At 42.4% G+C, this 72,089-nt stretch overlaps 2 protein-coding genes and 2 pseudogenes across 2 annotated transcripts; all 4 read left to right on the top strand.

The window, feature by feature from the left end:
- Nucleotides 1-25,162: 25,162 nt before the first annotated feature.
- LOC130029203 (olfactory receptor 6C4-like) lies at nucleotides 25,163-26,095 on the top strand. The gene has a single exon (XM_056120115.1). The coding sequence runs from the start codon at nucleotides 25,163-25,165 to the stop codon at nucleotides 26,093-26,095; it is 933 nt and encodes a 310-aa protein (XP_055976090.1).
- A 985-nt stretch (nucleotides 26,096-27,080) lies between these two features.
- On the top strand, nucleotides 27,081-43,664 carry LOC130029098 (mediator of RNA polymerase II transcription subunit 4-like; annotated as a pseudogene).
- Nucleotides 43,665-44,707: 1,043 nt separating this feature from the next.
- LOC130029205 (olfactory receptor 6C4-like) lies at nucleotides 44,708-45,640 on the top strand. The gene has a single exon (XM_056120116.1). The coding sequence runs from the start codon at nucleotides 44,708-44,710 to the stop codon at nucleotides 45,638-45,640; it is 933 nt and encodes a 310-aa protein (XP_055976091.1).
- Nucleotides 45,641-46,659: 1,019 nt separating this feature from the next.
- LOC130029097 (mediator of RNA polymerase II transcription subunit 4-like) lies at nucleotides 46,660-47,932 on the top strand (annotated as a pseudogene).
- Nucleotides 47,933-72,089: the final 24,157 nt, after the last annotated feature.

Genomic DNA, 72,089 nt, shown 5'->3' with positions numbered 1-72,089 from the left:
TGCTGCTGATAGAGATACAATACTGCAAGCAGCAAGGTCAAGGAAGGAAAATACATAGAAAGGAGCACCCCATCGATTCACAGCAGACCTATCAGAGGAAACCTTCCAAGCCCGATGGCAATGGCGGGATATAATGAAAAAAATCACTGAAATGAATGCTTCATCAGAACACTCTATCCAGCTAAAGTCTCACTCAAAATTGAAGGAACGGTACACTATTTTCTAAAAAAAAAACAGCAGCTTAGGAACTTCATAGACTCAAAACCAAACCTAAAAGAAAGACTCAAGGGGCTACAATAAGACAAGACAAACCCTACAAGCACAACAGACCCTTACAGAAAGATGACACAAAACCCCATAACAATAATTTCTCTCAAGATTAACAGTCTAAATTCACCAATTAAGAGACACAGGGTGGCAAAATGGATTCAGAGACAGAACCCAACATTCTGCTGTCTACAAGAAACTCATCTGAACAGTCGGAGCAAACACAGACTCAAAGTTAAAGGATGGAAAACAATCCTGCAAGCAAACAGCTCCTTCAAAAAAGCTGGGGCGGCCATACTAGTATCCAACACATAAATTTCAGGTTGAAAAAGATTAGAAGGGACAGTGAAGGCTATTTTCTCTTCATCAAGGGACACGTACAACAGGAAGAAATTACATTCTTAAATGTATACGCACCTAATGAGGGAAGTGCTAAATATTTAAAACAACTACTAAGATCTTAAGGAGGACATTGCTAGCAACACAATAGTAGTTGGAGAGGTCAACATCGCCTTATCACCTCTGGATAGATCAACAAGAACAAACCTCAGCAAGGTAACATTGGCTCTGAAAGAAGAAATAGAAGAGAAAGGGCTTATAGACCTATACAGGGATTTACACCCCAAAAAGAAAGAATACATATACTTCTCCAGTGCGAACGGAACATTTTCCAAAATAGACCATGTGCTAGGCCACAAAACATACCTCCATAGAATCAGAAAAATAAAAATAGTATCAACAATCTTTTCAGATCATGATGCACTGAGAATAGAAGTGAATCACACACAGACATGGAGAACCAAATCAAACACCTTGAAATTAAACAACTCAATGCTGAACAACGAGTGGATCAGGAAGGAAGTCAAGGACGAAATCAAAAGATACTTGGGAACAAAGGAGAATGAAGACACAAGCTACCAGAACTTATGGGATGCAGCTAGAGCCGTATTAAGGGGAAAATTTATAGCTCTGCAAGCATATCTCAGAACTGAAGAAAGGATGCACATAAACAACTTGACTTCACAGCTCAAGATCTTAGAAAAGAACCAACAAAAGGAGCCCAAACCAGACAGAAGGAAAGAGATCATAAATTTTAGAGCAGAAATCAATGACATGGAAAACAAAGAAACAATCCAAAAGATCAATGAAACCAAGAGCTGGTTCTTCGAGAAAACAAATAAGATAGATAAACCATTAGCAACACTCACAAAGAAACAGAGAGAGAGGACCCTATTAAATCGAATCAGAAATAAGAATGGGGATATCACAACAGAAACCAAAGAAATTCAAAAGATCATCAGAGAATACTTTGAAATCTGTATGCCATGAAACAAGAGAACCTAGAAGAAATGGATAAATTTCTGGATTCCTATCATCTCCCAAAGCTGAATCAAGAAGATCTAGAGTACCTGAATAGACCTATTAACATCAAAGAAATTGAAACTGTAATCAAATGTCTTCCCATAAACAAAATCCCAGGTCCAGTTGGATTCACTAGCGGATTTTTCCAAACATTTAAAGAGGACCTATTGCCAGTTCTTCTCAAGCTTTTCCAAGAAATTGAAAAAACAGAAACTCTCCCAAACAGTTTCTATGAAGCCCATATCTCTCTAATACCAAAAGGAAACAATGATACCACAAGAAAAGAAAACTACAGGCTGATATCCCTGATGAACACGGATGCAAAGATTCTCAACAAAATATTAGCAAATAGAATTCAACTACTCATCAAAAAGATCAAACACCATGACCAAGTGAGATACATCCCGGGGATGCAAGGATGGTTTAACATTCGGAAATCAATCAACAAATCCATCATATCAACAAAAGAAAAGATAAAAATCATATAATCATATCAATAGATGCAGAGAAAGCATTTGACAAGATCCAGCACCCGTTTATGATGAAAATCCTCGCCAAAATGGTTATAGAGGGGACTTTCCTCAATATAGTTAAAGCCATCTACCACAAGCCTACAGCAAGCATCATCCTCAATGGGGAAAAACTGAGAGCCTTTTCCCTAAGATCAAGGACAAGACAAGGATGCCCACTCTCTCCACTACTTTCAATATAATACTGGAAGTATTTGCAATAGCGATTAGGCAAGAAAAAGATATTAAGGGCATCCAGGTAGGAAAGGAAGAAATTAAGCTCTCACGATTTGCAGAAGATATGATACTACACTTAGAGAACCCTAAAACCTCTACCAAGAAACTCCTAGAAACAATAGACTTGTATAGTAAAGTTGCAGGCTATAAAATCAATACCCAAAAGTCCATGGCTTTCCTATACACAAATAGTGAAAGAGAAGAAAGTGACATGAAGAAAACAATCCCGTTCATAATTGTGCCCCTGAAAATCAAGTACCTAGGAATCAGCTTAACTAAAGAAGTAAAGGACTTGTACAAAGAAAACTATAAAACCCTATTTCAGGAAATAAAAACGGACATGAAGAAATGAAAAAATATTCCCTGTTCATGGATGGGGAGAATTAACATTGTCAAAATGGCAATACTTCCCAAAGCACTGTACAAATTCAATGCAATCGCTATTAGGATACCCATGACATTCTTCAAAGAAATAGAGCAAACACTCCTGAAATTTATATGGAACAATAAGCCCTCACAAATAGCTAAAGCAATTCTTGGGAAAAATAAAATGGGAGGAATCAACCTCCCTAACTTCAAACTCTACTACAAAGCAGTAATAATTAAAACGGCATTGTACTGGAACAAAGGCAGAGCTGTAGACCAATGGAACAGGGTTGAATATACTGACATCTCCCCCCAAGCATATGATCATCTAATCTTCAATAAGGGGGCAAGAAAAGTGAAATGGAGCAGGGAAAGCCTCTTTAACAAATTGTGCTGGCAAAACTGGACAGCTACATGCAAAAAAGTGGGCTCAGATCTCTGCCTAACGCCATGTACAAAAGATCAAAATGGATTAAAGATCTCAACATCAGACCGGAATCCATAAAGTTCATTGAAGTAAAGGGTATTGGAGGACTCACTTGGGATGTGATATGTGTGCTGAAAGTAGACTTTACACTGAACATTATAGTCACTCAATACCTATATTGCAAACCACAACACCCTAAAGGAAAGAGAGAGCAAAAGGATGGATTGGTGGCGGGGGATGGGTTTGGGGGTTGGGCGGGCTACTGGAATCATTGGTGGTGGAAAATGGGCACTGGTGGAGGGATGGGTACTCGATCATTGTATAACTGAAACCCAAGCACGAAGATTTGTAAGTCTACAACTGTACCTCATGGTGTTTCACTAATAAAAAATAAATAAGTAAATAAATTTTTTAAAGGCTGGAGCGATATTTTTGAGGGAATTTTTGAGGACTGGAGCGATAGCACAGCGGTAGGGTGTTCGCCTTACAAGCGGCCAACATGGCCGACCCGAGTTCGATTCCTCCGCCCCTCTCGGAGAGCCCAGCAAGCTACCGAGAGTATTCGATATGCCAAACACAGTAACAAATTTTTTAAAAATAAAAATATTTTGAATAGTTTGTTATTTAATATTTTGAATAGTTTGTTAATTTCTCCCCATCCATCTCTGATTCAAATTATTTATATTTTTTCTATTTTTCTTCTCATGAGTGTAAGGATTTGTCTACTTTATTCTTTTAAAGAAACAGCTCCATGGTTTATTAATAACAAACAATATAAAATAAATTATTTTGGTTCTGCAGGCATTGGGGTTCGGGATGGGAATATCCAAACTATGATGGTGGGAAGGTGTGATGGTGGTGGGATTGGTGTTTGAATATTAAATGTAATCAAATATTGTGAACTACTTTATAAAAATAAAATAGAATTTTTCAAAAAAGAACCAATTTCTGGTTTATTTGACTCTTTGTATAGTTTTCTTGATTTTTATATCACTGATTTCTTCTTTAGTTTTTATATTTCCTTCCTATTGTCATTTTGGAAGGCTGGAGCAATAGCACAGCAGGTAGGGCGTTTGCCTTGCAAGCAGCCAACATGGCCGACCCGAGTTCTATTCCTCCGCCCCTCTCAAAGAGCCTGGCAAGCTACCGATAATATCTCGTCCTCACAGCAAAGCCTGGCAAGCTACCCATGATGTATTCAATATGCCAAACACGATAACAACAAGTCTCACGATGGAGACGTTACTGGGCCCACTTGAACAAATAGATAAACAACGGGAGGACAGTGATAGTGACAGTTATTTTGGGAATAAATTTTTTACTTAGGGCTGGAGCAATAGCACAGTGGTAGAGCATTTGCCTTGCGTGCAGCCAGCCCGGCTGAGCCGGGTTCGATTCCTCTGCCCTTCTCAGAGAGCCCGGCAAGCTACCAAGAGTATCTCGCCCGCATGGCAAAGCCTGGCAAGCTACCTGTGATGTTTTCGATATGCCAAACACAGTAACAACAAGTCTCACAATGGAGACATTACTGGGCCCGCTAGAGCAAATCGATGAACAATGTGAGGACAATGACAGTGACAGTGATTTCTAGGAGTAAAAGATGAAACTTTAGGTTATTGTTTTTGACTTTTTCTTCTTTCCCACCATAGATCTGTATTACTATAAATTTCCCCACCTATTACTACTTTCACTATGGCCATAAATTCTGATAGTTTATTTCTTCATTCTCATTCATTTCAAGGAATCATTTTATTTCTTCTTTGATTTCCTCTAAGACCCACTTGTTAGCAGAAAATTTGTTCAATTTCCAAGCATTAGTGCTATTCCCCATCTTCTTTTTATGGTTAATTTCAACCTCCAGAGTAGAGTGGTCTGAGGAGATTCTTGATAAAATTTCTTTTTTTGTGGTTTTATGTATGCTCTAGTATGTGGTCTATCCTATAGAATGTTCCATCTTCACTAGAGAAGAACATGTATTCAGTCTTCTGAGGGTAGAGACCTTTGTGTATGTTAGTTAATCCCAGCTCCTCTAATCCCTCATTTAGGGCTTTTGACTCTTTACTGGTATTGTGTCTGGTTGATTTGTCCAAATAAGAAAATGGGCTATTAAAGTCTCCCACTACTACGGCATGCTTGCTTGCCCACTTGCTTTACATCCTTCTTTCTACATATAAAGGTAAAGGTAAAGGCCCTCCTGTTGATCATCGATTTGCTTGAGTGGGCTCAGTAACATCTCCATTGGAGACTTTGTTGTTACTATGTTTGGCATATCGAATACGTCACGGGGAGCTTGCCAGGCTCTGCCGTGCGGGCGAGATACTCTCGGTAGCTTGCCAGGCTCTCCGAGAGGGGCGAAGGAATCGAACTCGGGTCGGCCATGTTGGCTGCGTGCAAGGCAAACGCCCTACTGCTGTGCTAGCCATCCTTATTGTATGATTTTTTTAACAATTACTGTTTTTCAAAGTAAATTTCTCTTGACAAAAAAATATAAAGCAGTATGGAAATTTAAAGGTATTTTATTACAGGTTATAAATATGCTGAGATACGAGACAGAGAGAAATAGAGAGAGAGAAAGAGAGAGAAAGAAAGAGAAAGAAAGAGAAGAAAGGTGTCTGTCATAGAGGGAGGCTGGGGTGGGGTGGCAGGGAGGAAACTGGGGACATAGGTGATTAAATTGTACACTGGTGAAGGGATGGATTTTGGAACATTGTATGACTCAAACTCAATCATGTACAATTTTGTAACTGTGTATCTAACAGTGATTCAATAAAAAAGAAAAAGAAAATAGATATACATAGTCATCTTGAATTTTTAAAAATAAAAAAATATGCTGAGATATATTTTATTTTCCTTTTTTATTGGATCACCGTGAGATACAGATACAAAGCTTTCATGTTTGAGTTTCAGTCATACAATGATCAAATACCCATTCCTTCACCAGTGCACATTTTCCACCACCAATGTTCCCAGTATCCCCCCACCTTCTCTGCCTGTGTAGTAAACAATTTCCAAATACTGTCTCTACTTTGATTACATTCAATATTTCTACACCAGTCCCACCATTATTATTTGGAATTTTCCCACCATCACTCAAACCTGCTGAAAAGAAAGTGCTAGACAATGTATTTTGTATTGCTTGTTATGAATAGTACATGATATCAAGCAGCCAGAAGCGTGACTGCATGTTCCTGGAATTCTAAAATTTTAGATTAGAGTCTGGAGAAATCTCTGTAACAAGCTTCTCGGTTCCAAGATTCTTTTCTGTGTCCCTGGATCAATCATGGCTGTTAAGGAGATTAAATAGTAGCCAGATGCAGTTCACAGGAGTCATCTCAGGGTCCCATCAGGATGGAGGGATGAGAGAGACCAGCTCCTCCCGTATCCCGGGAAGTCTGGCTTTTGCTGTTACTGCTCCCGCATACCTGGGCTTCTCATTGAGTTCTGGAAGATGGTGGCCACCAGGATTCCTAGGGGGCAGAAGGAGGGACAGCACCTGTTCCTGTCTGGAGTAGCCTGGCAAAAGTGACTTGTTGCAAAGTCCTGAGGCATCTCTGCAGCGAGCTGCTAGATTCTAAGATTTTTTTGTGTGTCTCGCTGAGATACATTTTAACAAATTAAGCTTAACTTGAGGAAAAATATCTGAGAGAAAATGTATTACAGCATTAAAGGTATGAATTGAATCATCCCCAGATCCTTTCAGCTCCTGTCCTCATACCCAGGACCCTAGGCTTGATCACTTGACACTTGACTTCCCCTTACTCATCAATTTGCTCGAGCGGGTGCCAGTAATATCTCCATTCGTTCCTGTCACATGCTAGTGTAGCCCAATGGCGTCTGCTCACTCCAGGAACATGAAGAGCCTCAAACTGGTCATACAGGGTCTTGACAAAGAAGTCTGACCATCTCGTAGGTGGGCGGCCACGCCATCTTTTGACATCCCATGGAATTCAGTCAGTAACGGCTCTAGTCCTTGTCCTAGTCCAGCGGTCGTCTTCAAATCGCATTACATGTCCAGCCCATCTGATTTGCTATGCCTTGGCAAACAAGACAGCATCCCTGATTCTCGATCGTCGACAGAGGTCGAAACTCCAGGTTCTTTCTCTCACTTGAGTGAAGCGTGATACTCCAAGCATAGCTCTTTCAGTTCCTCTTTGGAAGATCCAAATAGTGTTCTCATCTTGTTTTCAGAGAGCCCAGGTTTCTGAAGCATATGTTAATGCAGGAAGAATGGTGGAGTAGAAAATATGTGCCCAGAGCCAAAGGTTCTTCGTCCTCTTAGTCTTTCTTCGACACTCTTGAAGGCGGTCCACTCCGCTCTCTTCCTTCTGCACAACTCAGGTGCCAGGTCATTCGTCATGTTGAGTTCTTGACCTAGGTACACATAGCTGCTGCAATCAAAGATGTTTGTTCCAATGAGAGTGAATGTCAGGAATGAGTCCATTTTTTATGAACATTTTCTTTGTGAGATTCAGCTGTAATCCGACCTTTCCATACTCACGGTCGAAGTTGGCCAGCATTCGTGCCACTTGGCTAATATTTGGTGTTACTAGAATGATGTCATCAGTGAAGCTGAGGTGGTGTAGTTGCCAACCATCTATCTTCACTCCCATTCCTTCCCATTCCAGTCATCACATGACGTTCCTGAGGGTGGCAATGAAGAGTTTCAGTGAAATGGTATCACCCTGCCGAACCCCTCTCTTGACATCAATGATCACTTCTTTGTAGAATGATGAGATCCTGGTAGTGAATCCATAATACATCTCATGGAGGATCCTGATGTATTGAGTTTGAATGCCCTGTTTGGCTAGGGCTCCGATGACCACTTCAGTCTCAACAGAATCAAAGACCTTCTTTAAATCAATGAACATTAGACAGAATGGCATCTTGAACTCCCAAGAAACCTCAATGACCTTGGTTACCATTTTGATATGGTCGATCATACTGAATCCTTTTCAGAATCCGACTTGCTTGCATGGTTGTCCTTCATCTAGTGTTCTGCCAATCCTATTCAGGATGACTCGAGTGAACAGCTTGTAGATGACAGACAATAGGCAGATCGGGCGATAGTTGTCTAATGTCATGGATGTCTCCCTTCTTATACAGTAGAACAAGCCTGCTGGTTTTCCACTGGGATGAAAACTTGCATTCAAACAGGTCGCATGTGAAGAGCCACACCAGTGTATTGATGAGTAGTGATGGCAGATTCTTCAGGTGTTCAAGTCTGACCTTGTCTGGGCCGGGTACTGTTCGCTTCTTTACCAATGAAATGCCATGTCGGATTTTGGAAGGGAGAACATTGGGAACGACATATCCATCCTGCAGAATTTGGTGTGTGGGCAGGTGGACGTGGTTATCAAAGAGATCCAAGTAGAATAATCATGGATAATCTTCTCCATTGCCCTTCTGGAAGATGTGATAGATCCATTAGGACTTCAGAGGGCAGTTGTCTTGGTCTTGTAGTTGGCAAAGGACAGGCGGGCATTGTGAATGCTTTTCCCGGCTTCTGCCGCATTAGCCAGCACTGTTGCTTTTCTCTCTTTGAAGTCTTCCTTTATCACTTCTCTGCACTGCTTTGTGAGCTCGAACATTCGCTTGTGGTTTCCTGAGGCTCATGCCAAGCCACGTTGGCAAATGAGGGAGAGAGTTTTTCAAGACAGGCATCTTTTTGTGGCTTTCTCTCTCTCGGCGTTCCTCACACAATCATGGCGGTTCTGAACCAGTCAATCGTATTCTTCATTCAGATGCTCAGGCTGAACCTCATGCATGAGAGAAGCTCCACAGAAGCAGGTAAGTGGAACTTTGTGACCTTGGACTCCAGGCTCAAAGGGACCCGAAACAGAGATTCTCTGCCTCCTTCCACCAATCTCCAGCAACCCAGGAATCACACCCAGAAGCTCCACCCTGCCAGTACCAGATAAATACCTCATCAGCCAACCTCCACTCCCTCCACTACCTCCACTACCCAGCCTCCACCATGCTCCAGGCCATTTTCTGGACCATGTGGCCACAACACATCATAGACACTTAATACCCATCTACCAAAATTACCGCACCATATTTGATGGGGTGGGAACACCTGCAAGGGTGATTAGAGGCCACCCTAAAAACCTCTATCCCTCTCAGAGAGCCCTGCAAGCTACCGAGAGTATCCCATCCACACGGTAGAGCCTGACAAGCTATCCAAGGCATATTCGATATGCCAAAAACAGTAAATACAATGGGTCTCATTCCCCTTAAAGAGCCCCCAATATGGCAGTGTTAAGAAGGATGAGCAAGGAGAGGCTGATAAAAATCTCAGGACCAAAGTAGGCTGCCAAAACAAAGAAGGACTAAAATGACTGTCTGTACTTTCAATGCATGTACTCTGGCATCGGATGCATCCATAGAGGACCTGTTGGTACAAGCGCAGAAGATCAAGTATGACATCATTGATCTGACCAAGACAAGAAGGCATCGATCAAATCACACCATTTTTGACACTGGAGAACTGTTCCTCTGAACATGTGACAACAGAGGCGCTGGTGGTGTCAGTGTCCTTGTCAACACGAACTTGGCCATGAGCATTAATTCATTTGAATGCCTAACAACCCAAATTGGAAGATTACACTTGAATAGATGTGTCTCACTGCCGGCAGTTTCTATCTTTGTTGTCTACGCACCAACATCCAATTATGATGAAGAAGAATTTGGGAAGTTCTAAATGGAGCTGGAGAAGTTCTATAAAGAAGACCACACCTTCTACAAGATATTTTTGGTGATTTTAATGCCAAGATAAGACCGAGAAGATCAGCCAAAGAACTCCATATTGGGACCCATGGCCTAGAATGGAATGAACAGGGTGAGTGAATGTCTGAGTTCATCATGTCTACCAAGACCATCCATGGTAACTCACAGTTCCAGAAGGCCGAATCTAAACGTTGGAGATGGAAGTCTCCCGGTGGACAGTTCCACAACAAAATTGACCACATCATATTCAATCAACGGTTTTGCCTGATCAATGTTGCTGTTGTCTCAAAATTCCAAATAGGATAGGACCACAGTCTCCTTCGTGCAAAAATTCTACTTCACAGAGCAGGTAGAAGGGGCTGCAAAGTTTAAGAAGAGAACTCTCAGAACAACCATCAACTGGGAGCTCTTTGACACTATTGTGGCAACATGGGAAGATGCCGTTGTTGACAACATTGATGAAGAATATGATCGACTGGTTTTTAATGAACATAAATTTTTTAAAAAATGCAGTGGAAGCTTCTCTGTCTCCTTGGTAAAACTCACATATATCATAAAAAGTTGTCAACATTACATTTTCAATCTTGCTATGAGAATAATCTGTTTTATTTTAAAATAAATTTTTAAATAATAGTCGTGTTTATTTTTCTTTTTAAATTTTTATGATCAAAATCCTTTTTAAAATGTTAAATATTTCTTTCAAATAAATTATTTTTTATCAAGAACTTTTAAAAATTGTAAAAATACAAAACAATGCCACTCTTCTAACTGGATTTTGAAAACACATCTTTAATATAAAAATACATGTATAACAATATTTTAAAGCAAATTAATTGTGTCTAAGTTAAGTTTCTAATATAGTTAAAAAATAAAGTTCAATACAAAATTCCCTATATAGAGAATTTTGTGGGGGAAATGCTGTCACCTATATCTTTTATCTGAGTACAAGAAAGAAATATTTATATCAAAGTACTAGAAATTTCATAAAACTGAGAATTCTAGACTTACAAGCAAAACGTAGTCTTATAAATGAGGTTCTTAATGTAACTTGACAAGTTGTCAATTTTTCACAAAAACTAGATACTTTCCAGAAGTGACTAGCAATCACATGTTGTGATAAACTCCACTCTTGCAATAAAAGTCATCTTTTCCCAAGTAAAGGTAAAGGTAAAGGCCCTCCCGTTGTTCATCGATTTGCTCGAGCGGGCCCGGTAACGTCTCCATTGGAGACTTTGTTGTTACTATGTTTGGCATATCGAATACGTCACGGGGAGCTTGCCAGGCTCTGCCATGTGGGTGAGATACTCTTGGTAGCTTGCCGGGCTCTCCGAGAGGGGCAGAGGAATCGAACTTGGGTTGGCCATGTTGTCTGCGTGCAAGGCAAACGCCCTATTTCTTTCTTTTTTTCTGCAAATCTAAAATTGTCTCTAGAGAAATCATTAAAAGTAATTTTCAATTTTGTTTCTGATATTTTTTACTCTCCTTCCAGTCATGAAATAAGAGTGAAAACTATTTCCAGGGTAAATTAATGACATCTTAAGGGGAGATTCAGAACAGCCAGGATTGTGATCCATTGGAATTGTCAACTAGTAGTCAGCTCAATATGTGTAATTTAGAGAATTTATAATGTGATTGAACATGAACAGCCTGGAAAGGGCTGCCTATTAATGCCACAGAAAAATTGCATTCAAAATATTTAAGAATTATTTTAAATGTAAAAATGGAAAGACTGGGACACACAAATGAATCTCAGATCCCAGCAACTTGCTGCAGAGATGGCGTGGGACTTTGCAATAGGCCTTTTCTGCTGGGCTGCTTCAGACGGGGGCAGGTATTGTCCCTCTGCCTGCCCTCTAGAAGCTCCAGCGGCCGCCATTTTCTAGAAGTCAGAAAGAAGCTCTAGGTACGAGTGGTGGTGAGGACAAATCCAAGGTCTCACGGGACGGGGTAGGAGTGGGCCCTTCTCCTCCCCACCCCCCGCCCCAATTGGACTCCGAGATGACACCACATCTGCCCACCATTTACTTAAGCTCCTACATGGCCATTATCCAGAGACACACAAATAAATCTAGGACCAGAGGAACTTGCTGTAGGGATTTCTTCAGACCCTAATTATTAAAATTTTATAATTCCTAGAGCAGAGCGGCCATGTGGCATTATATTATATCTATAACAAGCAATACAAAACACATTGTCTATCATTACATTTTCAGCAGGTATGAGGGGTGGTAGGACTGGTCTCAAAATATCGAAGGTAATAAAAGTAGAGAAAGAGTATTTTGCAAACTGTCTGACACACAGGAAGGGAGAGGTGTGGAATGGGGGTGGGGGGATACTGGGGATTTTGGTGATGGAAAACACACACTGGTGAAGGGATGGGTGTTTGATGACCATATGATTGAAGCCCAGACATGAAAGTTTTGTTACTGTACCGCACGGTGAATTAATTTTTTTAAAAATGGAAAGACTGAAAAAAATATACATGATGATATGCAATCCACATTCTAATTAAAGTGGTGAAGTCTTGATTCTAAGTGAACTGGGAAGAGTTAAGTAAGTACATGGCAAAATTTACAGAACTAATTAAAAATTGTAGACATGTAATAGGACTGGAGCAATAGCACAGCAGTAGGGCATTTGCCTTGCAAGCGGTCAATATGGCCAACCAGAGTTCGATTCCTCCACCCCTCTCGAAGACCCCGGCAAGCTACAGAGAGTATCTCGGCCACACAGCAAAGCCTGGCAAGCTACCCATGACGTATACGATATGCCAAACACAGTAATAATTGTCACAATAAAGATGTTACTTGGCCCGCTCGAGCAAATCAATGAACAATGGGAGGACAATGACAGTGACAGACATGTAATAAAATCACAATAAATACATTTACAGAGAATTTTCCCAAAAAATCAAATAACGAGTATGAATGGAATAAAATGAAACAGTAAAAAAGTAAACAAATAATAGTGAGCATAATTACACTTATCACTTAACTTCCCATTAGTTGTCGATTTGCTTGAGCGGGCGCCAGTAACGTCTCCATTCGTCCCTATCACGTGCCAGTGTAGCCCAATGGCATCTGTTCGCTCTGGGAACATGAAGAGCCTCAAACCAATCGTTCATGATCTTGATGAAGAACTCTGACCATCTGGTAGATGGGCGGCCACGCGGTCTTTTGACATCTCGTGGGATCCAGTCGGTAACAGCTCTAGTCCAGTGGTCGTCTTTAAATCTCATTACGTGACCAGCCCATCTGATTTTTGACACCTTCACATATGAGACAGCGTCCCTGATTCTTGATCGTCAATGGATGTCAGAACCCCGAATTCTTTCTCTCATTTGAGTGAAACGTGATATTCCAAGCATAGCTCTTTCAATTCCTCTTTGGAAGACCCGAATAACATTCTCATCCTGTTTACGTAGGGCCCAGGTCTCTGAGGCATATGTTAATGCAGAAAGAACAGTGGAATCAAAGAGATGTGCCCGAAGCTGGAGGATCTTCATCCTCTTAGCTATTTCTTTAACGTTCTTGAAGGCGTTCCAAGCTGCTCTCTTCCTCCTGCCCAGCTCGAGAGCCAGGTCATTTGTCATGTTGACTTCTCGACCTAGGTACACATAGCTGTTGCATTCAGAGATGGTCGTTCCGTTGAGAGCGAATGGGGCATCAGGAACGAGGCTGTTTCTCATAAACATTGTCTTCGTAAGATTCAGCTGTAGTCCTACCTTTCCACACTCACGGTCAAAGTCGGCCAGCATTTGTGCCGCTTGGCTGATGTTTGGTGTTATTAAAACAATGTCATCAGCAAAGCGGAGGTGGTGTAGTTGCCGACCATCTATCTTCACTCCCATTCCTTCCCATTCCAGTCATCGCATGATGTTCTCGAGGGTGGCACTGAAGAGTTTCGGTGAAATGGTATCACCCTGCCTAACCCCTCTCTTGACATCAATGATTACTTCTTTGTAGAATGGTAAGATCCTGGTAGTGAATCCACAATACAGCTCACGAAGGATCTTGATGTATTGGGCTTGAATGCCCTGATTGGCTAGGGCTTCAATGACCGCTTCCGTCTCAACAGAATCAAAGGCCTTCTTTAAATCAATGAACGTTAAACAGAGTGGCATCTTGAACTCCCGAGAAACCTCAATGAGCTTGGTTATCGTGTGGATATGGTCGATGGTGCTGAATCCTTTGCGGAACCCGGTTTGTTCGCATGGTTGTGCTGAATCTTTTGCAGAACCCGGCTTGCTCGCATGTTTGTAATTATGGGGTCTGTATTAGGGTCTGTTTGTAATTATGTTTGTAATGTTAATAATCACATCAAATACAATTGATTCAAATATGCCATTTTGTTCCTCAAAATAATCTCTGAACTGGAGTGATAGCACAGCGGGTAGGGCGTTTGCCTTGCACGTGGCCGACATGGCAGACACAAGTTCTATTCCTCTGCCCTCTCAGAGAGCCTGGCAAGTTACTGAGTATCTTGCATGCACAGCAAAGCCTGGCAAGCTCCCCATGACATATTCAATATGACAAACACACTAACAAGTCTCACAATGTTACTGGGCCTGCTTGAGCAAATCGATGAACAACAAGAGGTCAGTGACAGTGAAAATAGCCTCTTAAACATATAATGCTGGGACTCTAGAGCCTCCTCTTAGAATGGTGGCAAGCATATTCTCTCCACCAAACATCCACCAGGAGAAAGCCCAGCAACAACCACCCATACCTAATATCTTTCAGCATAGAAATGGCCCAGCTCCACAACTAATCTAGAAAAGATTAGTTGAACCATCCCAGGTGAACAGTCTTGGCTGAGAACTCTGAGGCCTTCTCAGAATTGGGCTGGGAGATTCCTACATCTGCCTGGAGGCCCAGCAACTCACACCTGACACCTTCCAACATAGAAATAGCCCAGATCCACAACAGAACTTCACCAAGGTGCCAGGCCACCAAATCATTCCAGCTCCATAGCTCTTGAAGCAAGAAGTCACATACAAAGAATCAATGAAAGTAGGTGCTGGTTCTTTCAAAGAACAAACAAGGTAGACAAACCTTTTAGCTAGAATCATGAAGAAAAAGAGAGAAATGTCCAAGTAAAATTGATCAGAGATATCACAAGAGACAACATGGAAATCCAAAATATTATGCAAGGTTACTATGCAAAACTGCATGCTGTTAAATTGGAGAACCTAGAAGAAATGAACAGAATCATATACTCTCTAGGGCCGAGCAATAATAGAGTTGGTAGAGTGCTTCTCTTGCATACAGCTGACCTCACTGTCCCTTGAGCCCTGCCAGGAGTGATCCCTAGCACAGAGCCAGGAGTTAGTCCTGAGCACCAGTGTGACCCAAAAACCAACCAACAAACAAAAAATATCATGTAGGCTCCCAAAACTGAACAAGGAAGAAGTAGAAAGCCTGAGCAAGTTAATAGAAAATAGTATTTAAAGACTCACAAATGAATCTCAAAACTGAGCAGCTCGCCCAGAGATGTTCCAGAACTTGCGCCAGGCTGATTTCACCAGGGCATCTCAGTTGGAGTGAGTGTCTTCTCTCCCCCACTCCAGATGAACCCCCGGTGGCCACAGACTTCCAGAAGAAAAACTCAGGTACTCAAGACCAGGGACTGAAAACTCCAGGCCACATGATGGCAGCAGAGATGGTTGGTCCCTTCCAGTCTCCCCACCCCCTTGGGTTCCTGGCTGTCATGCCCCCACAAACTGCCTCTGGGCCATGTTTAATCACATCACTGGTGTTGATCCAGAGACTCACAAATGAATTTCAAAATGGATTAGCTCCCTACAAAGATGTTTCCAGACCCCAATCACTTACAATTTTAGAATTCCAAGAGCTGCACAACCTCTCCTGATATTCATAACATGTGTTTGAAAATAAATATCTAGCGTCTACCTCTGATAGGCAGACTTGAACTGTGGTGGGAAAATTAGAAATAATGGTGGTGGGAAGGTGTAATGTGGCGAGATTGGAGTTGAAATATTGAATGTAATGTGACCAACCTTATGAAAAAATTTTTTAATTTTAAAAAAGAATAGTATGATGCTACAAGGAAAGATGAAATGCAATTTGCTGCATCCTAGTTTGGAGCTGGAAGATATCATGCTGAATGAAGTAAACCAGAAGAAGAACATAGGATGATCTCACTTATCAGTGGTAGGGCGTTTGCCTTACAAGCGGCCAACATGGCCGACCCGAGTTTGATTCCTCCGCCCCTCTTGGAGAGCCCGGCAAGCTACCAAGAGTATCTTGCCCACATGGCAGAGCCTGGCAAGCTACCCATGATGTATCCAATATGCCAAACACAGTAACAACAAAGTCTCCAATGGAGACATTACTGGGCCCGCTCGAGCAAATTGATGAACAACGGGAGGAACGTGATCCGTGATCCGTGAATTTAGAATAATTGGGTGAGAAAATGTGTAAACTCAAAAAGACAACAGCGGTCTTCTATCGCCCATGTTTGGTAGTTTCATGCCATTTCCCCCACCCTGGGGAAGCCAATAGTGATGGGCAGGCAAAGGAAACGAGGGCCAGGCTGGTTGGTGTCAATTGCAGTTTATTCCATTCCCATCTCCATTCTCCTCTGATTCTCCTCCTGCCTCTTCCTCCCCCATGCTACTTCATTCTCCTTCTCGATCCCCCTTCATCCTCCTTCTGGCTCTGAAATCTGGATCTGGCTCCCTCAGCCCACTCTTACTGCCTAGCTAAATCCCAAAACCATGAGGGGTTGGGGCTTACACATAGGTGTGGTCACAATCAATAGGGGTAAAGTTCTTTAGTTCTTTCCCTCAGGGAAAGCCGCTTTTAGGACAGATTCTCATTTAGCAGGTCGACCCAACCAACAACGGAATCCCATGGGTGTGTTTCTCCTCTCCTTGTCCAACAAACATATAAGCATTCAAAATATTAATCATTTTGTATGGACACAGTGAAAAATACATTAAGCTTATAGAATTGCTCTCCTTAGGGCCATCTCAGTGCTCAGAGCAGATTAGTCTTTCCTATCCCCTAGCAGGATCCTAGTTCGTTGTAATTTTTTGGATCATGACAGCATTCGTCCATGACCAAGCTCTCAACTTATAGTTGAGGATTGTGTCACTTTGACCAGGCCATTTCGATGCCAGGGTAGCTCAGAGCTTGCCCTGGTTCCATTCAGTCCCTCATCGAGAGCCTGCTTTTGGAGTACTAGGAACTAAGGGCAACAGAGGCTTAAGTCAAGAAAGCAGATGCCCGGGAGTGAACAATATATTCAAAGCCAATTAAATCCTAAATTATAAAGCATAATACTGTCTTCCTGTATCTATACTAAAAGGACATTACTTTAAAGTAAACTATTCAGGGAGCTGGAGCAATAGCACAGCAGGTAGGTTGTTTGCCTTGCACGTGGCCAACCCGAGTTCGATTCCCAGCATCCCATATGGTCCCCTGAGCACAGCCAGGGGTAATTCCTGAGTACAGAGCCAGGAGTATCCCCTGTGCATCGCCAGGTGTGACCCAAAAAGCAAAAAACAAAAAATAAAATAAAATAAAGTAAACTATTCATAAGACATAAGGAGAGGAGAAAATCAATATTAACTTACAATACAAGTTCAGTGTCCTAGAAGGATCTGACCTCACAAATTAACAGAGTCTGATTAGGGGAAAAAGCTGATTAACTGGTTGGGGAAGAGAGCATAGAGAAGTGGTTACAGATAAACGAAGGAATGGGAGTGACTCGGGAGCACTGTGATGGGTGTAACCTGATAAACCTAAGGTCCTTGTGGCAAGGGAGAAAGGACAAATGAATTGTTATCCTACAAGGAAATATAATGTAGTGAAGAGGGATGCCGATATCAGTCTTGATCTCAGAGTATAGGGAGGAAAAAGAAATAGAAGAAAAGTAATCAGGGGGGAAAGTAAGAAAAAGAAAAACAGAACTAATAAAGCAAGAGGGGTCATGGGCCTTAGCTATACCAATGAGGTGAGAGAGTGATATAGCTTATATCCAAAGTACAGACTCAATGGCACTGAAAACATGAGTTCTAAATCACAATCACAGAATTTTGAAATGTGCTTGTCAAGGTGGTAGGTAGAGGAGGTGGCAAGAAGAAGCATAGGAAGTTGACACTGATGGTGGGAATAATAATGAAATACTGTGTGCCTAACCCAATTATTACTAACTTTGTAAATCGTGATTCTTTAATTAAATATCACTGTATAACTGTCATCCCATTGTTCATCAATTTACTCGAGCAGGGGCCAGTAACGTCTCCATTCATCCCAGCCCTGAGTTTTTTCTTTTAATTTTTTATTAGTGAATCACCGTGAGGTACAGTTTACAGACTTACAATTTTTCGTGCTTGTGTTTCAGTCATACAATGATCAAGTACCCATACCTCCACCAGTGCCCATTCTTCACCACCACTGATCCCAGTATCCCTCCCCCCCAACCCCCCAATCCTACTCTGCCTCTGTGGCAGCGCATTCCCTTTTGTTCTCTCTCCCCTTTGGGGGAATTAATATTAAAACGTAGACTTAGAATTCCTACTCCTGTATTCCTTTGACACAGGAACAATTATCTCTGAGAAAACATAGTTAACCTTTGATCTCATGATGAATATATGAACTCTAATACAGCCATGTTCTGAATACAGTGAGCAATCGAATTATGTTTATGTTTATAGTATGAGACTAAAACCCAAGGACATTAGAAACAGGGGTCAGGATGAATGGTCCACAGTTAGAAGCCTGCCTCAAGTGCTGGGGGAGAGGGCAGATGGAATAGAGAAGGAACCACTATGACAATGATAGCTGGAAGGGATGGCTCTGGATGGGAGATGTGTGCTGAAAGTTGGTAAAGGACCAAACATGATGTTCTCTCAGTATTTGTATTGTAAACCATAATGCCCAAAAGGACAGAGAGAGAGAGAGAGAGAGAGAGAGGAAAATTGCCTGCCATAGAGTCAGGCTGGGGGAAGTGACTAGTGGGAGGGATGCTTGGGACATTGGTGGTGGGAAATGCACTGGTGGAAGGATGGGTGTTGGAACATTGTGTGGCTAAAACCCGGTCATGAAAGCTTTGTAACTATCTCACAGTGATTCAATTTTTTAATTAATTAAAAATATTAAAATTAAATTTCAAATAAAAGGCACATATGTTATTAATGCAGTGTCAGTAATTAATGTATATTATCTAGCATTGTACTTAAATGTCATAGATAGATTGTTTCACATTATGTCGAGCATCTAAAGAACTAATCAATGTGCGAGCTCCATTTTGCTGCATTTCATTAAGACATTTGTACTGTATTTATTCTGTTAGTTTCCTCGGTGTCTCCTTGGACTTCTTCCCAAATCCTCTATTAAAAGTTAGTACCAGAGTTCTCAACAAATAGATCTCATTAAAATGCTCTGAATGTGAACCCCCAGGGATTTTTTTCTTTTTCCTCAAATAATTATGATAAGGTCTCCTCTGAATAGGATGTTTAAAATATGCTTCAGTCTGTAATAAAAGTCAGAAGGAAAATATATATACAGTCTCTGATAGGTTAGAATAAAGGAAATAAAATTTGGAGACAGGTTGTGGGTGCACTCCACTATCATAACATAAATAAGTTCAACTTAAATGAACCACACTTAAAATTATTTGCTTCTCAGAATACATTTTAATTGATGTGAAAATGAGTGCCAAGTGACACCTAAGCTGATATATAATAGAATAGGAAATATTTTCCTACTGAATATATTTTGAAACTTTTTTGAATAAGTCAATCAATAGAGACTAGCAGGAAAATAAGCAAGTTAAACTGTATGCCTTCTTTCCTCCACATCTGACTTCTAAATTGCGATTCATCCCACGGACTTCCGTGAATAAAATCTCACAGCATTATCCTGAGAGTGAAGTGTAAGTATTTCTTTGCTTCTATAATATTTTTGTGACCTATTTTCTATTCCTAAAACATAAGATTATATAAAATATTTCTTATTTCAAAGTAAGCTGTATGTCAGGCTGGAGAGATAATATATCAGGTAAGGTGTTTGCCTTGCACATGACCAAACCAGGTTCTATCTTAGCAACCCCTATGGTCTCCAAATTAGCCAGGAGTGATCCCTGAGTGTAAAGCCAAGAGTAAGCCCTGAGGATGGCCAGGGATTGCTGAAAAACAAACCCAAAAAGAGTTGTTTGTTTTAGAAAATTTCAACAATAGAGAAGTGTATAAAGTAAAATGTGACAGCTTTCAACAGCCTTTTTTGTTTTATTTTCTTTAGTTTTGGGGTGAAACCCAGCAGTTCTCAGAGCTTACTCCTGGCCCTACACTAAAGAATCATCACTCTTGGCCGGAGATCCGAGATGGGGCAGGTGCAGTCTCCCCGCCTTCTCCAGCTGGAAGCCTGGAGACCCACCAGCGTCTACAAGCATGCTTCCCGTATGAGGGCACCCTGAATATTCCTCTGAACCGCATGAGGGCGCTGGACTGGGCAGTTCCTTCACGGCTCCCCATCAGCCCCTGATCCTGGACCATATGGTGTGCTGGGGATTGAACCCGGGTCAGCCACGTGCAAGACAAACAGCCTGCCTGCTGTACTCTCTTCCTGCCCCAGCTGTCCTAACAGTCTTTGCTTACTCAACAAACTACACAGCGGTATTACTGTTAATTTAAATTTCCAGCTTCATGTGTTCATGGACATGAAAATATAGATTTAATTTTTTATCTCACGTATGTGAGGTATATTTATTATTGATGTAAAGCGATTGCCCAAATGGGATCACATAATGCACTCCCAAAATACATTGTTACATAATAACCTTTCCAGGTTGAGTTCAAATTTTTTTGCATTATTATTTTTTATTTTAGGTGTGCCAGAATTTTTTCTTCCTTTCTTGCGTTTTTTCATGTTATTATAACACTGTGATTTAAAAAGTTGTTCAGAATACAGCTGTTCCAGGCAACACCCATTCCGCCACCAGAATGACCTTCCGTCCACAAGTGTCCCTAGTTCCCCCCACCCTCAAACTTGCCGCCTTAGAGCAGGCACATAAAAATATGTGCTTCATATTGCTTGTTAGGACAAAATGGCAAATGGAATTATCAGAAATCAGAGCAATAAAAGTCGGTTTATGATGAATGTCAAATCTCACCATGGTACTCCTAAAATCATTGTCTAAGGATCTGCTACTGACCTGGTTTGCTTTCCGTGTTATTGCTTTATTGTTTTCACTCACTGAATGTGATGGGCTTCTACACACTCAGCAACTCAATGTGGAGCTGAGTATTTGGCCACAGGATTCAGGATCTGTGGAGTTGGGCCTGTTATTATGGTGGAGGAGATAGGGTGTTAAAATGACTGGGCTTATCTGGAGGGAGGGGAATCCTGCCACCCCCATTCCAAAAATACCATAGAGTTTTCAGGCTAGAGATCAATCTACCTGGAGTGGCTTGGTGGTTTGGCAACTTGTTGACATCTGCATGTGCCAGAAATTTTTAGTCATGATCTCTTCACATATCACATCTCCTCAATCTTGTGGGAAATTTTGCATTGACAAGAATTTATGTCTTAAAATTTTCTCATTTATTTGTTTAGATTCATACTTCTTTTTCTAAAGCTCTAATGAGACTTTTGAAAAAAAAAAAAACTTCAGGTCGGATTTGCAGCCTCTTGAACATTTTCCCCTTTAGTTTGTTCTTGCTATTGTGAAGAAGGGTATAACTTTTTTGTTTTTCTTTCTCAGATTAAGGAGCGATATAGTATTGAGTACATTTTGGTGGGATGGGGATCACATCCAGCTGTGCTCAAGACTTACTCCTGGATCTGTGTTCAGGATTCAAATCTGGGACAGCCACATACAAGACAAGCACCTTACTGGTGCTGTATTGTCTCTCGGGCCCTTAGCTTTATGTTTTTATTTATTTCAGATCATCCTGCTGAACAATTACTGGTTTACTGTTTTGCTCTTTCTAGGTGGATGACATCTGAAATGATCAGTTTGTGTTCCATTTTTCACAGCCTCTTGTAATTACTTACTTTAGTGATTAGTACTTCATACTCACATTTATCTTATTCACCTATTTACATCTTGGTGTTTGCCTTGCATACGGCCGACCCAACTGACCCAGGTTCAATTCCTTCGCCCCTCTCAGATAGCCCGGCAAGCTACTGAGAGTATCTCGCCTGCACGGCAAAGCCTGGTAAGCTACCAGTGATGTATTCAATATGCCAAACACAGTAACAAGAAGTCTTACAATGGAGACGTTACTGGGCCTGCTCGAGCAAATCAATGAACAATGGAAGGGCAGTGACAGGACAGTGATAGTGATATCTGCTGAATGGGAGAAGTTAGTGAAAGTGTTAGATTAAATGCAGCTGGGCTCATCCAGCTCTTGATCTATGGAGTGTTTGTGGTCTCTGGGTCAGCCTGCCTTCCAGCAGGTTCCTTGTACCTTTCCCCCATTGTGTACTGAAGACAACAGGATTCCCAGCCTGGTCATAATTCAAGGAAAGCCAATTCATTCACTTACTAGAAGAAGAAAGCATTTCTACCATGTTTTCTTTATTGCTTTAAGGTAGGATGTTCAGTACATTGTTGTACTATTTGGGGTGGGGGCACTCCCTAACCTTATTTGGGCTTTTCAGGAGCCATTTCCTGCTAAACTTGACTTTGCAGTTTTGTACTTGAGCCCAGCGGTTGGGGTGCTACTTTTGTATACCTGGGCCACCAGGGTCACTTTGGTGCTGCTTGTGGTCCCCAGAGCATGTGAAGTTTGAGACTTCACACGTACCGAACATGTGCTCCAGCCCTTTGCACTAACTATCCCTCCCCCCTCCCCCCGCTGAAGAATATTGTTGATAGCAAAGGCTATTTTCTTGTCTTCATCTTTATTGGGAGTGATTGTAAGTGCTTTATTCTTGATATATTGTCTGATGAAAGCTTTTGTTAGAAGCTTTTGGTTAGAAGCTCTTTGTTAGAAGCCTGTATAGTTTTCTTTGCCATCATACATTGAATAGAATTTTGCCAGATGTGTGATAGCACAGCGGGTAGGGAATTTGCCTTGCAGGGAGCTGACCCGACCAACTGAAGTTCGATTTCTCCGCCACTCTCAGACAGGCCAGCAAGTTACCAAGAATATCTCGCCCACACGGCAAAGCCTGGCAAGCTACCCGTGATGTATTTGATATGCCAAACACAGTAACAACAAGTCTCATGATGGAGACATTACTGGGCCCACTCGAGCAAATCGATGAACAACAGGAGGACAGAGCCACAGTGCCCTACTAATATAATATTGCTGCAATGAATGGATTTGTAAGGACTTTGAAGTAAAGATATTACAGAAGTATATTTAATAGAATGTAAATTTTTAATTGATAACATAAAGTTGTCCACCACAGACCAAAAATTAGTGAACAAAAAGTGCAAGAGTATAGATATAGTCAGGTCAATGTATGACATGAACCTCATTCCATGCATCTTCATGATGACAGCATTCTAGAGGGCAACAATGAAGCTGGATCACTGTTTTTCCAAACCAGTTCATGGCCTGGCATTTCTTTATGATATGCAGATTTCTTATGCCCAAGGTAAATACCAAGATGCTCAGAACAAGATAAAAGTGCCCAAAGGATTTTTGACGTTTCAAGTTTCTTTCTTAAAATGAACACCATTCTAAAAAAAATATTGTGACTGGGTAGTTAAGATAGTTAAGTCTCAGACCATGCAGACCCTGGTTCATTCCCAGCTATATAGTACTGTAGCACTGTCCTCCTGTTCATTGATTTGCTCGAGCAGGCCCAGTAATGTCTCCATCACGAGACTTGTTGTTATTGTCTTTGGCATATTGAATACATCATGTGTAGCTTGCCAGGTTTTGCCGTGCAGGCGAGATACTCTTGGTAGCTTGCCGGGCTCGAACCCAGCTCGGCCGGGCCGGCTGCGCACAAGGCAAATGCCCTACCCCTGTGCTATCGCTCCAGCCCTCCAAGCTATCTGGTCCCTGAGTATTGCCTAGTGTCTCTCTGGAGGCCCCCAAGTTCCATCAGGTACAACATTCCCACTGAACCTCCAGTCCAGTAGGCTCAACCACACAGGGTCTCCTGATCACCACTTGGGAGGCCCCCAGTAAAAGACTATTGTGATCAATAATCTGGTAACCCCTTTCCTAGTTCTGTGTTGCTGTTCTACTTGCATTCCAAGCCTCACCCATTGAGGAAGTTTAAAGAATGTAGGATGGGGAAATATAGGTAAAAAAAACACTTCTTTCTTTCTTCCTAGCAAGCAGTTTGGAAATTTAAAGAGATTTCATTACAAGATTGGAATATGATGAGATATATTTTAATAGATTAAATTTAACTTGAAGGAAAATATCTGAGATAAAATGTTATATAAAGTTAAAAATATAAATCTGAAAATAAATAAGAATCAGGCCAAAAATATACTTGAGAGTCAAAAAAATATTTCATATAAGACCAAAACTTTTCTTTGATTTGGAAACTAAAGCAGGTAAATGACTACTGTAGAGTGTATGTTTAAGGGAGAGAATAACCGTAGATAAAGTTTTATATTTCTCCAGAAGAAAGAGGAAAAGTTAAGAAGGAGCCATTGCTTAAAGACAAAAATTAGGAAGCCATTGTAGTACTGTCCTCCCGTTGTTCATCGATTTGCTCGAGTGGGCATGAGTAATGTCTCCATTATGAGACTTGTTGTTACTGTTTTTGGCATATCGAATAAGCCATGGGGAGCTTGCTAGGCTCTGCCATGTGGGCAGGATACTCTGAGTAGCTTGCCGGGCTCTCCGAGAGGGACAGAGGAATCAAACCCCTGTCAGCCGCATGCAAGGCAAATGCCCTACCCACTGTGCTATCACTCCAAAATTCAAAGACAATAAGAGGCTAATACAAATATGCATAAAATAGTTTATAATATGCAGACACTTTTGAAAATGTTGTGAAATAAGGAGTTTTGTCCTCCTATATTTTAAAAATCAAAAGAATTGCTAGCTGTTATGTGATTTAGCCTTAAATATCATTAATCCCTGTACTACTGAGATAAGTCATTTCAGTGCCACCCCCAGTAAAAACAGAGAAACCAGCATTTTCATTAAGTGAGAAAACTAAAGAACCAGATGAGTGAATACACACACATCTCTTTACAAAAAATATCCTGCCCCAACTCCATAGAAACAAAAGCTCCTATGCCCCCAAACCTCTGGATCTTGTCTGTGGATTTCACGATGTACTTCTTCATTTGCTTTCACAGGCAACAAAGATTAGCAATGAGAAATCAAACCTCCCTAAAAGAATTCATTCTTCTGGGACTAACAGATAACCCACAGATTCTACCTGTACTCTTTGTGTTTTTCTTATTCACCTATATATGCAGCATCATAGGCAACCTAATCATCATCATCCTCACACTAGTGGACTCCCACCTCCAGACTCCCATGTACTTCTTCCTCCGGAACTTCTCCTTCTTAGAAATTTCCTTTACATCTACGTTTAATCCTAGACTGCTGTTCAGCATGTCAACTGGAAACAAGAGCATCAGCTTTGCCGGTTGCCTCACTCAGTATTTCTTCGCCATATTCTTTGGGGCCACAGAATTTTACCTTCTGGCTGCCATGTCCTATGACCGCTATGTGGCCATTTGCAAACCCCTACACTACACAACCATCATGAGCAGCAGAGTCTGCATCCAGCTGGTTCTCTGCTCTTGGATCAGTGGGTTCCTGATCATTCTGTCCCCTATCATCCTCACCAGTCAACTGAATTTTTGTGCCTCCAACATACTGAACCATTATTATTGTGACTATGGGCCCCTCTTTGAAATATCTTGTTCTGACACAAGACTCCTAGAGATCATTGACTTTTTCTTGGCAGTTGTGACCTTGGATTTCACCTTAGTGCTAGTGATTATCTCCTACACAAACATCATCTGGACCATCCTGAAGATTCCTTCTACCCAGCAAAGGAAAAAGGCATTTTCCACCTGTTCTTCTCACATGGTTGTCATCTCCCTCTCTTATGGGAGTTGCATCTTCATGTATGTAAAACCTTCAGCCAAAGAAGGTGTCGCCTTCAATAAGGGAGTAGCTGTGCTCAATAACTCCATTGCCCCATTACTAAACCCATTCATTTATACTCTAAGGAATAAGCAAGTAAAGCAAGCATGGAAGGATTTGACCAGAAAGGTTATTAATCGTCAATGAGCAAAAAGGTCAGACTGAAAGGAAAATCTGAACAATAGTCATAAAGTGTTCCCCATGAAAACTCAGGAAGAGTTTTTCTGTATTCTTGATAAATCAATGGTTCGTGTGAGCATGTCATAAAAATGTTGTCAACATTACATATCAGTCTTACTGAGATGGTAAAATCTTTTTAAAATAGCAAATATTTCTTTAAAAATATCAAATACCAAGTAAGTTGACTTTTGACCCAGAACTTTTAAAAATTGCAAAAACTGTAAAATGACGCCATACTTCTAACTGGTTTTTGAAAATATACTTTTAATAAAATGTTATTTTACTTTAAAACACATTTATGATAGCATTTTTAAATCAGTTTTTAATTTCTCTGTTCCAATTTTTAACATGGAAAAGTAAATAAAGATATATATAAAATATAACTCCTTGATAGAGAATTTTCTGAGGAAAAATTATTGCTACTTAGATTCATCTAACTAAAAGAAATTCTTACATAAAATCACTGGTAATGTCACAAAACTGAGAGTTCTAGACTTATTAGAAGTGCACAGTTTTACAAATAAGGCTCTTAATGTCATCAAAGTATTTTGACAAGCCATCCATTTTTTCACAAACTAGATTCTTTCCAAAAGGGACTAATAACCACATCTTTCAAGAAGCTTCACTCTTGCAATAAGAACCACCTATTCTCAGGCTAAAGACAATTTTGTGGTGCGTATGGCTGAGTGTTGCAGTGGAAAAGGAGGAGCCTCAGGCCGGTGGCTGGGAAATTACTGGCAAGAACAGCATGCAAGAACGGTTGCTGTCTGCCCAGTGATCATTTCCAAAACCGACTGTTGAAAGGAAGATGCATGACATCATTCAGTAACAGTATTGTAAACCACAGTGCCTAAAAGGAAAATTGAGTGTGTATGTGGAAAAGTGTGTAGGAGGAAAAGAAAGAGGAGGAGGAGGAGGAGGACGAAGCAAGGAGGAGAAGAAGTCTGCACTGTCTGCACTGGAAAATCTGAAGTTTTCACTGAGGAAACTTGTTGAAATCATGGCAATTTCAAGAAACCAAAAGTTGTTATAATCTGGAGAGAAAATCCAAGTACCAGAATTGTTAATTCACATCCATGGGAAATTTCAAGAACTGGTGAAATTGTCACTTAATCAAGGGGAAATCCATCATATAATGCAAGTTTTAGAAAAAGAAGTACAGATGAAAGACAATGATATTCAGCATCTACAAAAGTAGCTTTAAAAAAAAAAACAGCTAAAAGGAAGCAGACAAATACAGGCAACAGCTGTTTGCCAAGTCAAAAAGAAAAACATTCTAATCAATAGAAAAAAAAACAAGAAATGGAACCATTTTCTCTAAAGAAAGAACTAATTATGCACATTATGCTCAGTAATGCTCTGTGTGGCCAACTGATGTGGGTTCCAGTGACCCAAGGAGACCACATCCAGCTGACATAGAGTTGAGGAGTGGGCAAATGAACAATCCTTCTACTAGCTGTGTGAATGGTCACCTTCCAGGAGAGACACACTTCTAGTGGGCAGATTGCCAGAAGTCCTTGCTCCACAGTAGACATGGCAATCAAATGATCTGTCAATTCCTGTGGTGCCACCAAATCACATTAATGGCCATGATCCCAGAGACTCAGAAACAAATATTGAAACCCAGCGGCTTTTGGCAGAAATGTGTCTGGACCGCATACACGGCCATGGCTCCAGAGGCAAACGAACTTAATCCAGAGCCCGGCAGCTTGAGGCAGAAAAGTGAATGGACCATGCATTTAACTATGGCGTCATGCCTCCCCGGGAGGGAAAGGGTGTTGCTCCCTTCCTCCTTTTCTCCATCCCCCACCCCCCCAGCAGCAAGGTGGCCACCGCCTCAGAGCTTATAGGAAAGACAGGTATGAGCTGGCGGTGATGGGGCAACTGCAGTCTCATGGGAAGGGGGGCAGTACCGGCTCGTCCTTTATGCCCTACCGAGGTCCTCACGAGAGGCTCTCTGGCACAGCCATAACACCAGATGCACAGAAACAAATCTCTAAATTATCTGGTTCTTTGCAGAAATCCAAAATTGCGTGGCCACAATAGCAGCCATGCAACATTATATGATTCTCATAACCAGCTATAGAAAACAAAGTATTTCACAATGCCTTTTCAGCAATTCTGATAGTTTGGGGGTAAATTCTAAACAATAATGATACATCTTTTGTCGAAATGATGAATGTAATCAATGTAGGGAAGAGTTAAGTAGAAATCATCTACCTCACAGGCATTGGGTGGGGTGGGAGGGGAGTATATTGGGGTTCTTGGTGGTGAGATGTGAGTACTGGTGAAGGGAAAGGTGTTTGATCATTGTATGACCGAGACTTAAATCTGAAAGCTTAGTAACTTTTCCCACAGTGATTCAATAAATAAATCATAAGATGAAAAATAAATGAAACTGTGGGGAAAAAAGTAAGGTGGAGTTCATGCCCAATTCAATCAGCTAATCAGTGGCTGAATAAATGGCAGTACTCCTACATTAAAAAACAGAGTACTTTGCAAACTGTCTGACACACAGGCAAGCAGAGGTGTGGAATGGGGGTGGGGGGATACAGAAGATTTTGGTGGTGGAAAACACGCACTGGTGAAGGGATGGGTGTTTGACGACCGTATGATTGAAGCTCAAACATGAAAGTTTTGTTACTGTACCTCATGGTGAATTAATATTTTAAAAAATGGAAAGACTGAAAAAATATACATGATGATATGCAGTCCACATTCTATTTAAAGTGGTAAAGTCTTGATTCTAAGTGAACTGGGAAGAGTTAAGCAAGTACATGGCAAAATTTACAGAACTAATTAAAAATTGTAGACATGTAATAGGACTGGAGCAATAGCACAGTGGTAGGGCGTTTGCCTTGCAAGCGGCCAATATGACCAACCAGAGTTTGATTCCTCCGCCCCTCTCGGAGAGCCCAGCAAGTTACAGAGAGTATCTCGGCCACATGGCAAAGCCTGGCAAGCCACCCGTGACGTATACGATATGCCAAACACAGTAATAATTGTCACAGTGAATATTTTACTGGGCCCGCTCAAGCAAATCGATGAACAATGGGAGGACAGTGACAGTGACAGACATGTAATAAAATCGCAATAAATAAATTTACAGAGAATTTTCCCAAAAAATCAAATAACGAGTATGAATGGAATGAAATAAAACAGTAAAAAAGTAAATAAATAATAGTGAACATAATTACAAACATGGTAAAAATCACATCAAATACAACTGATTCAAATATGCCACTTGAAATATAATGTTCCTCAAAATGCCCTCTGGATTGATTGGAGTGATAGCACAGCGGGTAGGGCGTTTGCCTTGCACGTTGCCGACATGGCCGACCCGAGTTCTATTTCTCTGCCCGCTCAGAGAGCCCGGCAAGTTACCAAGAGTATTTTGCACGCACGGAAAAGCCTGGCAAACTCCCCGTGACATATTGAATATGCAAACCACAGTAATAAGCCTCACAATGTTTCTGGGCCTGCTTGAGCATATCGGTGAACAACAGGAGGTCAGTGACAGTGAAAATAGCCTCTTAAACATATAATGCTGGGACTCTAGAGCCTCCTCTTAGAATGGTGGCAGGTATATTCTCTCCACCTAATACCCACCAGGAGAAAGCCCAGAAACACCCACCCATATCTAATATCTTTTAGCATAGAAATGGCCCAGCTCCACAACTAATCTAGAAAAGATTAGTTGAACCATCCCAGGTGAACAGTCTTGGCTGAGAACTCTGAGGCCTTCTCAGAATGGGGCTGGGAGATTCCTCCATCTGCCTGGAGGCCCAGCAGCTCACACCTGACACCTTCCAACATTGAAACAGCCCAGATCCACAATAGAACTTCACCAAGGTGCCAGGCCACCAAATCATTCCAGCTCCATAGCTCTCAAAGCAAGAAGTCACATACAAAGAATCAATGAAAGTAGGAACTGGTTCTTTCAAAGAACAAACAAGGTAGACAAACATTTAGCTAGAATCATGAAGAAAAAGAGAGAAATGTCCAAATAAAATTGATCAGAGATATCACAAGGGACACCATGGAAATCCAAAATATTATACAAGGTTATGAAAAACTGCATGCTGTTAAACGGGAGAACCTAGAAGAAATGAACAGAATCATATACTCTCTGGGGCCGAGCAATAATAGAGTTGGTAGAGTGCTTCTCTTGCATACAGCTGACCTCACTGTCCCTTGAGCCCTGCCAGGAGTGATCCCTAGCACAGAGCCAGGAGTTAGTCCTGAGCACCAGTGTGACCCAAAAACCAACCAACAAACAAAAAATATCATGTAGGCTCCCAAAACTGAACAAGGAAGAAGTAGAAAGCCTGAGCAAGGTAATAGAAAATAGTATTTAGGCCATCTTTGAAACGTTCAGAATAAGAGAAGGAACACATGGAGGGTGCGGGATCCCAGAGGAAAAGAAAAAAGAAAAAACAGGTTCCAAAAAGAGCCGAGAGCACCGGGAAGTTCCAGATGGAGTAGGCGCCGCATCCCGCCTCTACAAACACAGCTCGAGTATGCGGGAACGAGGACTTTTTCTCAAAACAGTGACCAGAAGCCTCTACAAACACAGCTCGAGTATGCGGGAACGAGGACTTTTTCTCAAAACCGCGCGGCCGCTTACGCGGCCGCGCGACATCTCTCTATATACAAAGTGATCAATGAGAAGTAAACCACCCAATCTTTCTCCCTGAAAATCAGAGTTAAGTTTGGAGCATGGCCACAGCCCCAGAAACACAAGGACTTAATGCAGAAACCAGCAGCTTAGAGCAGAAAAGTGAACGGACGATGCGTTAACCCAGGCCATCATTTCTGCCCAGAGGGGAAAAGGGTGTTGCCCCATTCGCCCTCTCTTCTCTGGAAAGAAGGATGGCGGCCGCATGGGAGCCTTGTGGACAGCAGGTATGAGCCGGGGGTGTGGGGGCGACTAAAACCTCATGGGAAGAGGGGCGTTCTGGTCCGTCCTTCACGCCCTACCGAGGTCACCAGTTGCCCCCCGCGAGCGGCTCTCCAGCACGGCCACGGCCCCAGAAGCACAAGGACTTAATGCAGAACCCAGCAGCTTGGAGCAGAAAAGTGAACGGACTCTGCATTGATCCAGGCAATCATTTCTGCCCAGAGGGGAAAGGGTGTTGCCCCATTCGCCCTCTCCTCTCTGGAAAGAAAGATGGCGGCCACATGGGAGCCTTGTGGACAGCAGGTATGAGCCGGGAGTGTGGGGGCGACTAAAGCCTCATGGGAAGGGGGGCGTTCCGGTCCGTCCTTCACGCCCTACCGAGGTCACCAGTTGCCCCCCACGAACGGCTCTCCAGCACGGCCACAGCCCCAGAAGCACAAGGGCTTAATGCAGAACCCAGCAGCTTGGAGCAGAAAAGTGAAAGGACTATGCGTTAATCCAGGCAATCATTTCTGCCCAGAGGGGAAAGGGTGTTGCTCCCTTCCGCCCTCCTCCCTCTGGAAAGAAAGATGGCGGCCACATGGGGGCCTTGTGGACAGCAGGTATGAGCCGGGGGTGTGGGGGCGACTAAAACCTCATGGGAAGGGGGGCGTTCTGGTCCGTCCTTCACGCCCTACCGAGGTCACCAGTTGCCCCCCACGAGCGGCTCTCCAGCACAGCCACGGCCCCAGAAGCACAAGGACTTAATGCAGAACCCAGCAGCTTGGAGCAGAAAAGTGAACGGACTCTGCATTGATCCAGGCAATCATTTCTGCCCAGAGGGGAAAGGGTGTTGCCGCATTCGCCCTCTCCTCTCTGGAAAGAAAGATGGCGGCCACATGGGAGCCTTGTGGACAGCAGGTATGAGCCGGGAGTGTGGGGGCGACTAAAACCTCATGGGAAGGGGGGCGTTTCGGTCCGCCCTTCACGCCCTACCGAGGCCACCAGTTGCCCCCACGAGCGGCTCTCCAGCACGGCCACAGCCCCAGAAGCACAATGACCTAATGCAGAACCCAGCAGCTTGGAGCAGAAAAGTGAAAGGACTATGCGTTGATCCAGGCAATCATTTCTGCCCAGAGGGGAAAGGGTGTTGCTCCCTTCCGCCCTCCTCCCTCTGGAAAGAAAGATGGCGGCCACATGGGAGCCTTGTGGACAGCAGGTATGAGCCGGGGGTGTGGGGGCGACTAAAACCTCATGGGAAGGGGGGCGTTCTGGTCCGTCCTTCACGCCCTACCGAGGTCACCAGTTGCCCCCCACGAGCGGCTCTCCAGCACAGCCACGGCCCCAGAAGCACAAGGACTTAATGCAGAACCCAGCAGCTTGGAGCAGAAAAGTGAACGGACTCTGCATTGATCCAGGCAATCATTTCTGCCCAGAGGGGAAAGGGTGTTGCCCCATTCGCCCTCTCCTCTTTGGAAAGAAAGATGGCGGCCACATGGGAGCCTTGTGGACAGCAGGTATGAGCCGGGAGTGTGGGGGCGACTAAAACCTCATGGGAAGGGGGGCGTTTCGGTCCGCCCTTCACGCCCTACCGAGGCCACCGGTTGCCCCCCGCGAGCGGCTCTCCAGCACGGCCAGGACTCCAGAACACAGAAACCAATTTCTTAACTATCTGACTTTCAGTAGAAATACTTCCAGGGTCAATAGGTAAAAGAGCAGAAATCCAAAACCAACATTTAATTCTTGAACCCAGCCGTAGAAAGCAAATCACTTCACAATGCTTTTTCAGCATGTCTGATTTGGGGGGGGGGGGGTTAAACTCTAAATAATAGTGGTGAATCTTTTATTGAAACAATGAATCTAATCAAAGCAGATAGAGTGTTAACTAGAATTCATCTGCTTCACAGGGACGGGGAGGGGTGGGGGGTGGGGTTTTATTGGGGTTCTTCATGGTAAAAAATAAGTATTGGTAAAGGGAAATGTGTTTGATATTTGCATGACTGAGACATAAACCTGAAAGCTTTGTAACCTTTCCCACAGTGATTCAATAAATAAATTTAAAAAAAAATAGTATTTAAAGACTCACAAATGAATCTCAAAACTGAGCAGCTCGCCCAGAGATGTTTCATAACTTGCGCCAGGCTGATTTCACCAGGACACCTCAGTTGGAGTGAGTGTCTTCTCTCCCCCACTCCAGATGAACCCCCAGTGGCCACAGACTTCCAGAAGAAAAACTCAGGTACTCAAGACCAGGGACTGAAAACTCCAGGCCACATGATGGCAGCAGAAATGGTTGGTCCCTTCCAGTCTCCCCACCCCCTTGGGTTCCTGGCTGTCATGCCCCCACAAACTGCCTCTGGGCCATATTTAATCACTTCACTGGCATTGATCCAGAGACTCATAAATGAATTTCAAAATGGAAATCCCTAAAGAGATGTCTCCAGACCCCAATCATTTACAATTTTTTTGTTTTTTGTTTTTTTTGTTTTTGGGGTCAAACCCGGCGATGCTCAGGGGTTATGCCTGGCTCATGCACTCAGGAATTACCCTGGCAGTACTCAGGGTACCATATGGGATGCTGGGAATTGAACCCGGTTGGCCGCGTGCAAGGCAAACACTCTACCCCCGTGCTATTGCTCCAGCCCCTCATTTACAATTTTAGAATTCCAAGAGCTGCACAACCTCTCATGATATTCATAATATGTGTTAGAAAATAAATATCTAGTATCTACCTCTAATAGGCAGACTTGAACGGTGGTGAAAAAATTAGAAATAATGGTGGTGGGAAGGTGTAATGTGGTGAGGTTGGTGTTGAAATATTGAATGTAATGTGAACAACCTTATAAAAAATTTTTAATTTAAAAAAGAATAGGATGCACTCCTGGGAATATATCCCAGAGAGGTAAAAAAGTATAGTCGAAGTGACTTCTGCACTTGTTTGTTCATTGCAGCACTCTTTACAATAGCCAGAATCTGGAAAAAACCTGAGTGCCCAAGAACAGATGACTGGTTAAAGAAACTTTGGTACATCTACACAATGGAGTACTATGTAGCTGTTAGAAAAGATGAAGTCATGAAGTTTACATACAAGTGGTACTACATGGAAAGTATCATGTTAAGCAAAATGAGTCAGAAAAAGTGGGTTAGATATAGAAAGATTGCATTCACCTGGGGAAGATAAAGTAACAAAATGGGAGACTAACACCCAAGAGTGGCCAAGATTAGTACCAGGAATTTTGCTCCATGGCTTGGAGGCCAACCACACATGCTAGGGGAAAAGGGAGCTCAAATAGAGAAGGAAGCACTAAATAAAGGATGTTGGGAGGATCCTCCCAAGATGGGAGAAGCATGCTGAAAGTAGACTATAGACCAAACATGATTGCCACTCAATGCCTCTTTTGCAAACCACAACACCCAAAAGGAGAGAGAGAGAACAGAGGGGAATGCCCTGCCACAGAGGCAGGGTGGGATGGCGGGATGGGGGGTGGGAGGGATATTGGGATACGTGGTGGTGGGAAATGGGCATTGGTGGAGAAATGGATATTGATCATTGTATAATTGAAACCCAAGCACAAAATTTGTGAGTCTACAACTGTACCTCATGGTGTCTCACTAATAAAAAAAAATGATGCTACAAGGAAAGATGAAATGCAATTTGCTGCATCCTAGTTTGGAACTGGAAGATACCGTGCTGAATGAAGTAAACCAGAAGAAGAACATAAGATGACCTAACTTATCAGTGATATTTAGAATAATTGGGTGAGGAAATGTGTAAACTCAAAAAGACAACAGCGGTCTTCCATCGTTCGTGTTTGGTAGTCTCATGCGGTTTCCCCCACCCCGGGGAAGCTGACAGTGATGGGCAGGCGAAGGAAGGAAACGAGGGCTAGGCTGGTTGGTGTCAGTTGCAGTTCATTCCATTCCCATCTCCATTCTCCTCTGATTCTCCTCCTGCCTCTTCCTCCCCCATGCTACTTCATTCTCCTTCTCGATTCCCCTTCATCCTCCTTCTGGCTCTGGAAGCTGGATCTGGCTCCCTCAGCCCACTCTTACTGCCTAGTTAAACCCCAAAACCAGGAGGGGTTGGGGCTAGCACATAGGTGTGGTCACAATCAATAGGGGTAAAGTTCTTTCCCTCAGGGAAAGCCGCTTCTAGGACAGATTCTCATTTAGCAGGTCGACCCACCCAACAACGAAATCCCATGGGTGTGTTTCTCCTCTCCTTGTCCAACAAACATATAAGTTCTCTTAATATTAATCATTTTATATGGACACTGTAAGAAATACATCAATCTTATAGAATTGCTCTCCTTAGGGCCATCTCAATCTCAGACTACAGTGCTCAAGCCAGATTAGTCTTTCCTATCCCTAGCAGGATCCTAGTCTCGTTGTAACTTTTTGGATCATGACAACATTCGTCCATGACCAAGCTCTCAATTTTTAGTTGAGTATCATGGCACTTTGACCAGGCCCATTTCGATACCAGGGTAGCTCAGAGCTTGCCCTGGTTCCATTTAGTCCCTCATCGAGACCCTCTTTTGGAGTACTAGGAACTAAGGGCAACTAAAGCTTAAGTCAAGAAAGCAGATGCCCAGGAGTGAACAATATTCAAAGCCAATTAAATCCTAAATTATAAAGCATAATACTGTCTTCCTGTATCTGTACTAAAAGGACATTGCTTTAAAGTAAACCATTCAGGGGGCTGGAGCAATAGCACAGCAGGTAGGTTGTTTGCCTTGCACGCGGCCAACCCGAGTTCGATTCCCAGCATCCCATATGGTCCCCTGAGCACAGCCAGGGGTAATTCCTGAGTACAGAGCCAGGAGTAACCCCTGTACATCGCCAGGTGTGACCCAAAAAACAAAAAATAAAATAAAGTAAACTATTCATAAGACATAAGGAGAGGAGAAAAGCAATATTAACTTACAATACAAGTTCAGTGTCCTAGAAGGATCTGACCTCACAAATTAACAGAGTCTGATTAGGGGAAAAAGCTGATTAACTGGTTGGGGAAGAGAGCATAGAGAAGTGGTTACAGATAAACTAAGGAATGGGAGTGACTCGGGAGCATTGTGATGGGTGTAATCTGATAAACCTAAGCTCCTTGTGGCAAGGGAGAAAGGACAAATGAATTGATATCCTACAAGGAAATATAATGTAGTGAAGGGGGATCCCTATATCAGTCTTGACCTCAGAGTATCGGGAGGAAAAGGAAATAGAAGAAAAGTAATCAAGGGGGAAGGTAAGAAAAAGAAAAACAGAACTAATAAAGCAAGAAGGGTCATGGGCCTCAGCTATACCAATGAGGTGAGAGAGTGATATGGCTTATATTCAAAGTACAGATTCAATGGCACTGAAAAGATGAGTTCTAAATCACAATCACAGAATTTTGAAATGTGCTTGTCAAGGTGGTAGGTGGAGGAGGTGGCAAGAAGGAGCATAGGAGTTTGACACTGATGGTGGAGATAATAATGAAATACTGTGTGCCTAACCCAATTATTACTAATTTTGTAAATCGTGATTCTTTAATTAAATATCACTGTATAACTGTCATCCCATTGTTCATCGATTTACTCAAGCAGGGGCCAGTATCGTCTCTATTCATCCCTGCCCTAAGTTTTTTCTTTTAATTTTTATTAGTGAATCACAGTGAGGTACAGCTTACGACTTACAAACTTTCGTGCTTGTGTTTCAGTCATACAATGGTCAAGTACCTATTCCTCCACCAGTACCCATTTTCCACCACCAATGGTCCCAGCAGAGTCAGGAGCTCTCACCACCCCCACCCCGTCCCGTCTACCCCACCCCATCTCTGTGGCAGGGCATTCCCTTTTGTTCTCTCTCTCCTTTTGGGTGTAGTGGTTTGCAGTAGAGGTATTAAGTGTCCATCATGTTTAGTCTATAGTTTACTTTCCTCATCTCCCATCCCAAGTGGGCCATCCTAGCACCCTTTGCTTGGTGGTCCCTTCTCTATCTGAGCTGCCTTTTCGCCAAGCATGCAAGGCCGTCTTCTAAGTTGTGGAGTAATCCTTCTGCTACTTATCTCTTCTGATCTTGGGTGTTAGTCTCCCATTCTGGGACTTTATACTCCACAAATGAGTGCAATCTTTCTATATCTGTCCCTCTCTTTCTGACTCATTACACTTAACATGATACTTTCCATGTTGATCCGCCTATATGCAAATTTCATGACTTCATCATTTCTAACAGCTGCATAGTATTCCATTGTGTAGACATACCAAAGTTTCTTTAACCAGTCATCTGTTTTCAGGCACTTGGTTTTTTCCAGATTCTGCCAGCCCTGAGATTTTAGCAGTCTCTCCTTACTTGTCTTTCCCAACGCTGGCATATTAGGGGTTCGTTCAGGGTCAAGGGAATGAGACCCGTTATTGTTACTATTTTGGGCATATTGCATACGCCATGGGTAGCTTGCCAGGCTCTGCCATGCGGGCGGGAACTCTCGGTAGATTGCCAGGTTCTCTGAGAGAATTAAATAAAACAAATAAATGTATCTTATATACCCTAAAATAAATAAATAATAAATATCAGCTGAATTTTTTAATAAAGCTGAAAAATAATACCCTGACTCTAGGTTACAGAAATAAAAATGCCAAGGAAGGAGAAAAACAGAGGGGAGGAGCAAGAAGACAAGTTTGGGAGTAACATGGGGGCAAAGGTCTTAGAACTCTACACTCTGTGGTAGAGAGGGAAAGTATTTGTATTTATCTAAACCACTCGTACTAAAATTACTGAAAGCATGGAATCCACACTACAATTAAAGTTTAAACGTATCTTTCAAAGAGTCAGGATGGGAGATGGAAGGAAATACAGGGTCAGCGGAGGAGTGATGGGGATGCAAGGTGATGGGAAAGAAGATGGGAATGTTGTAAGTCTCAAGCCCTGTTATTGAAAATACGATGTAAATCACAGTGTCTAAAGACAAAATATTGAAAATGTAAAGCAAGCACCTTACCCTCTATACTATCTCTCCAGCCCCCACAAATGAAACTATTTTTAAAATGCAAGAGTAATTTTCATGTTTTGTTGAGGAAATGGAGGAAGAGCAGGAGGCCTCTGACCTTTCTTCAAAGAACAGTTATCAGAGCACAGAATACTGTGGGTGAAGAGGCAATAGAGAAAATGCTAAACCCTGTTCTATAGTTCCTGTTACTTGACCACACAAGTAAAATCAACACATCAATAGAGCACTAATGCCCTAAAGGCTTCATCCTGCTCTTTAAAAGGGTTTGTCATGCACTGCAACTCAAAAGAAACAGTGACCAAAATACAGAGACAGCTCATGGAATGGGATTATTTATCTAATATACATCAGATAAAGGGTTAATATACAAGCTATATAAGGCACTGGTAGAACTTTACAAGAAACATCCAACCCAATTAAAAATTGGGGAGAATTTTGCAAACCACAACAACCAATAAGAGAGAGAGAACAAAAGACAATGCCCTGCCACAGAGGCAGGGTGGGATGGGAGGATGGGTGATGGGAGGGATACTGGGATCCATGGTGGTGGGAAATGGGCACTGGTGGAGGGATGGGTATTTGATCATTGTATAATTGAAACCCAAACACAAAAATTTGTAAGTCTACAACTGTACCTCATGATGTCTCACTAATAAAAACTAAAAATAAATAAATTAATTAAAGAAACATAAAAAAAGAAAAAAAATTGGGGAGAAGACATGAACAGAAACTTCCTCAAAAAAAAAAATACAAATGACCAAAAGGCACATGAAACAAATGCTCTACATCACTAATCATCAGAGAAATGCAAACCAAAACAACTATGAGATATCATCTCATACCACAGAAACTAACACATCAAAAAGAACAAGAAAACTAGTGCTGGTATGGATGCGGGGAGAAAAGGACTCTCATTCATTTTTGGTGGGAATGCCAAGTGGTTAAGCCCTTTTGAAAAACAATATGGGCATTTCTCAAAAAACTAAAAATTGAGCTTCCATATGAGCTTCCCATTGAGCTTCCTAGCAATACCACTCCTGGAATATACCCACAGGATGCAAAAACACACAGCATAAATGACATCTGCACTTGTATGTTCATTCCAGCACTGTTCACAATAGCCAGAATCTGAAAACAACTCGAGTGCTAAGAACAGGCAACTGGTTTAAGAAACTATGTACATCTACACAATGGAATACTATATAGCTGTTAGAAAAACTGAAGTCATGAAATTCACCTATAAATGGATGCACATGGAGAGTATCATGCTGTGAAATGAGTAAGAAGGAAAGGGGCAAACATAGAATGACTGCACTCATTTGTGGGATATAAAAAACATAGTATGATCACAAATGAAGTACTCTAACATTGTCAACAAAATATGCTGGAACTTTCTCTTTTTTTTTAAATTTTGATTAGTGAAGGGCTGGAGCGATAGCACAGCAGGTAGGGCGTTCGCCTTGCACGCAGCCAACATGGCCGACCCGAGTTCGATTCCTCCGCCCCTCTCGGAGAGCCCGGCAAGCTACCGAGAGTATTCGATATGCCAGAAACAGTAACAGCAAAGTCTCCAATGGAGACGTTACTGGGCCCGCTCGAGCAAATCGACGATCAGCGGGAGGGCCTTTACCTTTACCTTGATTAGTGAAACACCATGAGGTACAGTTGTAGACTTACAAATTTTTGTGTTTGGGTTTCAGTTATACAATGATCAAGTACCCATACCTCCACCAGTGCCCATTCTTCACCACCACTGATCCCAGTATCCCTCCACTCCCCATCCCCCCAATCCTACCCTGCCTCTGTGGCAGCACATTCCCTTTTGTTCTCTCTCCCCTTTGGGGGAATTAATATTAAAACGTAGACTTAGAATTCCTACTCCTGTATTCCTTTGACACAGGAACAATCATCTCTGAGAAAATGTAGTTAACCTTTGATCTCATGATGAATATATGAACTCTAATACAGCCATGTTCTGAATACAGTGAGCAATCGAATTGTGTTTATGTTTATAGTATGAGACTAAAACCCAAGGACATTAGAAACAGGGGTCAGGATGAATGGTCCACAGTTAGAAGCCTGCCTCAAGTGCTGGGGGAGAGGGCAGATGGAATAGAGAAGGAACCACTATGACAAGGATAGCTGGAAGGGATGGCTCTGGATGGGAGATGTGTGCTGAAAGTTGGTAAAAGACCAAACATGATGTTCTCTCAGTATCCGTATTGTAAACCATAATGCCCAAAAGGAAAGAGAGAGAGAGAGAGAGAGAGAGAGAGAGAGAGAGAGGAAAATTGCCTGCCATAGAGTCAGGCTGGGGGAAGTGACTAGTGGGAGGGATGCTTGGGACATTGGTGGTGGGAAATGCACTGGTGGAAGGATGGGTGTTGGAACATTGTGTGGCTAAAACCCGGTCATGAAAGCTTTGTAACTGTGTATCTCACAGTGATTCCATTTTTAATTAATTAAAAATATTAAAATTAAATTTCAAATAAAAGGCACATATGTTGTTAATGCAATTTCAGTAATTAATGTATATTATCTAGCATTGTACTTAAATGGCATTTATGATAGTTTGTTTCACATTATGTCGAGCATCTAAAGAACTAATCAATGTGCAAGCTCCGTTTTGCTGCATTTCATTAAGACATTTGTACTATATTTATTCTGTTAGTTTCCTTGGTGTCTCCTTGGACTTCTTCCCAAATCCTCTATTAAATGTTAGTGCCAGAGTCGTCAACAAATAGATCTTATTAACATGCTCTGAATGTGAACCCCAGGGATTTTTTTCTTTTTCCTCAAATAATTATGATAAGGTCTCCTCTGAATAGGATGTTTAAAATATGCTTCAGTCTGTAATAAAAGTCAGAAGGAAAATATATATACAGTCTCTGATAGGTTAGAATAAAGGAAATAAAATTTGGAGACAGGTTCTGGGTGCACTCCACTATCATATCATAAATAAGTTCAACTTAAATGAACCACACTTAAAATTATTTGCTTCTCAGAGTACATTTAAATTGATGTGAAAATGAGTGCCAAGTGACACCTAAGCTGATATATAAAAGAATAGGAAATATTTTCCTACTGAATATATTTTGAAACTTTTTTGAATAAGTCAATCAATAGAGACTAGCAGGAAAATAAGCAAGTTAAACTGTATGCCTTCTTTCCTCCACATCTGACTTCTAAATTGCGATTCATCCCACGGAATTCTGTGAATAAAATCTCGCATCATTATCCTGAGAGTAAAGTGTAAGTATTTCTTTGCTTCTATAATATTTTTGTCACCTATTTGCTATTCCTAAAACATAAGATTATATAAAATATTTCTTATTTCAAAGTAAGCTGTATGTCAGGCTAGAGAGATAATATATCAGGTAAGGTGTTTGCCTTGCACATGACCAAACCAGGTTCTATCTTAGCAACCCCTATGGTCTCCAAATTAGCCAGGAGTGATCCTTGAGTGTAAAGCCAAGAGTAAACCCTGAGGATGGCCAGGGATTGCTGAAAAACAAACCCAAAAAGAGTTGTTTGTTTTAGAAAATTTCAGCAATAGAGAAGTGTATAAAGTAAAATGTGACCGCTTTCAACAGCCTTTTTTGTTTTATTTTGTTTTATTTTGGGGTGAAACCCAGCAGTTCTCAGAGCTTACTCCTGGCCCTACACTAAAGAATCATCACTCTTGGCCGGAGATTCGATATGGGGCAGGTGCAGTCTCCCCGCCTTCTCCAGCTGGAAGCCTGACGACCCACCAGCGTCTACAAGCATGCTTCCCATATGAGGGCACCCTGAATATTCCTCTGAACCGCATGAGGGCCCTGGACTGGGCAGTTCCATCACGGCTCCCCCATAGTCCCTGATACTGGACCATATGGTGTGCTGGGGCTTGAGTTTCTTTTCCTTGTACCTTTCCTCCATTGTGTACTGAAGACAACAGGATTCCCAGCCTGGTCATAATTCAAGGAAAGCCAATTCATTCACTTACTAGAAGAAGAAAGCATTTCTACCATGTTTTCTTTATTACTCTAGGGTAGGGTGTTCAATACATTGTTTTACTATTTGGGGTGGGGGCACTCCCTAACCTTATTTGGGCTTTTCAGGAGCCATTTCCTGCTAAACTTGACTTTGCAGTTTTGTACTCGAGCCCAGCGGTTGGGGTGCTACTTTTGTATACCTGGGCCGCCAGGGTCACTTTGGTGCTACTTGTGGTTCCCAGAGCATGTGAAGTTTGAGACTTCCCACGTACCAAACATGTGCTCCATCCCTTTGCACTATCCCTCCCCCCTCTCCCCGCTGAAGAATATTGTTGATAGCAAAGGCTATTTTCTTGTCTTCATCTTTATTGGGAGTGATTGTAAGTGCTTTATTCTTGATATATTGTCTGATGAAAGCTTTTGTTAGAAGCTTTTGGTTAAAAGCTCATTGTTAGAAGCTTGTATACTTTTTTATGCCATCATACATTGAATAGAATTTTACCAGATGTGCGATAGCCCAGTGGGTAGGGAATTTGCCTTGGAGGCAGCTGACCCGACCAACTGGGTTCGATTTCTCCACCCCTCTCAGAGAGCCCGGCAAGCTACCGAGAATATCTCGGTCACAGGGCAAAGCCTGGCAAGCTACCTGTGATGTATTTGATATGCCAAACACAGTAACAACAAGTCTCATGATGGAGACATTACTGGGCCCACTCGAGCAAATTGATGAACAATAAAACAGTGCCACAGTGCCCTATTAATATAATATAAATGCAATGAATGGATTTGTAAGGACTTTGAAGTAAAGATATTACAGAAGTATATTTAATAGAATGTAAATTTTTCCATTGATAACATAAAGTTGTCCACCACAGACCAAAAATTAGTGAACAAAAAGTGCAAGAGTCTAGATACTCAGGTCAATGTATGACATGAACCTCATTCCATGCATCTTCATAATGACAGCATTCTAGAGGGCAACAATGAAGCTGGATCACTGTTTTTCCAAACCAGTTCATGACCTGGCATTTCTTTATGATATGTAAATTTCTTATGCCCAAGGTAAATACCAAGATGCTCAGAACAAGATAAAAGTGCCCAAAGGATTTTTGACGTTTCAAGTTTCTTTCTTAAAATGAACACCTTTCTAAAAAAAATATTGTGACAGGGTAGTTAAGATAGTTAAGTCTCAGACCATGCAGACCCTGGTTCATTCCCAGCTATATAGTACTGTAGCACTGTCCTCCTGTTGTTCATCGATTTCCTCGAGCAGGCCCAGTAATGTCTCCATCACGAGATTTGTTGTTATTGTCTTTGGCATATTGAATACATCATGTGTAGCTTGCCAGGTTTTGCCGTGCAGGCGAGATACTCTCGGTAGCTTGCCGGGCTCGAACCCAGCTCAGCCGAGCCGGCTGCGCACAAGGCAAACGCCCTACTGCTGTGCTATTGCTCCAGCCCTCCAAGCTATCTGGTCCCTGAGTATTGTCTAGTGTCTCTCTGGAGGCCCCCAAGTTCTATCAGGTACAACATTCCCACTGAACCTCCAGTCCAGTAGGCTCAACCACACAGGGTCTCCTGATCACCACTTGGGAGGCCCCCAGTAAAAGACTATTGTGATCAATAATCTGGTAACCCCTTTCCTAGTTCTGTGTTGCTGTTCTACTTGCATTCCAAGCCTCACCCATCGAGGAAGTTTAAAGAATGTAGGATGGGGGAATATAGGTACAAAAAAACACTTCTTTCTTTCTTCCTAGCAAGCAGTTTGGAAATTTAAAGAGATTTTACCACAAGATTGGAATATGATGAGATATATTTTAATAGATTAAGTTTAACTTGAAGGAAAATATCTGAGAAAAAATGTTATATAAAGTTAAATATATAAATCTGAAAATAAATAAGAATCAGGCCAAAAATATACTTGAGAGTCAAAAAAAATATTTCTTATAAGACCAAAACTTTTCTTTGATTTGGAAACTAAAGCAGGTAAACGACTACTGTAGAGTGTATGTTTAAGGGAGAGAATAACCGTAGATAAAGTTTTATATTTCTCCAGAAGAAAGAGAAAAAGTTAAGAAGGAGCCATTGCTTAAAGACAAAAATTAGGAAGCCATTGTAGTTGTTCATCGATTTGCACGAGTGGGCACGAGTAATGTCTCCATTGTGAGACTTGTTACTGTTTTTGGCATATCGAATAAGCCATGGAGAGCTTGCTAGGCTCTGCCATGTGGGCAGGATACTCTGAGTAGCTTGCCGGGCTCTCCGAGAGGGACAGAGGAATCAAACCCCTGTCAGCCGCGTGCAAGGTAAATGCCCTACCCACTGTGCTATCACTCCAAAATTCAAAGACAATAAGAGGCTAATACAAATATGCATAAAATAGTTTATAATATGCAGAAACTTTTGAAAATGTTGTGAAATAAGGATTTTTGTCCTCCTGTATTTTAAAAATCAAAGAATTGCTAGCTGTTATGTGATTTAGCCTTAAATATCATTAATCCCTGTACTACTGAGGTAAGTCATTTCAGTGCCACCCCCAGGTAAAAACAGAAAAGTCAGCATTTTCATTAAGTGAGCAAACTAAAGAACCAGATGAGTGAATACACACACATCTCTGTACAAAAAATGTCCTGCCCCGAACTCCATAGAAACGAAAGCTCCTATGTCCCCAAACCATCTGAGTCTTGTCTGTGTATCTCACCGTGTGCTTCTTCATTTGCTTTCACAGGCAACAAAGATTAGCAATGAGAAATCAAACCTCCCTAAAAGAATTCATTCTTCTGGGACTAACAGATAACCCACAGATTCTACCTGTACTCTTTGTGTTTTTCTTATTCACCTATATATGCAGCTTCATAGGCAACCTAATCATCATCATCCTCACATTAGTGGACTCCCACCTCCAGACTCCCATGTACTTCTTCCTCCGGAACTTCTCCTTCTTAGAAATTTCTTTTACATCTACTTTTACTCCTAGACTGCTGTTCAGCATGTCAACTGGAAACAAGAGCATCAGCTTTGCCGGTTGCCTCACTCAGTATTTCTTCGCCATATTCTTTGGGGCCACAGAATTTTACCTTCTGGCTGCCATGTCCTATGACCGCTATGTGGCCATTTGCAAACCCCTACACTACACAACCATCATGAGCAGCAGAGTCTGCATCCAGCTGGTTCTCTGCTCTTGGATCAGTGGGTTCCTGATCATTCTGTCCCCTATCATCCTCACCAGTCAACTGAATTTTTGTGCCTCCAACATACTGAACCATTATTATTGTGACTATGGGCCCCTCTTTGAAATATCTTGTTCTGACACAAGACTCCTAGAGATCGTTGACTTTTTCTTGGCAGTTGTGACCTTGGATTTCACCTTAGTGCTAGTGATTATCTCCTACACAAACATCATCTGGACCATCCTGAAGATTCCTTCTGCCCAGCAAAGGAAAAAGGCATTTTCCACCTGTTCTTCTCACATGGTTGTCATCTCCCTCTCTTATGGGAGCTGCATCTTCATATATGTAAAACCTTCAGCCAAAGAAGGTGTCGCCTTCAGTAAGGGAGTAGCTGTGCTCAATACCTCCATTGCCCCTTTACTAAACCCATTCATTTATACTCTAAGGAATAAGCAAGTAAAGCAAGCATGGAAGGATGTGACCAGAAAGGTTATTAATTGTCAATAAGCATAAAGGTCAGACTGAAAGGAAAATCTGAACAATAGTCATAAAGTGTTCCCCATGAAAACTCAGGAAGAGTTTTTCTGTATTCTTGATAAATCAATGGTTCGTGTGAGCATGTCATAAAAATGTTGTCAACATTACATTTCAGTCTTACTGTGATGGTAAAATCTTTTTAAAATAGCAAATATTTCTTTAAAAATATCAAATACCAAGTAAGTTGATTTTTGACCCAGAACTTTTAAAAATTGCAAAAACTTTAAAACAACGCCATTCTTCTAACTGGTTTTTGAAAATATACTTTTAATAAAATGTTATTTTTACTTTAAAACACATTTATGATAGCATTTTGATAACATTTGATAATGTTATCAAAGTATTAATGTTATTAAATCAGTTTTTAATTTCTCTGTTTCAATTTTAATGTGAAGGTAAAGGTAAAGGCCCTCCCGTTGTTCGTCGATTTGCTCGAGCGGGCCCAATAACGTCTCCATTGGAGACTTTGTTGTTACTGTGTTTGGCATATCGAATATGTCACGGGGAGCTTGCCAGGCTCTGCCATGCGGGCGAGATACTCTCGGTAGCTTGCCGGGCTCTCCGAGAGGAGCGAAGGAATCGAACTCGGGTCGGCCATGATGGCTGCGTGCATGGCAAACGCCCTACCGCTGTGCTATATGTATAATTTTATATTTAATGTGGAAAAATACATAAATATATATAATATAACTCCTTGATAGAGTATTTTCTGAGGAAAAATTATTGCTACTTAGATTCATCTGACTAAAAGAAAGAAATTCTTACATAAAATCACTGGTAATGTCACAAAACTGAGAGTTCTAGGCTTAATAGAAGAGCACAGCTTTACAAATAAGGCTCTTAATGTCATCAAAGTATTTTGACAAGCCATCCATTTTTTCACAAACTAGATTCTTTCCAAAAGGGACTAGTAACCACATCTTTCAAGCAGCTTCACTCTTGCAATAAGAACCACCTATCCTCAGGCTAAAGACAATTTTGTGGGGCGTATGGCTGAGTGTTGCAGTGGAAAAGGAGGAGCCTCAGGCCGGTGGCTGGGGAGTTGCTGGCAAGAACAGCATGCAAGAATGGTTGCTGTCTGCCCAGTGATCATTTCCAAAACTGACTGTTGAAAGGAAGCAAAGTAAGATGCATGACATCTTTCAGTAACAGTATTGTAAACCACAGTGCCTAAAAGGAAAATTGAGTGTGTATGTGTGTGTCAGTGGTTGTGTGTGTGTGGGAGAGAGAGACAGAGACAGAGACAGAAGTGTCTGCATGGGGGTGGGAAGGGTGGAGGTGGGCAGCAGGGAAATTGGGGACCTTGGTGGCAGGAAATATGCACTAATGAAGGAATGGGTGTTGGAACATTGTATGACTGAAAATCCTGAACAACTTTGTAACTGTGTTTCTCATGGGTTCAATAAAAAAGGAGGAGAGTGGAGAGGAGGAGGGGAAAGGGGAGAGAAGGAGGCGTGGGAAGGGGATGAGAAGGAGGAAAAGAAAGAGGAGGAGGAGGAGGACGAAGCAAGGAGGAGAAGTCTGCACTGTCTGCGCTGGAAAATCTGAAGTTTTCACTGAGGAAACTTGTTGAAATCATGGCAATTTCAAGAAACCAAAAGTTGTTATAATCTGGAGAGAAAATCCAAGTGCCAGAATTGTTAATTCACATCCATGGGAAATTTCAAAAACCTGTGAAATTGTCACTTAATCAAGGGGAAATCCATCATATAATGCAAGTTTTAGAGAAAGAAATACAGATGAAAGACAATGATATTCAGCATCTACAAAAGTAGCTTTAAAAAAACAGCTAAAAGGAAGCAGACAAATACAGGCAACAGCTGTTTGCCAAGTCAAAAAGAAAAACATTCAAATCAATAGAAAAAAACAAGTAATGGAACCATTTTCTCTAAAGAAAGAACTAATTATGCACATACAATTTGCTCAGTAATGCTCTGTGTGGCCAACTGACGTGGGTTCCAGCGACCCAAGGAGACCACATCCAGCTGACATAGAGTTGAGGAGTGGGCAAATGAACAATCCTTCTACTAGCTGTGTGAATGGTCACCTTCCAGGAGAGACACACTTCTAGCGGGCAGATTGCCAGAAGTCCTTGCTCCACAGTAGACATGGCAATCAAATGATCTGTCAATTCCTATGGTGCCACCAAATCACATTAATGCCTTTGTATTGGAATCTCCAGGAAATAGTTAAGAAAATGAAGATGATATAGAGATTATATCAATAGATTCCTCGAGCAATAGTAGTGACTCTGATTTTTAAAAAATTAAAAAGAAGAAACGGATAGAATAAATAATATAGGACACATTTCTTTTTTTAATCAATACTTTATTTAAAGACAGTGGTATACAAGTTTTTATAATACAGTTATTATGGTTTGTAGATGTTTCAATGCCAATCCCACCACCAGTGACCTTCCCTTCACGACTGTCCCCATTTTTCATATCACCTCCCCCAAGCCTGCCCCTTTAGCAGGCACAAAATCTTTTATTTCATCTTGCTTGTTAGAATTAAATAGTGAATGTAACTGTTAAAAATACTTTAGCAAAATTTGTGAAAATTGTTGTATCTCAGAGGTTTGTTAGTGAGCATGTCCCTGTCCCGCATGCCCCATGCCCCTTCCTATGCTGTGCCCCCACCACCAGGCAGCTGGAGGAGACTTTGGGGAACACCTGCCCAAGTTCTGCAGGAGCGCCCGCCCACCTCGTCGTGGCACCGCCCTCCTCTGCAGTTTCATAGGTCAGCGTGTCCCTGTGACTGGCTGGGGTGTGGCCTCCACTGTAGGGGGCGTGGCATCCTCAAAAGTGTGCGTGGCCTTCGGTGGGGGGGGGGGGGGGCGGGGGGGGGGAGCTGGTTATATTTCCCACTCCCAGCACTCTCAACTCACATCCCAACATTTATCACCTAATTCTGTGGGAGAAGTCCTAGCAGCCTCAAAAACAATCGGACAATAATCCACTGGTCTACTTCAATTCCAACAAAAGACAGTAAGCAAGAAGCAGTACAAGCCCAATATAAAAGAGCACCTCCTCCAATGCTTCACTAGATGCTGGTTATAAGCCACAGAATAATGCTTGAGAGGAAGGACATATTCTAGAAGGAGAGAAGGGTGGCCACCATTGACTGACTTTATTCAGAATCCTTTCCCGCAATAAGAGGGAAGAGTGCTAGTGAACTTCAAGGTTTTACCTCTATACAACCACAACAGCATAAGGAAATAGCACAAATCTCCACTACGAGGAGAGGACAAAGAAAAGAGTACCGAATCCTCAACAGGGGTTACCCACAAATATGATCTTTCCGATAAAGGATTAATTCCGAGTTGAAATGCTGAGGACATTCAAGGAACTCAAAGAATCAATGGAGCAGACATCCAGAAAATTAAAGGAAGAAATGAAAGAAACAGTGGATCAGAGAGTCGAGAAAATACAGGAAGAAATGAGAGCAGAAATAAAAAGCTACAGTTTCTTCCTCCCCCAGGTCAGTTAGTCCATCAGTATTCAAACCTGGGACTTCCTCCACGTATGCACCCAAGGCACCTCTAGGACCCTGGGATGCTCACCATTCCTGAGCTTCTTCCTTTTAGTCCCCAATGCTATGCTGGTCTTCTTCCTCCCCCAGGTTGTACGCCCCCCCACACACACACCAGGTACCCATAGTAGGCGTGGCTTCTTCAGAAGTGGGCGTGGCCTAATATTGGGCAACCGCAGGTAACCTACTCATACCCAGCAATCTCAAGTAACATCTCAGTCTCCATACCTCCACACAAACAAAGAAACAACGCAAATCCCCACTACATGGGGAAGACGATGAAAAGAGTCCAAAAGCCTCAGTAGTGCTACTCACCTAAGCGACCTCTCTGAGAAAGAATTCAGATATGAAATAATGAAGATGTTCAATGAACTCAATGAAACAGTGAGACAGATATCCAGTAAATTGAAGGAGGACATGAAATAAACCATGGAAGGGGCAATTGAGAAAATCCAGGAAGAAAGGAGAATAGAAATTGGAAAGCTACGCACAGAAATGTCATGAATAAAAGATTCCATAGATGAAATTAAAAAAACTCAGTCTGTGTCCTCAACAGTAGAATGGCCACAGCAGAAGATAGAATCAGTGAGCCAGAAGATTAGCTGCACCAAGCTAACAAGCAACAACAAACAGTCCAGAGCGAATCAGGGTCCTAGGAGATGATTCCAAGAGGAACAACATTAGAATCATTGGAGTACCAGAAGGTCAGGGAAACAATCCCAATGAAAAAGCCACAGTTAAACAAATCATTGCTGAAAATTTCCCAGAGCTGGACAATGCAGGCATTCAGATTGAAGGAGCCTGAAGGATGTCAGCAAAAAGAGACCTTAACAAAAACACTCCAAGGCATATATCATAGTTAGAATGATGGATGCCGCAGATAGAGACACAATACTGCAAGCAGCAAGATCAAAGAAGAAAATTACATACAAAGGAGTACCCCCTGGGGGTATGGTGCTGCCCACAGGTCTGTGAAGTGAGTGCATCAGCAGCCTGAAGGTGCCTTTAGACTTCCAGATACCCTAAAATTGCTGCTGTGCCTTTGGCCAGACCCCAAAACCTTGGGGCAAAGTTTACCAAGAAAGTAAATGGCCAAAAGTTAGGTATGTGGTAGACACACCCACAAACCACCTCCAGTTTAGGCATGGCCTCTCTGGTTCCTGATCGGACTGCTTAATGACCATGATCCCAGAGACTCAAAAACAAATCTCGAAACCCAATGGCTTTTGGCAGAAATGTGTCCGGTCTCTGAAGTAGGTTACCGGCACCAAGCCACCCAGGTGGGAATAGGTTTCGTACCTTGGCCTGTTCCCCCTGGCAGCCCGGTGGCCATCATCCTCCAGAGGACACAGGACAGTCAGATTTGGGCCTGCAGTGGCAAGACAAGTGGGGCCTCACGGGATGGGGGTGGAGCTGGCTCTTTCCTCCCCATCCCAATAAGATCCCGAGTCGCTGCCCACGAAAGGCCTCTCTGGCTCTTGATCAAGCTGCTTAACAGCCATTATCCCAGAGACTCAAAAACAAATCTCGAAACCCAGCGGCTTTTGGTAGAAATGCATCTGCACAGTAGGTTACTGTCGCTGGGCCATCCCAGGGGGGAAAGGGTGTTGTCCCTCTGCCTGCTCCCCCATGGCGGCTCGGTGACCACCATCCTCCAGAAGCCATTGGACGGTCAGGTTTGGGCCCTCAGTGACGAGACACGCGTGGCCTCACGGGATGGAGGTGGAACCAGCCCTTTCCTCCCCACCCCAAGGAGACCCTGAGTCGCCACCCACAAATGGCCTCTCTGGCTCCTGATCAAGCTGCTCTACAGCCATGATCCAAGAGACTCTGGAACAGATCTCAGAACCCAGCAGGTTTTGGCAGAAATCCCTCCAGATTTAATCGTTAAAATTTTGGAATTCCAAAACCACCCGGCCACTACTGTAGCCGCATGACATCATATGTTATTCATAACCAGCAATAGAAAACAAATTGTCTACTGTTGCCTTTTCGGCAGATCTGAGTGTTGGGTAAAATCCCAAATAATGGTTGGTCTGGTGTCAAAATATTTAATGCCATCAAAATAGAGAGAGAGTAACATGGAAATAATCTGTCCCACAAGTACGGGGAGGGAGTGGGATGGGGGGTATACTGGAGGGTTTGGTGGTGGAAAATGGGCACTGGTGAAGGGATGGGTGTTTCATTGTATGACCGAGACTTAAACCCGAAAGCTTTGTAACTGCTCTCACAGTGATTCAATAAATAAAATTATTTAAAGAAAAGGGAGGGGGGAAATAAGGTGGAGTTCATGCCCAATTCAATCAGCCTAATCAATGGTTGAATAAATAACAATACTCCTACATTAAAAAAAAATTTCCTTCCATTACTATCCTTATTAAGAATTGTTGTATTGAAGTCTTCAGCAATATGGTCTGCCTATTGTATTTGGATTCTTCTCAGGTTTTTGTGTTTATCCATCAGTGTGGATGAGTTCTGTCTCTTCATTACATTTGGTTCTATGAGGGAGCTTGGTGAGAGGGTCTATGTTAAGGCAGACTTAGGTGGTACATGGGGTTTCGTGATGGGAAATAAAAGGCAACTGCTGGGGCTCCAAGTCTATGTGGATCTGAAATGCCATCATATGTTTACAATCATATGTGCCCTTCAGTAGCTATAACTCTTGAGATTGAGCAGGATTGTAACCGAGGGTTTACATTTGCTAGTGCCTAGTACTTATTGGTTCATTAAAGTCAGTGACAGGGATCAGTACAGCAACTGGGACTCAGAGTCCTAAGTCTTCAACCACGGTAGTAGCATCAAGTATAATAACATTGAATTTGTGGCCAAGAAGACCTCTCAGAAACTAGTGACCCAAGATCAAACAAACTCTGAGCAGCATTCCAGAACGTGAAGCCATGAGTGTTCAGCAAAGCCTCTGCTATCAAGTTTGAGTGTCTCAGTGGCAACCAGGCCTCTGATGTCACAAGTTCCCAGCTGTAAAAGTGGGCCAAAATCAAACAGGCCTGGGGTGACCTGGCTTTCAAGATCATGAATTCTTTTTTTTTTAATGTTTTTTTTAATTAAGTCATCTTGACTTACAAAGTTGCTTACAGAGTTTCAGGCATGCAATTGGCAGTGGGTTCCCTTGCTTACGAAGTCTGAGGATGCTTTCTGTCTATAGGAGTGAAGCATGCTTACTGTAAGTCAGGTGTGTACTCAGAGGGACTGGATTTGTGTATTTGATAGGTGTAAACAATCATGAAAAGTCTCTCTCAGTTAGTTCAGTTATTTGCTAGAGGAAAGAATTTGCCCTTAGAATCTGCTACTATGCAAAATGAGATCCAATATGTTATCAAACAGCACTGCTATTAGTCAGATTTGTAAAGGTCTCCAAGACAGCCCCTAAGACATTGGTGGTGGTAAATCTACACTGGTGAAGGGGCGAGTGTTGGAACATTATATGACTGAAACTAAATCATGAACAACTTGGCAAATGTATATCACTGATTCAATTTAAAAAATAAAATAAAAGGTTTTGTTTGGAAAAAATAAAAAGATAACCCTTTAAGTGTTTTGCACTAAGCCCCTTATCCCCTATAAATCCTATAAGCCATTTATAACTTAAAGTTTCTTGCCTCCTGTTTCAGTTTGTAAGTATAGAATTATAGAATTGAGGATTTTGCACAACCCTTGCCCCTGTTCCCCAGGGAAAGTTTTCACGTCTTCTAAGTCTGCCAGAGATGGGGTTTCTTTCTTGGCAAGCTCATCTCCATTTCAAGTTCTTTTACTCTGTCCCTGCCTACAAAAGCTTTTTCATCAGTTTTTCCTGTCAGTTTCTGTGCAAGTTAATTGAAGTCTTTGTGCAGATTTGTGATAATAGCGGGGAGGTGCAAACACAGCCTCTCCTTATTTGCTATCTTGGCCCCTGAATTCCACAAAACAATTATTAACATACCTCAACGGATACAGAGACATCAACACGATAACTACAGGGAATATCTGCATGCCACTTATAATAATGAACATTACCCAGTCAAAATTTAATAAGGAAGTAATGACATTAAATGAATAGAAAGACTGATTAAATATATACAGGAATTTCTAAAAGAAATGAATACAAAAGAAATGAATTTACCAAACATGATTGCCACTCAATGCCTCTTTTGCAAACCACAACACCCAAAAGGAGAGAGAGAACAGAGGGGAATGCCCTGCCACAGAGGCAGGATGGGATGGGGGGATGGGGGGTGGGAGGGATACTGGGATCCGTGATGGTGGGAAATGGGCACTGGTGGAGGGATGGGTATTTGATCATTGTATAATTGAAACCCAAGCACAAACTTTGTAAGTGTACAACTGTACCTCATGGTGTCACACTAATAAAAATTTTTTAAAAAACTCATAGTTTTTTTCTGACAAGGTCAAACCCGAACACCTGAAGAACCTGCCGTCAGTACTCATCAATACACTGGCTCGGCTCTTCACTCGCTACCTGTCTGAATGCAAGGTTCCGTCCCAGTGGAAAACCAGCAAGACCGTACTACTGTTCAAGAAGGGAGACATCCATGACATTGGCAACTATCGCCCAATCTGTCTATTGTCTGTCATATACAAGTTGTTCACTCGAGTCAACCTAAATAGGATTGGCAGAACACTAGATGAAGGACAACCATGCGAGCAAGCCGGGTTCCGCAAAGGATTCAGCACCATCGACCATATCCACACGATAACCAAGCTCATTGAGGTTTCTCGGGAGTTCAAGATGCCGCTCTGTTTAACGTTCATTGATTTAAAGAAGGCCTTTGATTCTGTTGAGACGGAAGCGGTCATTGAAGCCCTAGCCAATCAGGGCATGCAAGCCCAATACATCAGGATCCTCCGTGAGCTGTATTGCGGATTCACTACCAGGATCTCACCATTCTACAAAGAAGTGATCGTTGATGTCAAGAGAGGGGTGCGGCAGGGTGATACCATTTCACCAAAACTCTTCAGTGCCACCCTCGAGAACATCATGCAACGACTGGAATGGGAAGGAATGGGAGTGAAGATAGATGGTCGGCAACTACACCACCTCCGCTTTGCTGATGACATTGTTTTAATAACACCAAACATCAGCCAAGCGGCACAAATGCTGGCCGACTTTGACCGTGAGTGTGGAAAGGTAGGACTACAGCTGAATCTTACGAAGACAATGTTTATGAGAAACAGCCTCGTTCCTGATGCCCCATTCGCTCTCAATGGAACGACCATCTCCGAATGCAACAGCTATGTGTACCTAGGTCGAGAGGTCAACATGACAAATGACCTGGCACCCGAGCTGCGCAGGAGGAAGAGAGCGGCTTGGAACGCCTTCAAGAACGTCGAAGAAATAGCTAAGAGGACGAAGAACCTCCGGCTCTGGGCACATCTCTTTGATTCCACTGTTCTTCCTGCATTAACATATGCCTCAGAGACCTGGGCCCTACGCAAACAAGATGAGAACGCTATTCAGGTCTCCCAAAGAAGAATAGAAAGAGCTATGCTTGGAATATCACGTTTCACTCAAATGAGAGAACGAATCCGGAGTTCTGACATCTGTCAACGATCAAGAATCAGGGATGCTGTCTCATATGCCAAGGTGTCGAAAATCGGATGGGCTGGTCACGTAATGAGATTTAAAGACGACCGCTAGACTAGAGCTGTTACCAACTGGATTCCACGGGATGTCAAAAGACCGCGTGGCCGCCCACCTTCCAGATGGTCAGACTTCTTCGTCAAGATCATGAACGATCGGTTTGAGGCCCTTCATGTTCCCGGAGCGAACAGATGCCATTGGGCTACACTAGCACGCGATAGAGACAAATGGAGACGTTACTGGCGCCCGCTCGAGCAAATCGACGACTAACGGGAAGTTAAGTGATTAAGTGATTAAGTGAAAAAAACTCAGTCTGTGACAACAACAGTAGAATGGCCACAGCTGAAGACAGAATCAGTGAGCTGGAAGATCATCTGTAGGATGCCTACAGGCAACAACAATGGCAAGAGACCACAAAATAGCTCTAGAGCAAATTAGGGTCCTAGGAGATGATTCCAAGAGGAGCAACATTAGAATCACTGGAGTACCAGAAGGTCAGGGAAACAATCCCAATGAAAAAAGTCACAGTTAAACAAACCATTGCTGAAAATTTCCCAGAGCTGGACAATGCAACCATTCAGATTCAAGGAGCCCGAAGGGTGCCAACTGAAAGAGACCCTAACAAAAATACTCCAAGGCATATAATAGTTAGAATGATGGATGCTGCAGATAGAGACACAATACTGCAAGCAGCAAGGTCAAAGAAGAAAATGACATACAAAGAAGTACCCCTTAGATTCACAGCAGACCTATCAGAGGAAACCCTTCAAGCCCGAAAGCAATGGTGGGATATAGTGAAAAAAAACTCACTGAAATGAACGTTTCATCAAGAATGCTCTATTCGGCTAAACTCTCACTCAAAATCGAAGGAACGGTACACAATTTTGTGGATAAACAGCAGATCAGGAACTTCATAGACTCAAAACCAAACCTAAAACAAGGGCTAAACGGTCTACTATAAGACAAGACAAACCCTACAAGCACAACAACCCTCACAGAAAGATGCCACAAAACCTCATAACAATAATCTCTCTCAACAACAATGGTCTAAATCCATCAATCAAGAGACACAGAATGGCAAAATGGATTCAGAGACAGAACCCAATGTTCTTCTGCCTACAAGAAACTCATCTCAACAGTCAGAGCAAATACAGACTCAAAGTTAAAAGATGGAAAACAATCCTGCAAGCAAACAGCTCCCTGAAAAAAGCTGGGGTGGCCATACTAGTATCTGACAACAAATTTCAGGTGGAACAAGATTAGAAGGAACAGCAAAGCCCATTTTCTATTTATCAAGGGATACGTACAACAGGAAGAAATCACGCTCTTAAATGTATATGCATCTAATGAGGGAACAGCTAAATACTTAAAACAACTGCTAACAGATTTTAAGGAGGACATTGCTAGCAACACAATAGTAGCCAGATACTTCAACATCACTTTATCACCTCTGGATAGATCAACAAGAACAAAACTCAGCAAGGAAACATTGGTTCTGAAGGAAGAAATAGAAGGGGGGGGGGGGGCTTATAGTCGTATACAGGGCTTTACACCACAAAAAGAAAGAAAATACATTCTTCTCTAGTACACACGGAACATTTTAAAATAGACCATGTTCTAGACAGAAAACATATCTCAATAATATCAGGAAGACAGAAATAGTATCAACAAACTTTTCAGACCATGATGCACTGAAGATAGAAGTGAATCACACATAGATACGGAGAACCAAATCAAATACCTGGAAATTAAACCACTCATTGTTGAACAACGATTGGGTCAGGAAGAAAATCAAGGATGAAATCAAAAGATACCTGGAAACAAATGAGAATGAAGACACAAGCTACCAGAACCTATGGGATGCAGCTAAAGCCATGTTGAGGGGAAAATTTATAGCTTTGCAAGTATTTCTCAGGAAAGAAGAAAGGGTCCACATAAACAACTTGACTTCACAGCTCAAGATCTTAGAAAAGGACCAACAAAAGGACCCCAAACCAGACAGAAGGAAAGAGATCATAAAACTTAGACAAATCAACAAAATGAAAACCCCAAAAAAAAAAATCCAAAAGATCAATGAAACCAAGAGCTGTTCCTTGAGAAAATAAACATGATAGATAAACCACTAGCAAGACTCACAAAGAAAAAGAGAAAGAGAGAATCCTAATAAACCGAATCAGAAATGAGAAGGGGATATCACAACAGAAACCAAAGAAATTCAAAATATCATGAAAGACTACTTATGAAAGTCTGTATGTCAAGAAACAAGAGAACCTAGAAGAAATGGATAGATTTCTGTATTCCTATAATCTTCCAAGGCTGAATCAAGAAGATCTAGAGTACCTGAATAGTCCTATTAACATCAAGGAAATTGAAAACTGTAATGAAAATCCTTCCCAAAAACAAAAGCCCAGTTCCAGATGGATTCACTAGAGAATTCTTCCAAACATTTAAAAAGAACCTTTTGCCAGTTCTTCTCAAGCTTCTCCAGGAAATTGAAGAAACAGAAACTCTCCCAAACAGTTTCAATGAAGCCCATATCTCTCTAATATCAAAAGGAAACAAAGACACCACAAGAAAAGAAAACTACAGGCCAATATCCCTGATGAATACAGATACGAAGATTCTCAACAAAATACTAGCAAATAGAATTCAACTACTCATCAAAACGATCATACACCATGACCAAGTGGGATTCGTCCCAGGATGCAAGGATGGTTTAACATTCGGAAATCAATCAACATAATCCATCATATCAACAAAAGAAAACATAAAAACCATAAGGTCATATCAACAGACTCAGAGAAAGCAATTGACAAGATCCAGCACCCGTTTATAATGAAAGCCCTTGCCGAAATGGGGATAGCAGGACTTTTTTCAATATAGTTAAAGCCATCTACAACAAGCCTACAGCAAGCATCATCCTTAGTGGGAAAAAACTGAGAGCCTTCCCTCTAAGAACAGGGACGAGCAAGGATGCCCACTCTCTCCACAACAATTCAATATAATACTGGAAGTACATACAATAGCAGTTAGGAAAGAAAAAGATATTAAGGGCATTCAGGTAGAGAATGAAGAAATCAAGCTCTCACTATTCACAGATGTTATATGATACTATACTTAGAGAACCCTAAAACCTCTACTAAGAAACTCCTAGAAACAATAGACTTGTATAGTAAAGTTGCAGGCTATAAAATCAATACCCAAAAATCCATGGCTTACTCAATACCACTCTTGCAAAACACAGTACCCAAAAGAAGAGAGAGAGAACAAGGGGGAATGCCCTGCCACAGAGGCAGGGTGGGACGGGGGGATGGGGGAGTGGGGGGTTAGGGGGTGGGAGGGATGCTGGGACCCGTGGTGGTGGAGGATGGGCAATGGTGGAGGGATGGGTGCTTAATCATTGTATAACTGAAACCCAAGCACAAAAATTTATAAGTCTATAACTGTACCTCATGGTGTTTCACTAATAAAAAAAAAAGATAATTAAAATAAAGTCTTTCCTATATGCAAATAGTGAGAGTATAAAGTGACATTAAAAAAAACAATCCCATTCACAATTGTGCCCCAGAAAATCAAGTACCTAGGAATCAGCTTAACTAAGTAAGTAAAGGACCTGTACAAAGAAAACTACAAAACGCTACTTCAGGGAAAAAAAGAGGACACGAGAAAATGGAAAGATATCCCCTGCTCACGGATAGGGAGAATTAGTATTGTCAAAATGGCAATACTACCTAAAGCATTGTAGAAATTCAATGCAATCCCTATAATGATACTCATGACGTTCTTCAAAGAAATGAAGCAAACACTCCTGAAATTCATATGGAACAATAAGCACCCATGAATAGCTAAAGCAATTCTTGGGAAAAAGAAAATGGGAGGAATCAACCTCCCTAACTTCAAACTCTACTACAAAGCAGTAATAATTAAAACAGCATGGTACTGGAACAAAGGCAGAGCTGCAAACCAATGAAACCGGGTTGAATATATTGACATCCCCCCACAAAACATATGATCATTTAATCTTTGATAAGAGAGCAAGAAATGTGATTTGGAGCAAGGAAAGCCTCTTTAACAAATTGTGCTGGCATAACTGAACGGCTACATGCAAAAAAATTGCCTCAGATATATACCTAACATCATATACAAAAGCAAGATCAAAATGGATTAAAGACCTCAACATCAGGCCAGAATCCATAAGGTACATTGAAGAAAAGGTTGGCAAAACCCTCTATCATATTGAAGCTAACAGTATCTTCAAAGATGACACGCCACTGGCCAAGCAAGTAAAAACAGAGGTAGACAAATGGGACTATCTTAAACTAAGAAGCTTCTGCACCTCAAAAGAAACAGTGACCTTGCTTGTGGGAATGCCGACTGGTTCAGCCCTTCTGGAAAAAAAGTATGGACGATTCTCAAATAATTAAAAATCGAGCTCCCATTTGACCCAACAATACCACTCCTGGGACTATATCCCAGAGAGGCAAAAAAGTATAGTCGAAGTGACATCTGCACTTGGAGGATCCTGCCAGGATGGGAGAAGCATGCTGAAAGTAGACTATACCAAACAGGATTGCCACTCAATGCCTCTCTTGCAAACCACAACACCCAAAAGGAGAGAGAGAGAACAAAAGGGAATGCCCTGCCACAGAGGCAGGGTGGGATGGGGGGATGGGGGATGGAAGGGATGCTGGGACCTGTGGTGGTGAAGGATGGGTGCTGGTGGAGGGATGGGTACTTGATCACTGTATAACTGAAACCCAAGCACAAAAAATTGTAAGTCTATAACTGTACCTCATGGTGCTTCACTAATAAAAAATAAATAAATAAATAAAAAGGTTCGTTCATCATGACAAGTGAAATTCATTTAGAGGATGCCAAGAAGCTTCCATATTCCATATATACAACCCAATTAATCTAATAACCATATATTAAGAAAAAGAAGGCAAAAAAGAACATGGTCATATATATATATATATATATATATATATAGAGAGAGAGAGAGAGAGAGTATCTTGCCCACACAGCAAAACCTGGCAAGCTACCCATGACATATTCAATATGCCAAACACAGTAACAAATCTCACAATGGACATGTTACTGGACCTGCTCAAGCAAATCGATGAACAAAAGGAGGACAGTGGATATATATATATATATGCATATATATACATATATCAAGGTTGCTACAGAATAATATTAAGTTCCTGCAACTTGGGAGCTGGGTGGAGAGGTAGTACAGTAGGTAAGGTGCTTGCCTTGCACACCACACTTGACATGTGTTCACTCTCTGAGACTACTCATGGTACAGCCAGTGAGTACAGCCAGAAGTAATCCCTGAGTACAGAGTTTTGAGTGCATACGGATGTGCCCAATCCCCCAAAAACTTAAAGTTCCTACAGCAATGAGTGCAATTAAAACTAAAAATAGGCCTGAAGCCTGTACAAACTACTGGAAGTGTTTTTCTAAAGCATGATTCAGAACTGAGAATTATTTCTAGAGTTTATGTTGGAAGCTGTTACTAATTGCTACTTAAAAGAGATGACTACCTGAGCCACAGACCAATGGAACAGGGTTGAATATACTGACATCCCCCTCCCCTAACATATGATCATCTAATCTTTGATAAGAGAGCAAGAAATGTGAAGTGGAGCAAGGAAAGCCTCTTTAAAAAATTGTGCTGGCAAAACTGTGCAGCTACATGCAAAAAAAAATCTATATTTTAAAAAAAGGATATGACTACCTTCCAGGAAAAATAAATTGTTGGTTTTATTGTAATATTAGAACCAAGCACAAAATACTATGCAAACACCAGTGGTTAATGTGAAGAGGAAATCCTAGTGATTGGGGATAGCATAGTCACAGAAAATCAGGCTTTCTTTACTACCTCACAACTAACACAGGTAGCTCATAAGGGATAATGTATTATCCAGCTGTGTTTTATAAAAGCAGGATGATTCATATAATTATTTCTGAGAATATTTTAAAAATAAAGTGAGGCAGTTCAGATAGAGAAGGGAACACCAAATAAAGGGTGTTGGGAGGATCCTCCCAGGATGAGAGATGCATGCTGAAAGTAAACTATAGACCGAACATGATTGCCACTCAATGCCTCTTTTGCAAACCATAGCACCCAAAAGGAGAGAACAAAAGGGAATGCCCTGCCACAGAGGCAGGGTGGGAGGGGGGGATGGGAGGTGGGAGGGATACTGGGATCAGTGGTCGTGGAGAATGGGCACTGGTGGAGGGATGTGTACTCGATCATTGTATAACTGAAATCCAAGCACAAAAATTTGTAAGTCTACAACTGTACCTCATGGTGTTTCACTAATAAAAATTAAAAAAAAAAATAAAGTGAACTGAGTTTTATTTTTGAGTTCAAAAAACTGAGGGATTATGTGATGGTTTGCATGATTTTGCTTGATGTTTGACTTGTAAATTCAATAATGAATTAATGTTTTATTTATATTGAATGTTCTTTGCCGAAAGGTAAAAAAAGGTAAAGGCCCTCCCGTTGTTCATCGATTTGCTCAAGCGGGCCCAGTAACGTCTCCATTGGAGATTTTGTTGTTACTGTGTTTGGCATGTCGAATACATCACAGGTGGCTTGCCAGGCTCTGCTGTGTGGGCGAGATACTCTCGGTAGCTTGCCGGGCTCTCCGAGAGGGGCGGAGGAATCGAACTCGGGTCGGCCATGTTGGCTGCATGCAAGGCAAACGCCCTACCGCTGTGCTATCGCTCCAGCCCTTCTTTGCCTATACAACTGATTTTTAAATATTTTTATTACAATGTTTTACTTACTAATGTATAAATTTAAGCACTATCATTTAATATTTTCTAGCATAAAGCTAATATATAATTTTTAGGATAAAGTATACTTTTTATCCTAAATAGTCCTACTCAGATTTTTTCTCAAATTTCTCTTAAATCTCCTCTCCTCACTGCATTATGTATTTGTAGGATTTATCTATTTCATGTAAGTTTTAAAATGTATTGTTTAATTGAATTCCATGCAACATGGAAAGTATCATGTTAAGTGAAATGAGTCAGAAAGAGAGGGACAGACATAGAAAGATTGTACTCATCTGTGGAATATAAAGTAACAGAATGGGAGACAAACACCCAAGTATAGCAGAGATAAGGACCAGGAGGTTTACTCCACGGTTTGGACGTTGGCTTCAAATGCTGGGGGGAAAGGCAACTCGAATAGAAAAGGGAACACCAACTAAAGGGTATTTAGAGGACCAGCTCAGGTTGGGAGATTCGAGTAAAATGTAGGCTACAGATTGAACACAATAGCCACTCAATACCTCTATTGCAAACTACAACACCTAAAGAATAGAGTGAGCAAAAGGGAATTTCCTGCCGGGGTGGGGTGGGGGAATGGGGTGCAGGTGGTGGGAGGGATATTGGGATCATTATTGGTGAAGAATGGGCACTGGTAGAGGGATGGGTACTTGATCATTGTACATGAAAGCATGAAAGTTTGTAAGTCTGTAACTGTACCCCACGGTGATTCACTAATAAAAAAATTTTTTTAAAAATTTGCCCAGTGACATTGTTCATGGGTAAAGGAGAGGTCTGGACACTTGGGGAGGACCTAGACCCATCTATTTAAACTGAACAATAAACTCTAACTTTCAAAAATGCATTGTTTAGAATTATTTATATTATTAGTTTTAATTAGTTATATACCTGTAAAAATAGATAAGCAGAGTTTTTGTTGTATTATTTTTGTTTTGGTTTTGGTTTCTGGGACACACTCAGCAGTGTCCAGATCTTACTCGTGGCAGGATTGAGAGGACCATATGAAGTGCTAGAAATTAAACCCAGGTTGGCCACATGAAAGGCAAATGCCCTACCCACTGTACTCTCTGGCCCCAAGTATACAGTTTTTGAGAGAAAAAATTAACAACTGAAACTGGCTTACTCTACAGCACCACATAGAATACCCCACCAGGTGTGATCCCTAAGCACAAAGTCAGAACTAAAACCTGATCACAGTTAAATGTGTCACCAAAACCAGAAGGAAAAAAATAATATATAAACACATATATGCAGTCTTTCTAAATAGCATTCAAATAAACAATATATATATTACATTCACATTAAGCTTTGGGAAATGCCAATTTAGTTAAATGTATAAAGATTCAACATTTGAGGAAGTATTAAAAATTTGTCATAGGATTGTATAAGAAAACAGGAGTAGGATGAAAAGGAATTTGGATAATTAGGCTTCTGGCTGAAAAGAGAAAAAAATCAGAAAAAAATTTGAAGATAAACAAATTTATAGCAAAGGTTACAGTAAAATCCAATAGGATGGGTAAAATCTGTAGTAGAGGGTGTGTTTGGGAAAATAGAACACTTGATATTGCCTTTTCAACCTACAGATGTCATATTTCTCCTTATGGGGGTCTAAAGAATGGTATGCATAAAGACTTTACTTGCCCATACATAGGAAATCTTAAAAAATGAAATGAAGACCTATAGTGATTCAGAACCATTCTTGCTAGATGGTAAGCTCTCTGTAGGCAGGCTTTATATTGATCTTGCTCTTTCTAGATCTTGAAATGTAGTATCTTCTCAATAAATACTTGCAGGAGCATTGGTGAATAAAGTATCTCTAAAAGCAATATTTATCCAAAAGTTTCTTTTTCCCCACTTTATTTAAAAACCATGGTTTACAAAATTGTTCATGATGATTTGTTACAGGCATTCAATATTCCAACGCCAATCCCACCACCACTGTCAACTCCTCTTCACAATTATCTCCAAGTTCCCAAATTTTCTCCTGCCCAGTAGCAGACCCACAATAATTTTATTTTATACAGCTTATTGCCACTAAATGAATAACTGAATTATCAAAAAATACTTCTCTAGGGAGTGTGGTACCACCAACAGATCAACCTGTACCCAAGGAGTGAGCACAGCAGCAGCCTAATGGTGACTTCAGGCTTCCTGATACCCCAAAATTGCTGCTGTGCCTTTGGCCGGATCCAATAATTTGGAACCAAGTTTACCAGTAACAATTGAATAATTGAACAGCCAAAAGTTAGGTATTTAGAAGCCACTCCCACAAACCACCTCTGGCTGAGCTATACAAGCTCGTTTATTGGCCTTATTTCAGATACCCATAAATCTTGAAGAGATCAATAGCTGCAGTTAATATTGGACCTGCATATGGCTGAACAGATCGGGGTAAACTGGAAAAGGGCAGATTGTCCAGAGGCCCACCCAAGCAGAGCCCCAGCAGCCACTTGTTTCCACAATCCAAAATCACCAACATCTGACTCTACCATCTCAGGACGAAACTTACCAAGATATAATCTGCCGAAAATTCAGGTATTTGGGTTTTGTGACTAAAATCTTTAAGCTTTCTTGGCCATAAGCATTGAATGCCTAACAACTCGAATCAGACACTTACATTTGAATAGATGTGGCTCACTGCTGGCAGTTTCTATCTTTGTTGTTTACACACCAACATCCAACTACAACGAAGAAAAAATGAGAAGTCTATATGGACTTGAAGAAATTCTATAAAGAAGATCACACCTTCTACAAGGTCATTGTTGGTGATTTTAACACCAAGATAGGACCGAGAAGGTCACCTGAAGAACTCCACATTGAGACCCACGGCTTAGAATGGAACAAACAGGGTGAGGGACTGTGTGAGTTCATCATGTTGACCAAGACCATCCATGGTAACTTGCAGTTCAGAAGGCCAAATCTAAACATTGGACATGGGAGTCTCCCAGTAGACAGTTCCATTACGAAACTGATCACATCATATTCAATCGATGGTTTTGCCTGACCAATGTTGCTGTTGTCCCAAAATTCCAAAAGGAATAAGACCACTATCTCCTTTGTACGAAATTCTACTTCACAGAGAGGGGAGAAAGGGCTGCAGAGTTTAAGAGAACTCCAATAATGACCACCAACTGGGAGCTCTTTGGCACTATTGTAGCAATATGGGAAGATGCCATCACTGACAACATCTACAAAGAATACAATCGACTGGTTCAGCACCTCCATGTTTGTGCGAGGAACATGGAGAGAGAGAAAGCCACAGAAAGACACTTATCTTCGAAAACTCTCAAACTCATTTGCCAACATGGTTTGGCTCAAGCCTCAGGCAATTACAAGCTAATGTCCGAGCTCACAAAGCTGTTCAGAGAAGCGATAAAGGAAAACCTCAAAGAGAGAAGAGCGGCTGTGTTGGCCCATGCAGCAGGAGCCGGGAAAAATATTCGCAACGCCCGCCTGTCCTTCACCAACTACAACACCAAGATGACTGCCCTTTGATGTCCTGATGGATCTATCACATCTTCCAGAAGGGCAATGGAAAGGGATATCCAAGACTTCTACTCGGATCTCTTTGATAGCCACATCCACCTGCCCACATACCAAATTCCACAGGATGGATATGTCATTTCCAGTGTTCTCCATTCCAAAATTCGACATGCCATTTCGTTGTAAAGAAGTGTACAGCACTTGATCCAGACAAGGTCAGACACAAACACCTGAAGAATCTGCTGCCAGTACTTGTTAACACACTGGCTCAGCTCTTCACATGCTATCTGTCTGAATAGAAGGTTCCGACCCCGTGGAAAACCAGCAGGATCATCCTGTTGTACAAGAAGGGAGACATCCACAACATTGGCAACTATCGCCCTCTCTGCATATTGTCCGTCATCTACAAGTTATTCACTCGAGTGATCCTGAATAGAATTGGCAGAACACTAGATGAAGAACAGCCATGCAAACAAGCCAGGTTCCAAAAAGGATTCAGCACAATCCACCATATCCACATGGTGACCAAGCTCATTGAGGTTTCACGAAACTTAAAAATGCTGCTCTGCCTAATGTTCATTGATTTAAAGAAGGCCTTTGATTCTGTTGAGACCGAAGCAGTCATTGAAGCCCTAGCCAAACAGGGCATTCAAACTCAGTACATGAGGATCCTCCATGAGCGGATTCACCACCAGGATCTCACCATTCTACAAGGAAGTGATCATCAACATAAAGAGAAGGGTTCAACAGGGCAATACCATTTCACTGAAACTCTTCAGTGCCACCCTTGAGAATGACATGCGAAGACTGGAATGGAAGCAATGGGAGTCGGCAACTACACCACCTCCGCTCCACTGATGACATCAAAAGTTCTAATAACACCAAACATTAACCAAGCGGCACAAAACATGAGTGTGGAAAGGTTGGACTGCAGCTGAATCTCACAGAGACAATGTTCATTAAAGTAACAAAATAGGAGACTAACACCCAAGAATGGCCGAGATTAGTACCAGGAATTTTACTCCATGGCTTGGAGGCCCACCACACATGCTAGGGGAAAAGGGAGCTCAGATAGAGAAGGGAATACCAAATAAAGGTGTTGTGAGGATCCTCCCAGGATGGGAGAAGCATGCTGAAAGTAGACTATAGACCAAACATGATTGACACCCATTGTCTCTTTTGCAAACCACAACACCCAATAAGAGAGAGAGAACAAAAGGGAATGCCCTGCCACAGAGGCAGGGTGGGCTGGGGGGTTGGGGGGGTGGGAGGGATACTGGGATCCATGGTGGTGGGATATGGGCACTGGTGGAGGGATGGGTATTTGATCATTGTATAATTGAAACCTGGGTAGGTGGGTCTCCTGTGCACAATTCGATCCCTGGGTGGTTGATGGAAGCAGACAGGGCAGGGTAGGGTGGGGCTCCTGATTAGAATCCCTTTGTCACCTGTGGTGGTGGGAGCAAGCAGAGAAGCTCTGTCCCTGGGTCCGCCGAGCCTGGAGTCCAAGGTCTCAGAGAGTTCCGCTTATCTTGTTCTGTGGGTCTTCAGTCGTGCGTGAGTCTCGGCCGGAGCTGCCACGCGGGTCCAGAAAGCGTCCTGGAGTGTGGCGACGGCTGGGTAGTGTAAGTAGTGTCCACTACTTTTCGACACTGGAGAAGAATTGTTCCTCGGAACATGCGATAAAAGAGGCGTTGGAGGCGTTGGTGTCCTTGTCAACACAAACTTGACCAAGAGCATTGATTCATTCGAATGCCTAACAACCCGAATCGGACGTTTACATTTGAATAGATGTGGCTCACTGCCTGCAGTTTCTATCTTCGTTGTCTACACACCAACATCTCATTATGATGAAAGAGAAATCGAGAAGTTCTACATGGAGCTAGAGAAGTTCTATAAAGAAGACCACACCTTCTACAAGATCATTGTGGGTGATTTTAATGCCAAGATAGGACTGAGAAGATCAGCTGAAGAACTTCACATCGGGACCCATGGCCTAGAATGGAACGAACAGGGTGAGAGACTGTCTGAGTTCATCATGTCGACCATTCATGGTAACTCACAGTTCCAGAAGGCAGAATCTAAACGATGGACATGGGAGTCTCCCGGTGGACGATTCCACAATGAAATAGACCACATCATATTCAATCGACGGTTTTGCCTGACTGATGTCGCTGTTGTCCCAAAATTTTGAACGGGATCGGACCACCGTCTCCTTCGTGCAAAATTCTACTTCACAGAGCGGGGAGAAAGGGCTGCAAAGTTCAAAAGGAGAACTCCCAGAATGACCACCAACTGGGAACTCTTTGGTACTATTGCAGCAACATGGGAAGATGCCATTATTAACAACATTGACAAGGAATACGATCGACTGGTTCAGCACCTCCATGAATGTGCGAGGAACGCCAAGAGAGAGATAGCCACAAAAAAATCGCCTATCTTCAAAAACTCTTGAGCTAATTCGCCAGCGTGGTTTGGCGCATGCCTCAGGCAACCGCAAGCTAATGTCCGAGCTCGCAAAGCAGTGCAGAGATGCGATCAAGGAAGACCTCAAAGAGAGAAGAGCAGAAGTACTGGTAGATGCGGCAGAAGCCGGGAAAAGTATTCATAATGCCCGCCTGTCCTTCGCCAACTATAAGACCAAGATGACTGCCCTCCGACGTCCTGATGGATCCATCACATCCTCCAGAATGGCAATGGAGAAGGTTATCCATGACTTCTACTCAAATCTCTTCGATAGCCTGTCCACTTGCCAACATACCAAATTCCACAGGATGGATATGTCGTTCCCAAAGTTCTCCCTTCCGAAATCCGACATGCCATTTCGTTGATAAAGAAACAAACAGAACCCGGCCCAGACAAGGTCAGACCTGAACACCTGAAGAACCTGCCGTCAGTACTCATCAATACACTGGCTCGGCTCTTCACTCACTACCTGTCTGAATGCAAGGTTCCGTCCCAATGGAAAACCAGCAGGACCGTACTACTGTTCAAGAAGGGAGACATCCATGACATTGGCAACTATCGCCCGATCTGCCTATTGTCTGTCATCTACAAGTTGTTCACTCGAGTCATCCTGAATAGAATTGGCAGAACACTAGATGAAGAACAGCCATGCGAGCAAGCCGGGTTCCGCAAAGGATTCAGCACCATCGACCATATCCACACAATAACCAAGCTCATTGAGGTTTCTCGGGAGTTCAAGATGCCGCTCTGTTTAACGTTCATTGATTTAAAGAAGGCCTTTGATTCTGTTGAGAAGGAAGCGGTCATTGAAGCCCTAGCCAATCAGGGCATGCAAGCCCAATACATCAGGATCCTCCGTGAGCTGTATTGCGGATTCACTACCAGGATCTCACCATTCTACAAAGAAGTGATCGTTGATGTCAAGAGAGGGGTTTGGCAGGGTGATACCATTTCACCGAAACTCTTCAGTGCCACCCTCGAGAACATCATGCAACGACTGGAATGGGAAGGAATGGGAGTGAAGATAGATGGTCGGCAACTACACCACCTCCACTTTGCTGATGACATTGTTTTAATAACACCAAACATCAGCCAAGCAGCACAAATGCTGGCCGACTTTGACCGTGAGTGTGGAAAGGTAGGACTACAGCTGAATCTTACGAAGACAATGTTTATGAGAAACAGCCTTGTTCCTGACGCCCCATTCGCTCTCAATGGAACGACCATCTCCGAATGCAACAGCTATGTCTACCTAGGTCGAGAGGTCAACATGACAAATGACCTGGCACCCGAGCTGCGCAGGAGGAAGAAAGCGGCTTGGAACACCTTCAAGAACGTCGAAGAAATAGCTAAGAGGACGAAGAACCTCCGGCTCTGGGCACATCTCTTTGATTCCACTGTTCTTCCTGCATTAACATATGCCTCAGAGACCTGGGCCCTACGCAAACAAGATGAGAACGCTATTCAGGTCTCCCAAAGAAGAATAGAAAGAGCTATGCTTGGAATATCACGTTTCACTCAAATGAGAGAACGAATCCAGAGTTCTGACATCCGTCGACGATCAAGGATCAGGGATGCTGTCTCATATGCCAAGGTGTCAAAAATCAGTTGGGCTGGTCACGTAATGAGATTTAAAGACGACCGTTGGACTAGAGCTGTTACTGATTGGATTCCACGGGATGTCAAAAGACCGCGTGGCCGCCCACCTTCCAGATGGTCAGACTTCTTCGTCAAGATCATGAACGATCGGTTTGAGGCCCTTCATGTTCCCGGAGCGAACAGATGCCATTGGGCTACACTAGCACGCAACAGGGACAAATGGAGACGTTACTGGCGCCCGCTCGAGCAAATTGACGACTAACGGGAAGTTAAGTGATTAAGTGATAAGTGATAATTGAAACCCAAGCACAAAAATGTGTAAGTCTGCAACTGTATCTCATGATGTCTCTCTAATAAAAATTTTTTTAAAAAATAATAAAATAGGGACTGGAGCGATAGCACAGCGGGTAGGGTGTTTGCCTTGCACGCAGCCAACATGGCCAACACAGTTTCAATTCCCAGCATCCCATATGGTCCCCCGAGCACCGCCAGGAGTAATTCCTGAGTGCATGAGCCAGAAGTAACCCCTGAGCATTGCCGGGTGTGACCCAAAAAAGCAAAATAATAATAATTGCGGGGGGCCCGGCCAGACCACTCTCCGGCCCGCAGAGGTGGCCCTAGGATCCGTAGGTGCAGGGAAGGACCAACCGAATGAACACAAGACACAAGAGACAGGATGCAGTTCAGAAACAGAGCGAAAAAGTGACAGACTTTATTGGGGGCAATCAGGGTATATATCCATTAGTGAGGCAGCTACACTAAAGGTCGTGCCCATATATGGTTAGGAAGGTTTGTTTTCACCTATCATGCATTACAAGGTTTATGTGTATCTGGTACCAGACACGAGGTGATTGCACAAAGGGCCATGTCCATATGATTTACCAGACATGAGGTAGATACACAAAGGGCCATGTCCATATGATTTACAAAATTTATATGCATCACATACCAGACACAAGATAGTTACTTCTTGTTATTACTGACAGCCATGACAGATGTTCTCTCAGGATCACCATACATCAAGATAACCATACATAGCACTGGCTTTGCCTGTTGCAGGTCATGTAGGTCAAGACAACCATACATAGCACAGGATGTGCCTGTTGCAGGTCACGTAGGTCAAGATGACCATACCTCGCACAGGCACTTAGGCCTTGGTCAGTTAAAGGGCCAGCTTCCCACAAATAATAATAATAATAATAATAATAATAATAAAATAAAAGACAATGTTCATGAGAAGCGACTTGCGCCTGACATTTCATTTACTCTCAATAGAACGATCATCTCCAAATGCACCATTTATGTTACCTAGGTCCAGAACTCAACATGACAAATGACCTGGCACCTGAACTATGCAGGAGAAAGAGAGAGGCGTGGAACACCTTCAAGAGCGTCAAAGAAGTGATTAAGAGAATGAAGAATCTCTGGCTTCAGGCACATCTTTTCGACTCCACCCTTCTTCCAGCACTAACATATGCCTCAGAGACCTGGGCCCTATGAAAACAGAACGAGAACGCTATTCAGATCTCCCAAAGAATAGAAAGAGCTTTGCTTGAAATATTACATTTCACTCAAGTGAGTGAAGGAATCCAGAGTTCCAACCTCTGTTGATGATCAAGAATAAGGGTGCTGTCTCGTATGCCAAGGTGTCAAAAATCACATGGGCAGGACACATATTGTGATTTAGAGATGACGGCTGGACTAGAGCTGTTACCAACTGGATTCCATGGGACGTCAAAAAAATGCATGGCTGCCTACCTATGAGATGGTCAGATTTCTTCATCAAAACCCTGAACAAATGGCTTGAGGCTCTTCTGCTCACTCCGTGTTCCTGGAGTGAGCAGACACCATTAGGCTACACTAGCATGGGACAGGGACAAACAGAGACATTACTTGCACCCACTTGAGCAACTCAATGATCAACAGGATGACAAGTGATACAAGTGAATGTGTAGTTCATGCCTAATTCAATCGGCTTAACCAATGGCTGAATAAATAGCAGTATTCCGACATTTGTCCCTCTGCCAGTACCTTCATGTGTGCGGAGAGTGGTCTCAGCATGGTGGTGGCTGGTCCTGGAGGTCTTCGGCTGCCGGAGCCCTGGTCGGGGCGGGGAGGAAAGCTCAACCCGTTCCCCTCCAAGGGACCCCAGAGAGGAACAGCCAGGCGCAGGGGCAGGAGACTGACTGCACTGGTCTCGTCCGGGAGCTAGATTTTATAGTCTCTGAGTCTTGGCCGCTGATGGGATTACACGGCACCAGGGGGCCAGGTGGTGGGTGTGACCCCGCCTACTGGAATTTGGAGGATCTGGGCCCAGATCTCCAAGCCTACTCGAATTGGAGTCGAGCATCCTCCACCCAGATCCTCCAAATTCCAGTAGGCGGGGGTCACACCCACCACCTGGCCCCCTGGTGCCATGTAATCCCATCAGCGGCCAAGACTCAGAGACTATAAAATCTAGCTCCCGGAACCGCGCGGCCGCATTTGCGGCCTTTGCGGCCGCGCGACATCTTATCAAGACATCTTTTTATGATATCTTATTATTTCATTCCTACTCTGGACAAACTTGCAGGCTATCGAATATAGCCTGCCCACAGGGCAGTGTCTGGCAAACTCCCCGTGGCGCACCAAATATACCAAATACCAGTAACAATGATGGGTCTCGTTCTCCTAAAGAGCCTTGAATATAATCTCAGGGCTAGGATGAAAGAGACGTTACTGGGGCCTGCTCGAGGCAATCGATGAATAACAGGATGATGAATGAATGAATGAAATTCCGACATTTAAGCGATAGCACAGCGGGTAGGGCGTCTGCCTTGCACGCAGCCAACATGGCCGACCCGAGTTCGATTCCTCCGCCCCTCTCGGAGAGCCCTGCAAGCTACCAAGAGTATTTGATATGCCCGACACAGTAACAACAAAGTCTCCAATGGAGACGTT

Source organism: Sorex fumeus, unplaced genomic scaffold, assembly GCF_029834395.1.
Source record: "Sorex fumeus unplaced genomic scaffold, SorFum_2.1 ptg000042l, whole genome shotgun sequence".
NCBI classification, from domain to species: domain Eukaryota; kingdom Metazoa; phylum Chordata; class Mammalia; order Eulipotyphla; family Soricidae; genus Sorex; species Sorex fumeus.
This window is presented reverse-complemented; position numbering and strand designations above follow the sequence as displayed.

Coding starts and splice junctions, on each gene's coding strand:
- LOC130029205 (XM_056120116.1), top strand. CDS start 44,708: ATGAGAAATCAAACCTCCCTAAAAGAATTCATTCTTCTGGGACTAACA.
- LOC130029203 (XM_056120115.1), top strand. CDS start 25,163: ATGAGAAATCAAACCTCCCTAAAAGAATTCATTCTTCTGGGACTAACA.